The sequence below is a fragment of the Aedes aegypti genome, chromosome 1, assembly GCF_002204515.2.
Source record: "Aedes aegypti strain LVP_AGWG chromosome 1, AaegL5.0 Primary Assembly, whole genome shotgun sequence".
NCBI classification, from domain to species: Eukaryota; Metazoa; Arthropoda; class Insecta; order Diptera; family Culicidae; genus Aedes; species Aedes aegypti.
The window spans coordinates 31,331,562-31,403,650 of record NC_035107.1 but is presented as its reverse complement, the minus strand read 5'-3'; the positions used below and the strand labels follow the sequence as shown (position 1 = coordinate 31,403,650).

The 72,089-nt window shown below is 38.8% G+C and overlaps 1 long non-coding RNA gene across 2 annotated transcripts; it reads left to right on the top strand.

Annotated features, from left to right (window-relative positions):
* Positions 1-45,689: 45,689 nt before the first annotated feature.
* Positions 45,690-47,136, top strand: LOC110674835. 2 transcript variants are annotated; one of them, XR_002499234.1, is made up of 4 exons: positions 45,690-46,046; positions 46,106-46,274; positions 46,340-46,437; positions 46,497-47,136. It is a non-coding gene; the product is annotated as an uncharacterized LOC110674835 (long non-coding RNA). The 2 variants fall into 2 exon arrangements; XR_002499233.1 differs by having other exon boundaries at positions 45,690-46,274.
* The last annotated feature ends 24,953 nt before the right edge of the window (positions 47,137-72,089 follow it).

Below are 72,089 nucleotides of genomic sequence, written 5' to 3'. Positions count from 1 at the left end.
ATGGTGGGGCTGCCACCTTAGGTATAGCTGACGTGATACAGCATTTCATACTCAGCCGCTGGATGCCAGAACAGACGCTGTTTGAGCCGCACCTCCTTGGTGGACAGACGCTCAAGACGCACCTCCTCACTCTAGCTGATGTCAGAAGGACAACAGTGCCCAGGCTGCACTACCAGCTAAGTACGCAACCCTTAGCTGGCGGTCTTTGTCATCATTTGACCCGTGGAAGCGTGAGGTACGGACTTGTGAGGACCAGAGCTATGTTGGACGCTCCTTCCTAGTTGTCGACTCACCATTTCACAGCCCTCTTCAGTAGTTACGTTCTTTTATTTTGTTCAATAATAGTGGGAAAACCTAGCTTGTCGTTCACAGCATTAGAGTGGCGGTTCTGAATTCGTTGAATTGTGCGACCATCGAAAAATTAATCGTCTTGCTGTCGCTCGACATCTCCGTTTCAAAATACTTTGATACTAAAAAGCGTCAGTATCCTAGAAAATCGGTTCCTTAAATTCGTATTTTATGAGTAGGGCAAACCATAATATTTCGAATGTTCTAGCATAGTGTAGCCTTTTAACTGAATTACGATTTTCTGTGTTCTTGGAGGGTGCCCTGATCGAGGTGTCCGGTGATGATGATTGTCCCCATAAGATTTCTTTAAAGAAATTCATTGATAAAAAAGGTCTCGGCAAAGAAATATATAGGCAAAATTACTAAAGGAACTTCTAAGACGTAAAATAGCTGCAATTATTTGCGAAAAACAAGGCCTAATTCAAAACATATATCTTCAAAGAATTTCAAACTTACCTAATTGAAGCCTTAGGTAAAAAAAGTAAAAAAATTGGTCATAATTTTTGATTCCAGAAATATGTTCTTTCTCTGTTTTGGCTTCATTTTTTTTAAATAATTTCGTATGAATGAACTTTTTAATTTATCTCTAAACTACGTTTTACCAAGTAAGTTTTTCACCGTCTCAAGAATTTTAGTGATCAAATTCGATAATATATATCGAAGAGTGGTTTATACCTTTTGCTTCAAATCTTTTAGAAAGTAGTCAAATAATATTGAGATTTGCTAAAAATTTCTAAACCTTGAAAAAGTTCAAACTTCGCCCTAAAATTTTTTTCTAAATAATCGTCAAATTCCTTCATATAAAGGAATTTACGTATTCTTGGCAGTCCAAACCGATGTCGGGCTTCTTTTGCAATTTTCTCGAACATCAGCAGACAAATTACGTTTTTGCTTGTTTATATGTATGCGCTGCTCAATCCTCTATCAATTCACACCGATAGACTTGTTAAAACCTTCTTGGAAACTTATTTATAACGCTTCGAACAACCAATATCCGTGTGACCAATGTCGGCAGCCTTAAATATTCTCTTCGGCAGATTTTCCGTAAGAACTGTAGGCAAATCTCCAAATCAGTCGCACTTTGAGGCGTGTTCATTTGAATTGATGGCATCTATGGTGAAATTGTTCGTCCAGCCTCGGCAATCTAGTCAACGGGAAGCTGACAAAACAAAGAAATATCTGAATGTATTCATTGATGTGTTTTGAAGACAAAATTCTGTATATTTGGCATTTGAAATTTGGTTGCCAATAATAGTCCAATGGTGCCGAAGCCGTAAATGACCCTAGTTTTCCCAAAAAAAGTTATTCAAAACTTTTTCGCAAAGTTCATTATAAGTCCTTCAGAAATATTTTTAAAATGTACTGTAAATTGCGTTACAAATTCTCCTTTGTTTTTTTTTTTTTGTAAATTCTACTTCAAATCCCCAGATTGTACAGGAATTATATACGAAAAGTATTTTTGGAATGTCTTTTGGCTTCGATTCTCCAGAAGAAATTTATTGAAAAATTCCAGGCATATTTTTACTTCTGAAATTAGCAATTTAGCAAAATAACTGGACAGCGATTAAAATAATAAATTCACGAAGAAATTTCTTCCTTAAAACAATGTTTCAGAAATTGTTTTATAAATTCTGCAAAATATATATATCCTAGAATTGAATTCTTGTACATTTTCAAGGCGGAATTCCTAGAGGCTTTTTGGCTTAATTATGAAGATTCTGATGGATCTCCTTGAGAAATTTGTTTTTTTTTTTAATATGATTTCAGCGATTTCAATTATCCTGCAGCTTATTGTTTATTTATCCAGCCCATTGCACATTGGCCCCAAAGTCATATCTAGGAAGACAAAAATGATTGCGCCTAAACCGTCAATTTTAGATATATGGTGTCTTCGGCAAAGTTTCTCCATATTTTTTCAGACATTTTTTTTAGAGATGTGAAATTAGGGTGGCCCACATGGTTTACGAGATCAGCAAATAAACTTTTTTGCTGACGCATTTAGGACTACACAATGTTTTAGAACAACCGATTTGGAGCAACTTTGCCGAAGAACCCAAATTTCTATCTCTTATGGTTCGCGAGTTATGATTTTTTTTAACAAAAAAGTTAGAGTGGTACTGAAAAATCAGTTTTTTCTCGATAACTTTTCATACGATAATTTCTCGCAAAAACTTTATTCCGAGCACTTTTAGAACTGTTATTTACGCAACTTTTAACCCAAGAAACTATTGTTCTATCTCTTATGGTTACAGAGTTATCAGAAATTTTCTTCGAAAAAATTGTTTTAAAGCTAGTATGATTAAACTGATCACTTGAGCGTTTTCTTTCAAAGCTTAAAGATTCGTATGAAACAAAAAATAGTGAAACCTGAGTAGATACCCAGAAAATCCTGAGTCATCTACTTACTTATCATACTCAGTTGAAATCTTCAAGATTTCAAATTCTCAATGTTTGTCTCCACATGTGTTTGTTCAATATAAGAAGATGCTATTTCATAAACTATTACAAAAAATCTTACATTATTCCTCCATAAGCTAATGCGAATATTTCTTCAAGAATATTTAGGAAGATTTTTTCAAGAGTCTCAATTTTTTTTTTCACTCAACATGAATTCATTTTTTTTTCGAATAGGTCTTTCAAATAATTCTTCGCGAAGATTTGTTACAATTTATTTATTTTAATAAAAATTTTGGACTTTCCATATGAATTATGCCTTGGTTTTCTTCCCCGAAAAATTCATCTAAAGATGCTTTAAAAAATCATTCAGGGACTTATTCTTCTTCTTCTTTCTGGCGTTACGTCCCCACTGGGGCAGAGCCTGCTTCTCAGCTTAGTGTTCTTATGAGCACTTCCACAGTTATTAACTGAGAGCTTACTATGCCAATGACCATTTTTGCATGTGTATATCGTGAGGCAGGTACGAAGATACTCTATGCCCTGGGAAGTCGAGAAAATTTCCTACCCGAAAAGATCCTCGACCGGTGGGATTCGAACCCACGACCCTCAGCTTGGTCTTGCTGAATAGCTGCGCGTTTACCGCTACGGCTATCTGGGCCCCCGTCATTATTGTTATTATTATTGTTCTAATAAAAACTTGTCGTGCCTCCAGCAATGCTGTGAGGAACTGCTCCAATAATTCAATAACCGATTCTTCTAAGAGTATCTTCAAGAAATCTCACAAAATTTCAATCTATCATAGCAGAAATTCTATTTAGAGAATTTCTGGATTCTTAAAAATCTTGGAGCAGGGGAAAAGCACTAAAATTTCGACTCACAAGAATTCGGTAAACCTTCGGTAAATGTTACAATTTTAATTTCACCGGAAAAGGCCGATGAAATTGGCAATAAAATTAAATTTATGATAGCGTGGATGATCCAGACATAACAAATTGCAAAGAATCGCAGATTGATCACTTAAGGAGAATTTCAGAAGAATCTCCAGAATATCTGGGGATTTTTGTGTGTTCATTCTGCGATTCTAAACATCAGTATAGGAAAGCTCCTAATGAAAATCCTAAAGTAGCGCATGGAACCTTATTTATCGCATTTTCAAAATTCGAAATTCCTAGGATTTTTTCAAAGATAGTAAAGTATAGTTTACTTTATGTATGGTTATTAGCTAATAGCTTTATCAATGGTTAATAGCTAAGATTGATTACCCATTTCGTCCAACAAATTTATCGTATTCAATAAATTGCAGATAATCAACTCGTTTGATGTTGTAATATAGTCAGCCCTGTCGTCCTGCTTAGTCGCGCTTAGTCGACGACTAAGTAGCTTTTTACAGATATTTTTTAGGAATTTTTCACGCGAAGTCATAAAAAATAATGTGCGAAATCAACAACAATCGAACGCTCCATAATATATCAATCGAAATTCCCAACCTGTACCTACCAACGCTCTGGAGTAATTAGACCCCATTTCATATAGAACTTCGTAAAGAACAGGAGCATATTACCGCCTTGTAGAAAATCAATCGAAATTTACGAGTTGTATCAACGCCCTAGAGTAATTTGACCTTATTCCACGTGGATCAAAATTTAAAACTCCAAGCTGTATCAACGCCCTGGAGTAATTTTACTCTGTCCCATATAGATCCGTAGCATCCTAACGCCCTGTATGACATCAATCGAAAAAATTCAAGCTTTATCAACGCCTAGGAGTAACATGATCTCGCTGATGTAGATCAAGTGCAACTTTACGTCCATCTTTACGCCCCACATCACTTGAATATTCCTAGCATTATCATGCCCTGGGGTAATTTGCCATGTAAATCAGCTGCATCTTAACGCCCTGTAAGTCAACTGTCAAGATGTATAAACGCCCTTGAGTAATTTGAACTTGTCTCATGTAGATGAGCTGCATCTTAACGCCCTGTAGGACATAATTAAAAAAAATTAACTGTATAAATGCCCTGGATTAATTTGAACTCATCCCATGTAATTCAAGTGCATCTTGACGCCCTGCATGTTATCAATAGAAACTCCAAGCTCTATCAACGCCATGGAGTAATTTAACCTAATCCCATATCGATCAAATACATCTCAACGCCCTGTAGGACATAAATAGTAAATTCAAGCTTTATCAACGTCCTGGAGTAATGTGACCTTATTTTACGTAGACCAAGTGCATCTTTACGCCCTGTAGGACATCAGTTGAATATTCCAAGATTCAATAACGCCCTGGAGTCATTTGACCTTGTTCCATGTAAACAAGCTGCATTTTAACAACAGACAAATGTCAAGTTGTATAAACGCCCTCCACTAATTTTCTTCCCGTAGGCCATTTATTTGGCAAAAAATCGAACACCTCTTCTTTAAGTAAAAAAAAAAAAGTTCAGACCTGGTGTTTCAATTTTCGAACAATTTCAAACGCGTAATAAAATTTATTTTCGCTTATAGATGCACAAAATTAATTACAATTTGCTTAAATTTTATCAGGTTTCACCAAACTTTATCGATTAGACATCACTTTGATCAGTTTTTATACTGATTTGAGCCTTTTCAATATGTGACGAATTTTCATCAATGGAAGAAAAAGGACTGATTCAGACACAAGAAAATCAGGATTTATCAATTTAGGATTAAAACTCCGTTATATAGATACAATTTTTATTGGATCATGATAGATATAACAGCAATGGCATATTCTAGTGATTTATAAATGTTTGAAAATTTCAAAAAGTAGTTAAAATAACGTTTGTTTTATCAATGGGTCGAATATTAGCACTGGGTCGAAAATTAGATCCCTTACCCTACTCTTTACCACCCGCAGTCCAACGGCCAAGCGGAGTGTTTCGTCGATTCCCTCGTGTGCTGTCTCAAGAAGTTAAGTAAGGGAGAATCCTCGTCTACACTAGAACAATTCCTTTCGGAGTACCGTTCAACTCCAAACCGAAGCACACCACAGTCTGTGTCTCCCGCAGAAGCGTTCCTAGGAAGACCGGTACGTACTACTTCGGACCTTTTGGAGAAGCCTGATTCTATAGCGGTGGTTGAAAAACCACAAGCAGAATGACCAGTTCAATCGCCGAGCATAGAGCCGTTAAGCGCGACTTCAAAGAAGATGACCTGCTGTAAGTAGAAACAGCATTCCCGAAACACCCAAGACTTGGTAGAGTCATCTAGTGGAGGTTCCGCCATCACCGAGTTTTGGCCTAGGTTACGGCTACAACAACTTTGATCCATGCTTTTCGAGCAATCCATAACGTTCAAAAAGCGCATATTTGGCTTGAAAGTGAGTTATCAATGCTCCAAATATTGAGCAAAAATAACATTGGGTTATGTTCCAAAAACTCACCACCATACAGTAGGCTCTGCCGCTCCCATCACTCTCACTAATGACACTTCGACTTTTTAATCCCCGTTGATGCTCGGTTTCACGCAAACAAAAAGTCAGTCAGACGGCTTCCCGTAATTGTTGGTGAAAACCATAGCCTACTACTGTCTGCCATCCCTTTGAAGGAACATATATTGCGAGAGGAGGGTGTAATAAAGCACCGCATCCAATCTGACTGAATGTGAAGCAAAAACGCATCATGTGGTAATGAACTCGATTTAGAACATCATCGACACCCGCAGCGTCCCCTTCCTCGCTCTTTTCCGCATACTCTAAAGGTTAATTGACTCAAACCCACAAGGGATTGAAGGTTGATGGGAGGAAGCACGTAATTTGGCCTACTGCATCTCCCTCCTTCTCTCGTCCGCCCTCGCTCATCCTGACCAGAAGAGATGATGAACCTTAAACACGGGCACGTGACCTGAGTGCGGCATGACATTCTATATGCGACAGTAGCTACAGTGGTGACCTCGCACGTCTACTCCGAAATCCCATTCAAGCAACGGGCTTCTGCTGACTAATCGTCGCAAATTATGCAAAACACCATCCGCGGCAAACAGTAGCGATGACCATCTCTCGAAATTGTCTCAATGTGTGTTGTTGGCCGCAAGTCTGTCGATCGGATTATTTCATCGAAATCCGCCGTTGTGACCGCGATCCGGCAAGATCGCAGCAGCAGCATTGGGCATTGAGGAACATATTTGCATGGTCGTAGCAGGCGGCCGCCGAACATTAGCGATTCCCGGCACGATCCACGTGTGGTTGCGATTTAAAGCATCCAGCGAGCAACGGTTGCCCCGCGAGACCGTTTGTTGTGTTATGAGCTGAGCATCTTTTTCCTGTGTGTGACAGTTCCCCGGTCACCTGCCTGGCCTGGCCTGGCCTGTCGCATCGGCGGAGATGCCAGATCTACGGAAATGTTCGTAGATCTACGGAATCGAACACTTTTTACGGATGTACGAGTTCTGTAGAAAGAATCTACGAATATCTGTTTTTGCTTCGTATTAGCTCTGGAAGATACAAGATTCAAGATTCAAGATTCAAGATTCAAGATTCAAGATTCAAGATTCAAGGTTCAAGATTCAAGATTCAAGATTCAAGATTCAAGATTCAAGATTCGAGAATCGAAAATAGAAAATCTAAAACCGAAAATCGGTAATGGAAAATCGAAAATCAAAAATCGGTAATAGAACATTGAAAATCAAATATCAAAAATCGAATACTGAAAATCGTAAACCAAAAATCGAAAATCAAAAATCGAAAATCAAAAATCAAATATCAAAAATCAAAAATCAAAAATCAAAAATCAAAAATCAAAAAATCAAAAATCAAAAATCAAAAATCAAAAATCAAAAATCAAAAATCAAATATCAAAAATCAAAAATCAAAAATCAAAAATCAAAAATCAAAAATCAAAAATCAAAAATCAAAAATCAAAAATCAAAAATCAAAAATCAAAAATCAAAAATCAAAAATCAAAAATCAAAAATCAAAAATCAAAAATCAAAAATCAAAAATCAAAAATCAAAAATCAAAAATCAAAAATCAAAAATCAAAAATCAAAAATCAAAAATCAAAAATCAAAAATCAAAAATCAAAAATCAAAAATCAAAAATCAAAAAATCAAAAATCAAAAATCAAAAATCAAAAATCAAAAATCAAAAATCAAAAATCAAAAATCAAAAATCAAAAATCAAAAATCAAAAATCAAAAATCAAAAATCAAAAATCAAAAATCAAAAATCAAAAATCAAAAATCAAAAATCAAAAATCAAAAATCAAAAATCAAAAATCAAAAATCAAAAATCAAAAATCAAAAATCAAAAATCAAAAATCAAAAAACCGAAATCCAAAAATCGAAAATCGATAATCGAAATTTGAAATTCGAAATCCGAATATCAAAAATCGAAAATTGAAATCAGAAATTCGAAAATCGACAATCCGAAAATCGAATGTCGAATATCGGGATCGAAAATAGAAAATCAAAAACCGAAAACCAAAAATCGCAAATCGAAAACCAAAAATCGCAAATTGCAAATCGAAAACCGAAAATCGAAAATCGAGAATCCAAAATCGAGAATCCAAAATCGAAAATCGAAATCCAAAATTTGAAAATTGAAATCCGAAATTCGATAATTGAAATCCGAAAATCGAATTTTGAAATCGAAAATCGAAAATCGAAAATCGAAAATCGAAAATCGAAAATCGAAAATCGAAAATCGAAAATCGAAAATCGAAAATCGAAAATCGAAAATCGAAAATCGAAAATCGAATATCGAAAATCGACAACCGAAAATCGAAAACCGAAAATTGAGAATCGAAATTGAAATCCGAAAATCGAAAATTGAAAATCGAGAATCCAAAATCGAAAATCGAATATCGAAAATTGAAATTCGAAATCCGAAATTCAAAATTTGAAATTCGAAATCCGAAAATCGGAAGTTGGAAATTTGAAAATCGTAATTCGAAAATCAAAAATCGAACATCGAAAATTGAAATTCAAAATTCGAAAACCGAAAATCGAAAATCGAAAATCAAAACTCGAAAACCGAAAATCGAAAATCGAAAGGGAGAGTTAACTGTAGTAGAGTCGAGGTCCTGAAAATCTGGCATCGCTGACTGGTCGGTCGAAACAGAAGCGCAGTAGGCCATGAGTGCACCCTGAGAGATGGATGATGCTCTTCGGCTGGTGACTGACGGTGTCAGCAAAAAAAAAAATCAAAATCGAAAATCGAAAATCGAAAATCGAAAATCGAAAATCGAAAATCGAAAATCGAAAATCGAAAATCGAAAATCGAAAATCGAAAATCGAAAATCGAAAATCGAAAATCGAAAATCGAAAATCGAAAATCGAAAATCGAAAATCGAAAATCGAAAATCGAAATCGAAAATCGAAAATCGAATCGAAAATCGAAAATCGAAAATCGAAAATCGAAAATCGAAAATCGAAAATCGAAAATCGAAAATCGAAAATCGAAAATCGAAAATCGAAAATCGAAAATCGAAAATCGAAAATCGAAAATCGAAAATCGAAAATCGAAAATCGAAAATCGAAAATCGAAAATCGAAAATCGAAAATCGAAAATCGAAAATCGAAAATCGAAAATCGAAAATCGAAAATCGAAAATCGAAAATCGAAAATCGAAAATCGAAAATCGAAAATCGAAAATCGAAAATCGAAAATCGAAAATCGAAAATCGAAAATCGAAAATCGAAAATCGAAAATCGAAAATCGAAAATCGAAAATCGAAAATCGAAAATCGAAAATCGAAAATCGAAAATCGAAAATCGAAAATCGAAAATCGAAAATCGAAAATCGAAAATCGAAAATCAAATCGAAAATCGAAAATCGAAAATCGAAAATCGAAAATCGAAAATCGAAAATCGAAAATCGAAAATCGAAAATCGAAAATCGAAAATCGAAAATCGAAAATCGAAAATCGAAAATCGAAAATCGAAAATCGAAAATCGAAAATCGAAAATCGAAAATCGAAAATCGAAAATCGAAAATCGAAAATCGAAAATCGAAAATCGAAAATCGAAAATCGAAAATCGAAAATCGAAAATCGAAAATCGAAAATCGAAAATCGAAAATCGAAAATCGAAAATCGAAAATCGAAAATCGAAAATCGAAAATCGAAAATCGAAAATCGAAAATCGAAAATCGAAAATCGAAAATCGAAAATCGAAAATCGAAAATCGAAAATCGAATATCGAAAATCGAAAATCGAAAATCGAAAATCGGAAATCGGAAATCGAAAATCGAGAATCAATAATCGAAAATCGAAAATTGAAATTTGAAATCCGAAATTCGATATCCGAAAATCGGAAATTGGAAATTTGAAAATCGAAAATCGAAATTCGAAAATCAAAAGTCGAACATCGAAAATTGAAATTTAAAATTCAAAATTCGAAAATCGATAATCGAAAACCGAAAATCGAAAATAAAAACTCGAAAATCGAAAATCGAAAGGAAGAGTTAACTGTAGTAGAGTCGAAGTCCTGAAAATCTGGCATCGCTGGTCGGTCGAAACAGAAGCGCAGCAGGCCATGAGTGCACCCTGAGAGATGGATGATGCTCTTCGGCTGGTGACTGACGGTGTCAGCAGACGGTGATCGATTTTGCTCCTTCTGCGGTCGGTCTGTACAATGTTGTCGCCGCCTCTGCCGGTCAGGAGCAGTTGCATCACAACCCCGCACAGACGGCTATTAATCTGCTTCGGCCGTCATGCGTCGACCATTGCAACATAACCTCCAACGAGCGCAAAACTGCGACGGCGGCGGCGGCGGCGATCGGCGATTGATTAGCATGCAAGGGGCGTCCGCGTCTACAGCGAACTTACGTCAAAAGCGTAGCTCTAAAAACAAAACTCGTGCAAACGTTTTGCTAGTAGCACAAAACATTACCCCAAAATAATCGCGTAGTAAACACAGTTTGCGCGAATCCGCGCCGATCTTCCTCCCGAAATCAGAAGAAGCAGAAGGCCATGCAGCGAAGCGCTTACGTGAGCTTATCACCATGCCGACGACAACAAACTCGGCCCCGTCACATCATCCAAGACATCCAAGTAGCTCTCGTTGCTCCGGTTTTTTGGGCAGTTTCAAGCGTAGACCAGTTACGCAACGCAGCTTGCCATGATCTGGAACTTGCGAAGTCACGGAGACGACTACTGAAGCTTACTGCGCCAGTTTATCATCGCGCACCGATTTCCATATGAGTTGTCGCGAGTTGCGATGGCGACACATTTCCGAGAAGAGACGCAGATTTTCGCAAAATATTTAGCCGGGCAGTTTGAGGTTAGAGACACGTGCGTCCTCCGTATTCCACATCGTCCCCCCCAGCAATCCGAAGGGTTTCCAGAGGAGAAATTTGTCCCCAATCCCCTTTGCCCACTGGTTGCTGGATGGCTACCGAATCGAGGATCACGTCTGCGCGTTTTATGAATGCGATTAGCGCAAATGTTTTCATTTTGGGGGGACAGTGCGCGTTATTGTTTGGACTTTTGATGGAATCTGGACGGAGGTTGCTTGGATGTTTTTTTTTCGGGGGTTTCGTCGTTGGTGGATTAAATATGAATAAGTTGCGGTTTGTGTGCACATTTGGCTCGCTTTGAATGGGCCCATGAATTGGTCGATATTTTTGACAGTTTGACACTTGAATGAGGTGATAATTGAAGCGGTTTGGTCGATGTTGGTTGGCATATGAATGTATGTTTTCGAGAGAAACTGTAGGAAATTGACTGGATTGCATTTAACCATAAGCAACTTGTCAGTGCGAGTGCAGTGATAAGGAAGGGTTTTGCTTCCGTAAACCTGGAGCTTCAAAAAAGATGAAGTCATTTGCCTTTGAGCATAAATTCCACGTATATGGCAACCCCAATCCTACCTATTGGATTTGGCAGTAGTCAAGATCAATTGAGTATCCGCATCACAATGCATTTGAGTATCCAACGGTTGCTAAGAACATGTTGGAATCAAAAAGATGTCGGCTTCGCATATTGGTAATAAAATCTGACTAAAAGTAAATTGGTATGCGGTCCGAAAGCACTGTGGCAGGTCCGTCCCACTCGGGCTTAGATTGGGTACCACTTCTAGTACTGCATTTGGTCCCTCGGTAGTGCAAAAGGTACCCAAGTTTGACAGATCGCAGTACACTTTTCACGGCATTCTAGATTATCTTATGAGCCATAAAATTTTGGGAAACTGCAAGGGACATGGAGGTCTTTAATGTGTTTTTGATTGTGTATACTGTATATAGAAAAACTGGTGCAAATTTGATCAAAGTAGTCGCTCGCGTTTGGAAATAACGTCAGATGGGACTAGAATAAAGCGACCATATATGTCCCGCGAAACGCGGGACGCCCTGTCAGAACTCATTCCCAATCAAACATTTTCCGTATTGGATACATATTCTACAATCATTTTAGGCCCAAAACATGATCTAAATGCTTTTTTCAGTCAAACAAATAGATTTGACGCTGTAATTTTAAATTGAAATTTACGCTGTCCCGCGAAACGCGGGACGTCTGGTCACTTTAGACTAGAAGGAACTATAGCTGGCTAAAGTGCTGTTAAAGTGCTGAAGATGCATCGAAGCCAAACCTAAAATTTTCAAGAGCGCATTCGGCTCAGGTACAATCATTTGAATTTACTCTCTTATTCTTGTCTCTTGTCTTCTTCTTCTTCTTCTTCTTCTTCTTCTTCTTCTTCTTGGCATTACGTGCTCTCTGGGACAAAGCCTGCTTCTCAGTGTTCTTATGACTTCCACAGTTATTAACTGAGAGCTTTCTTTGCCAAAGTTGCCATTTTCGCATTTGTATATCGTGTGGCAGGTACGATGATACTCTATGCCCAGGGAAGTCAAGAAAATTTCTTTTACGAAAAGATTCTGCACCACCCGGGAATCGAACCCAGACACCTTCAGCATGGCTTTGCTTTGTTGCCGCGGACTATAACCAGGGTGTCTACTACCTGGAAAAACCTGGAAAACCTGGAATTATCAGGGAATTTTATTCAACCAGGAAAAAACTGGAATTCTCAAGGAATTTCGACTACACTCAGGGAAAATATTTCGAACTTGTAATACATGGTAGAATATGTCCTTTTTGTAACACAAAATCTCTTCAATCAACAAAATTTTCAGCTGCGCCGCTAATACAACGCTACTTGAGTTATTCAGCTTTCAATTTTTAGTTATTTCTATTTATTTCGAATAAAACTTGCCTAAACAAGGAAGCAGGACTAAGGATTGAAAAAAGGGTAAAGGCAATTACGACTTCCAGTTCCAGTTGGGTATCTTTCATGAGTAAATTAAATAATTAATTTTGTAGAAGAAGATTAAATATAACAACAGGTACGAGGTCGCAGGTCTCTTTTTAAAGGCTTGGTTGCATTTTGATACATGTCTCTAAATAGTGTATATTTTTGGGTCTAGTCTCTATCGAAATTTTAATCAATATGGTCTCTAGAGTCACTTTTTGGTTTAACCTCTTTCCCATGGAAGCTCCAGAACTTCATTAATATTCAACGAACTTGAAACAAACCGAACCAGATGAATACTAAATTTGATTCTATAATCATCAGATTAATTCAAAAGTCAACTAACTGTTCGAATAGTAAAGCTATTGATGAACAATCAATTTACTATTATAAAACAACTCTCCAGAACTACTCAAGACTTCCTTAAAACATTATACGATGAATCTATTAAAAACTTTTCCAAGAATTCCTTGATAAACTGCAAATGAGAATCCTCATTAGATTCCTCTAGAAATTTATCCAGCATTTCATCAAAATACTGTTGCTGCGGTTCAAACACTTCACTTATCTTTTTTCAAATACAATTTCTAAATCTCCATGGATTCTTCAAAACTTCATTCAAGGTTCCATACCAGTTATAACTACAGCAATTATTACAGTTATTACTAGACTCATTTCGAATTTCTTCAAAAGGCCTTGTAGGATATTATTCAGAGCTTCGCTTTATTTTTCCATTATCTTAGCAATTTATCAAGAAAATCTTGAAAAAAAAAACATCAAGAATCCAGGAGTTATTTCAGAGACCCTCATAAGAATTCATCATTATAACTTACACAAGTTTCATCAGAAATTACACTAGGATTTTCTTTAGAAATTCCTCACGGATTTTTTAAAATTTTACATGAAAAATTTGAAATTTGTTGTTGTCGTTTCCCTGACAACTTTGAATTCTTTCCTGGGGATCCTAAAAAAAGGGTAGGTCCTAGGGAAATCAATGAAACAAGCAAAAATAAATTTTCGTAGAACTTGGGACTTTCTTGAATAAATGTCTGAAAAAATCTTTGGGGCAATTCCTGATAGAAGCATCGATGTAATAAATTGCTTCGCCATGATAAAGAACCAACCATTTTGATGATCTTTTGAGCTAAAATCATTACTCGTATAAAGAAAACTGTAGAAAACCATCCGTGGTAGATGTAGGGGTATAGTGTTAATAAAATAGCGTGGGTTTTCTTAGAAAAAAAAAGGTTGATATTTTTAGTTATTCAAACGATTCTTCGAAGAATTACATAAAAAGTTCGTGAAAATCACAAAACAAACTCCTGAAGAGCTCGTCGGAATAATATGTGAAAGAAATTCACATTAAACCGAATAGTAATACTTGTTATAATGTCACGTCGAAGTCTTAGAAATATTCTTGAATGTCTGTTCAAATTAGGAATCAAAATCTCATGTCGTGGTTCATGTTAGGTTTATTTTTATATTCATAATTCATAGATGGTTTATTTTTGGTTCATGTTTGTTTTATGTTTCAGGCTAGAGTTCTCTTAAGTTCTATTTCTAAGACTATAAGTCGCTATCAGCCCTGATTTCCCCATGATCGTCTAGGAAAAATACAAAACGGCCTTCATAGAAATAGTCTGTGTACGTAGCTGAATATTTCTAAATAGTAATCCAATTTTAAGTGAAAGGTTATTTTTTCTTCAAGATCAAATAGATTTTTCTTTCATTTCTGATTTTGATGATTAAATACACTTTCAGATCATTTTAAAATCATTTTTGTTTTTCGTGGAAATTAAATAATTGCATAAACCAAATTTTTCTAAATTTTTTGTATGTTGTTTACGCATTTAGAACAAACAGATTTATAGATTATTTATTGATGTAAAAACAACTTTGAAATTTATCGTTAGATTTTTTTTTTTGTTTGAGTTTTTCGAAGCCAAACCACCTATTTTTGAAAACAAATTTTTAGTTATCTATATATAATCATTCGTCAATCATTTATGTATTCTGCAGAATTTCGCACAACTGGAATTATTTTTAAAATCTGGAAAAACCTGGAAATATCAGGGAATTTCATTTCTGTAAATGAGTAGACACCCTGATAACCACTCGGCTAAGGAAGGCCCGACTGCACAGTGGTACCGCCCATAGGCCATAAATCGAAAAACAAAATATTTTAAACGCCATTCCTTTACCTTTCCGTGGATCAATTATGATCTCAAGAATGTAAAAAACATAACCATTATAGATGTTCCTGCATGATATGCATAGTTGGGCTGTGGATGATTTAGTGTATTTTTCATGTGCTAAAAAAATACGTTAAAAATTAGGCGATTTCAGCACTTTGTTTATTGTCTTCTCAAACCTGAATCAAATGGTTTTTCAATCAATTTAGATTGCAGAACATTAGAACAGATGTATATCTATTACTTCCGATACATATAAGAGTGTTATTTGACATCTAGGAATCAGTATTGATGTGAGTAATGAGGATAGAAATAGACTGCCTTCGTAACTACATCACTTTATTTGAAGTACGTTTTTGGATATGTTCTTAATTACATTTAATCAAACTTCTGCCACCAAATGATCATGTTTGAGTAGGAAAAATGAGCCTGTGAAGGTTCTAGCTGCAAATATTCGCAAATAAGTGAGCAGCGTGGCTTCAAAGTTATTAGTTTTAACCAATGAAAGCAATGGTAAGAATATTCATAGAATTTATTACATACCAGTATATTTGTAGCTAACTGGAATTAACAGGCAAAATAATGAAATTTTCGTTACTCATACTTCAATTCGATATGAATGCACTCGCAACATTTTATGTTGATTTAATAAATAGTTTTAGTGAGGGCGCTGAGACAATAAAATCCATTTAAATTAGTTTGTATTGGTACAACAGCCATTCTAATATATATGATATGGCTTCCCTAACTGTGGGAGGAACGATATGAAATTGGTCTTGTATTTATTTTGAGCATCAAAACAAGATGTTCAACAGCATTCTAGTATCTATACATCCAGCGCTAAAAAAATTGTGAGAGTAAAAATATATTAAGAAGTAACCAAATTGTAACAAATTATTCATTAGTCATTTCTCGATGGTAAGTAATTCAAACGTAAGGTTAATTACATTAAGTGGCATGTTCGTTATTTGGTTTTGGTAGAAATTTGATACGAATTTGGCATTATAAATTAATAAGCATTTCAACTATTTACTTGGAATGTACATCTTTGGCACTCAAAAAAGGGTTCATTAGCTTTTTTGATCCACATACCAAAAGTAAACCTATGAGTATGTGAATCAACTCTGTGCGGGGAATCTTTTCAAGTTGTACAATAATAATTCTGATATATTGCTTTCAATTTAGAGATATCATTATACTTATCAATAAAATATTAAATACTATTGTTAATCTTGGACACAAAAAGACAGATAATTGCAAAGTCGGTTTTATGCTCATACTTATAAATAATTCATATACAGTGAGATTCCGTTTTTGGCATGCTCCATTTTTGGCACCCCCCGATTTTGGCAACAAAATGGATCCGTTTTTGGCAACATTTTTGAAAACTATTAAAATTTGTAAACTTTTGTAAATATCTGTTTGTTATTTGTGTTAGCCATTTGAAAAGCAAGTCAGCTTCACGCTTATCGCATTCCAGAGCTCAATTTTCGTTGATATACCCCCAGATTGCACCAACTGCTACCGAACGCGCCTATCTACTTCTAAAAGGTCGTGTGTTTGCAATGATTCATAAAATCATTAATCTCTATGAGTATCTCAACTATACTTCCATTTTTTTTCTCCGGAATTCACGCTGTATGACTAGCCCATTTGAGTATGCCGGTAGGTGATACACATTCTTCTTCGAATTTGGAAAAGCTCTTTTGAACGAAGCATAAGCATCGACACAAGAGCAACAAAAATTCTATGTGTTTCTATCATAAATTTCGTCTCGCCTCTTCAGCTCACTGTTCCTTTAATTGTGGAATTACATGCATATCGTTTGTAAAAGCAGTCATAACAATAGAAGCAAGCCAATCAAAAAGTCGGCTCTCTTGGCTTTTTGTGGAATTTATTTGACAATACTTAGATAAATAAACGATTCACAGAAGCAGCTCTATACACTGTTTCGCCACCATGACACATACAAACACAGTCGAAACTACTCTTTATTTTCAATAAGGTAATTAAATCGTGCGATGAATACGATAGAGACTCTGTATAATGTTAGACATTTGAAAAAACAATCCAATGTTGCTCAGGATAGAGTATAGTGCGTGCCATATCAAGATTTTAATAAGGCATGCTGGCCACATGGATCAAAGATTTCCTAATGTTATCCTGGTGATCCTAAGCTAGGTCTAGGAGTTGTCTAACTGTATTCTGGAGAATCCTTACGGGATAATATGTTCTTATACAGCCATTCCATGAAAAACCGATCTAGTGGGTCTCCGAATTCCGTGCAAATTTGCTATTTTGTTCCTTATCCGAAATAAGGATTCACGTATTTTTGGATTTTTTGATTAGGGTGACCATTTCCGAAATAGGGTGACCAGAAAAATCGCGATTTTGCAAAATTTTTATTTAAAAAAAATATAACTTTTGAACCGTTCGACCGATTTTCAATCTTTTTGGACAAAATGAAAGCTAAAGATTTTGATTTTTCGGGAAAAATATAAAATTTCACAAAAATTGTGTTTTTTACACAAAAAAACTCAATAGTTTTCGTTTTTTCGTGTTTTGAAGGCATCGGGACCAAAGGGGCTATTGCTGCTCTCATTTTTTCTTAAAAGTTCAGAAAATTTTACGTTTACTGTCAAATTTTCAGCAATGTATGTTTTTTAGTTTTTGAGATATATTTTTTTGAAAATAAAAAATCAGTCATTTTTCATCGGCACACATTGTAGATCTCAGCGCATTAGATTTGTAATGTTTAAAAAAAATCATAACTTTTGAACAGCTCAACCGATTTCCAATCTTTTTTATGGAATAAAAGCTTAAGGTCTCAACTTATCAGAAAAAATAGAAAAAAATAGAAAACATTGAAAAAAAAATTTCACGTTAAAATATATGAAAATTAAAAAAAAAAGAAATTTTTATATTTTTTCACGTTTAAACATATTTTTATCAGATTTTTCAATTTTGTCTGAATAGTTGAAATTTTAAGCTTTCATTCCATACAAAAAGATTGGAAATCGGTTAAGCTGTTCAAAAGTTATAATTTTTTTTTAAACATTACAAATCTAATGTGCTGATACCTACAGTGTGTGCCGATAAAAAATGACTGATATTTTATTTTCAAAAATATATATCTCAAAAACTAAAAAACATACATCGCTGAAAATTTGACAGTATACGTTAAATTGTCTGCACTTTCAAGAAAAAATGAGAACAGCGATAGCCCCTTTGGTCCCGAGGCCTTCAAAACACGAAAAAACGGAAACTATTGAGTTTTTTCATGTAAAAAACACAATTTTTGTGTAATTTTATATTTTTCCTGAAAAGTCAAAATCTGTAGCCTTCATTTCGTTCAAAAAGATTGAAAATCGGTCGAACGGTTCAAAAGTTATAATTTTTTTAAAAATAAAAATTTTGCGAAATCGCGATTTTTCTGGTCACCCTGTTTCGGAAATGGTCACCCTAATCAAAAAATCCAACAATACGTGTATCCTTACTTCGGATTAGGAACAAAATAGCAAATTTTCACGGAATTCGGAGACCCACTAGATCGGTTTTTCATGGAATGGCTGTATACACGCTAAGCCTGCTCAACGCAGCCCATGTGTTAAAACCAGGGTTGGGAAAAAATCTGAAATTCACTCTACAGTAGCCAAGCAAAGCCAATCACAGTCAGCGAAGCCAGTGAAACTCACGCCCATCGCTGCTGTAGGCAAAATGCCTTGAAAATAGCAAAACACCCGTTACTAAGGGCAACCCAAAACTACTGTAGAAAAATGTTCTATTTCCCGATGCATTTCCCGCATTTTGAGCCTTCAATGACACTCATGATTTAGAAAATTCGTTCACCAAACATAGGCTACTTGATGAGATTCACGTTTTTGAACTACTGTACTGGGAGAGCCACGTGATTTTCGCGAAAATTCAAGCCTACTACTATTACCATTCCCAGCACTGGTTAAAACTACACAGAATGAGGCAACCAATGCAGGACTCTCTGGCTGAGTGAAAATTCTGTGTAAGTCGCACTCATGCTATGTGTAACCGATGTGTTGGCCATTGGCTGTGCGCGGATCGATGGCAATGGAACTGTCAGTCATCTCCCGCGCGGCAGCAAACAGTTGACCGTTGGTAAGATGGGGAGTTTTCAGGATTTTTTTCCAGCGAAAAGCCTGAAGATGGTTGCAAATGAGAAAGTTTTTTCCCCATTTGCTTCCGCTTCGGCTATTCAAATGAAAAAATCTCTGAAAACTTTAAAATTTGAATGTATTTTCAATGTTTTCAGAAGCAAAAACGAAAATGGAAGCGTATTCCGCATTCCAAACGTTCCTCCTCTGTGCGCTTTTCACTCATTCGGTTTGTTTACCACCGTTTGCACAAAACTGTGTACAGCCCCCTTTGCACAGAATCTGTGCTGCATGAAGAGAGGCCGATTTTGTATACTCAGCACTCATTTTTGAGCGGATGAAGTTTAGCGTGTAGTGAGCTTCTGGGAATTTTCAGTGGTTTCTTGCAGGATCCTTAAGAGATATAATTAGTTGCTTGAGACGCTGTGCAAAATCTGTCGATTCCTTGTAAATTCCTAAGGTCTCAGACGTACTGTAAGTTTCTAGCGGAATGTTGTAATTTTCTAGTTGTATTCTGAGCATTTCTAGCAAAATCTTGAGGATTTTGAATAGGTTTCCAGCGGAATATGGAGATTGCTATTCGTAGTTTGGAAAGTCCTTATGAACGTAGTATGTTTCGACTGGATAGGTGGTAGATTTTTTCGGGGTTTCGGCTTTCAGTCTAATTAATTGCGTTGACTAATTTTTAATCATCGCCGACGTTTCGGTCCGGCTATTGGACCATCTTCAGGGCTCGATATTTAAATCAACAAGCTAAAACATTTTCGGAAAAAAATAAACTGTCGGGTTTGAAAGGGTCACGCCGTCTGCTACAATATTGGGCCATCCGTTCGTGGTAGGTTTGGGAAATTCCTGGTTGGTGCTGAAAACACTATCTACCGGTGGATTATTTCTTCCAGAGTTGACTGAAAGCCGAAAATCCGAAAAAAGTTCTTATGAACTATTGAGAATTTTCAGTAATATCGCTGCGGAATCTTAAATCTCTGAACAAAGTCCTAGAAATTTCTGACAAGCTCTTGGGTAGACTTCAATTCCTATATGACTTCTAGGCAAGATCCAGTCGATTTATAGCGAGCTACTTCAGATTGTTAGCAGATTTCTGTGGATTATTAAAGGACACCTGAAGATTCTGTAAGGGTTTCATAGCGGCACCTTAAGAATATCTGTTGGATTCATATGGTTAGTTTATAATATGCAAGCCCAACTTATAAAACTCATCTAAAATTGAAGTGATGGGAAGCTTATTTGTGTATTCTATGGAATTGTGGGCCACAGTTAAAGATGTTGAGCATCTCTGTTCTACACAATTTTTCAATTAGGCTGATACAAATATTAATTTTATTTTATGTCTACAAAAAAAAATGAAAAAAAAAAAACATTTTTTCTAATTTTTGTTTCTAACGTTAGTTGTTAAACTTTTCTCAAACGTCCTCTGAATTATTATTTTACCTGTTTTTTTAATTTTTAAAATTAAAAATAAACCGGACTGATGAATCTTTTTTTTTCTCCCCTTCAAAATTTTCGGATTTGATTTGATATTTGTATCAGCCTTATTTCTAGAGGAATTTTCCATCCATATTTCTGTGGAAAATCCAAATAAATGCTTAGTCAATATTCTGTGTTTTTATTTTCCGATTGATCTCAGCTGTTTCTGTGTGCTCTTTTTATTGTTATTAATCATTTTATATAAGATACCATACTATGCAAAGAACATAATTTTGAAGAGCCATTTTCAATTCATCGAATATTGTCAAATTTGGCAGAAGAAGCGATAGTCATTAGACCACTAATCCCGTCATTGTAAAATTTGACGCTTGGACTTGAAAGACAAACTTTTATGTTATGTTAAATTCATTGAATTAGATTAATCACTATGTTTTGTAACACCCAGTACTTTTTTTGTTAATACGTTCCTAATGAAAAGTATTGTATTTCTGTATTCTTCAACTATTTTATGGAATCGTCCAGTTCTAGAATAAAGGTCACTTATGCGATTATTGTTTTTACACGACCTTTGTATACAAATAGTATGCATAAATCTTATAAAACATCATTGAAGATAGTTCAGCCATCAAAAGTGTGTGGAGCGTCTGTCTCAATTAACATGACAGATCTATAAATTTATAGCATAGCCCTTTCCTATGGAAATCTGCTTCGAAATGGACCATTTGGAAGTCTGGCCATCATTTGGATTCATAACTATGATGTGATGACGTTCAAATAATATTCTTGAAATTGAAAAAAATGGGTTCCGATTTTGGCACGGTTCCGTTTTTGGCAACTGAAAATTTCGCTTTTGTTGCCAAAAACGGACTCCCACTGTATCAGAGCATTCGCATCCTAATCAGGATTTCTGAAGTGATCTATAACGATATCAATCTCGATGGAATTTTAACAGTCAACAATAATTAATTTGTCAATTTCTGATGGTATTTGCCATCGGATATTGAGTAATATGATTCATTAGACTGATGCAAATTTCGAAATTTTTGCTCCCCTATGCTTAAACGGTGTCAATTATGATGAAAATCATTCTCCCAGATTTTGAAGAGATTTGGAAGAAATTTGGTTGTGTCCACGCCATTTGAAGTTTATATGGAAATTACTATGGAAAAGGCAAAACTTTTGTATTCAGTCCTTCAACTGCTCGAAATAATAATATATGGAAAAGATAACAAACTCTTCTCATGGGAAATCTTCCCAGCTACAACTTTGCCGAAGAACAAATTTTGATGGGACGTAAGGATAATTTGTTATTCTTGATAACAAAGTCTAGTCCATGCTGAGATGATCATTCACTTACTTTCAGAGCAACACTGCTTTTTGGCTGTAGAACATAGTAGCCTGGATTACTTTGATTTATTCTACCCACCAGGAGCACCATTGTTGCCTGCCGGGCAGTTGGTTCAGCATGCGAAATGCATACTCAGTTTATGATTATGAATAGCAATTTATCCTGACGTCCAATCAAAATGTGGTCTTCGGCAAAGTTGTAGCTGAAAGGATTTCACATGAGAAGATTGTGTTCACTTTTCCATGAAACATTATGAGAAGACATAGGGGACTGAACACAAAAGGATGGCGTTTTCTATAGTAATCTCCATATAAACTTCGAATTGCCTGTGCACAGTCAAATTTCTTCCGGTTCATGTCAAACTTTGGGAGGATGGTATTTACCATAATATAAGTCGTTTAAGATTAGAGGAGCCGAAATTTCAAAATTTGCATCACTCTAATGAATCATGACCGCTTCGTAGAACAAATGGAACCACTGTGGACTGTAGTGATCCTCATGTCTCAATAAATCACCCTCGTCAATTCAAGAAACCATCCGCAGACGATTTCCATGCAACAGCTACTTACTTTCTTCCAAGTTCCATCTTTGGCGTGGCAAAAGCGCGCTCGCCGCCAACAGAGAGGAGAGCCCTTTTTCGGCGACTGAAGCTGCTGTGGCCAATAATGCAATGTCTGCTGTTCCGAGGAACCATCGTGGAATATTAAATCACCGATGCCCACCCATTTCAATGGAAAACGCCCAGCCAAGGGATGGGTTAGCCACATGCATTCATTCATTGATCATTTGGTGTGGATTCAAATCTGCCATAAGAAATGAAATGCAGTTCGTTCATCGCTCCGTCCGATCCGATAAGGAAGTGAATGCAAATTTCTCCATTCGATCCATTCATCGCTGCTGGGCGGCTCCGGTCCGGGGAGGGATTCGAATGGATTTTGGAGCGACACGATCGAACCATTGCGTCGTGATCAGGCAGTCGATTCCGTGCGAAGATTTTGCAGCACCTGCTGCTTCTCGAATGAGTAATCGTCGTGATCCCGTCTGCGCAGCTGCAATGGGACTCAGACTTGAATGAAGTGATATATTGCATATGTAGAGCTATGCCAAATTTGCCTTGGCTTTCCTAACGAACTCCGTGGAAACCAGGCCTTCCGATTTACAAGCGTAACTTGAGATCTCCAGAGAGCTCATAGACATTATTTATATCGATCAACAACCGTTCCAAGTTATACAAGGACTTTTTTCGGGTACACGCGTTCAGATCTACAAGCGTAAGCAGTAATCTTTCGGAGGATTATGAACATGGTTGATATCAATATGGGGTTCAACGACCCAAAAATACTTTGAATACAAGTCATAAGATCTGCAAATAGCCACATGTTGCCTTTCAGAACCTTGCAAACTAGGATTACATTTTTACAGGCTCATCTAGTAAAAGTACAAGCTTCATAGACTATTGAAGGTTTTATAAACTCCATCTAGTACAAGCCTTCAGATCTACAAGCAAAAAAAAAAGTTTGTTCCTTGGAATATTATATAACAATCGCTAACAACAAAATTAGCACCAGTATATGATTTTCGACTCAGGAATGTAAACTCATTCCCGATTACCATTTAAAGGCGTTTCATGCGAAACTTACTGTAAGTGAGCCATTGTAAATCATGTCAAAGCATCTTAAGTCATATTTTCACTATTTTAAACAATTTGGGGTTATTATAAGCCATATTAAGCCGTTCAATATCGCTTCAAGTTGTTTTGAACCGGTTTAATCCATTTTAAGCCATTTAACACTTCAGTCGTCGCGCTGTTGTATTTTTCACAACAGTGGTGAAAAATCCTCGCTTATTGCATTATGTATCCGGTAGAAATCAAGACCAACATTTATTTATAACAGAGGCGCGTCCACGTTCGGAACCATGGGTAGGACCAACCCGGGAGCACCATGACAGCTGCAGTACAACGTCAATGTACCGAAAAATTTTGGTCCATGGTACTGTCAAACTCAATGAACTCATGGAGTGTGCTCAAAATAGGGCGTAAACTAGAATTTTGCTTGGTGGACATAAAAAAAGTTTTACATTTTTTGTTTGGCATTTGTAACATCATTATAAACGAGTGATCACCAAATAGCGATTCTCTAAAAAGATTTGTATGGTCATCGGGAAGATTTTGTATGGCCCACGAGCGAGTTTTGAATAGTGGTGTCACAGACAAACAGACGTCACACTCTCATCGCTGGCCATCGACCAACTTTTTAACGATCGATTCAAATATTGGGTAGGTGGTCAATCGACCACCCGCAGCGCTCGCGTCGTTTTTGTTCGTGTTTGACGTTTACACATTACCGCCACCTGTTGGTCCATTGGCCAACTACAGAGTTTCTAGCATTGGGCGTACATGATTTCGCGACTATGATTTTGATCGAGATTTGTTCTAAGTGTTACGTCTGTTTCTCTGTGGTGGTGTGATGTGGTCCGCATGCTGTAAGTTGCTTATAGTAACCGTTTCTTTGTTTACGAAATTATTTTTTGACCACTTGGCAATTCAAAGCAAGATAAGGTAAGTAAGGGATATTTTGTAGTGTTTCGGTCCATACTATAAATTGCAATTTTCCATATAAAACCTGTTACTTCAGGAAGGGAGGGGGTTTAAATTGGAAAATTTCTTCGTTACGTAATATTTGAATCATCCCTTAGATATTTACGATAATCATTAATTTATGGGAAATTGACTGTAGTTATGAGCTTGAAATCAATCTGAGATCATATCAACTCGCAGTACATTTTCTTTTGCGGATTTGATCACTTTTTTTCACATACACACCACCAGATGTCTAAGTTTCAATCAGATAAGCTTATTGGATGAAGTATCCCGCTTTTACGAACGCATTAATCACCAAAAATTAGCCCACTTTTACAAAAAGGGATTTAGTGATCTGACGTTTGACTTGGGTCGCTTGATATGGACTTATCCACATGCACTAAATTTACTCAGTCCAAGAATTTTGACACTTGACCGAAACACGTGGAAAGCATCTACGTGACCCGTCAAAGTGTCAAAATTCTGTAACCGAGCGAATTTATCACACCGGTGGAAAGTCAATTGACCGGACCAAAGCCAAACGTCAATATGTTGGATCCCTACCAAAAAGTAAGCTAACTTTTGGCGGCCATTATCGCTTTTAAAAAGCTGGATAGTTCATCCAATGGACTTATCTACGGTCTTCTTTTCTTGTTGATTTTAATCTAAATATGTTTACATAAAATGACATCCACGCCAACATGAATGTTCACCGGATGAACAATGCGTGGATGAATGTGCAACGAAATCGTTTATTTTTCTGTATACATCGCCCGTAGTAAAGGCACAGACAAACAGACGTAACAGCTAGAACATAGTCAATATCAATTCAAAACATAGTCAAGTGAGCATTTACGCCCAATGATAAAAATACTTCATTTGGCCAACCGTGAACTAGGTGGCGATAGTGAGCAAACGTCAAACTCGAACAAAAGTGAGGCGAGCGCCACAAATGGCCCGTCGGCCAACTACCACATATTAGAATTGGGCGCTATTCTGTTGTACGATGAAAATAATTTGAGTGTTACGTCTGTTTGTCTGTGGTAAAGGTTTTCTTCACGTTGAAAGTTGCAGCGTGACGTCATCGTATATTAATTTATAGGCTTATTTGATTGAAACTTAGACCTCTGGTGGTGAGTATGAGAAAAAGTGTTCTAATCCGCATAGAAAAAAACTGCAAATAAAAAAAAAATTATAACTTTTCGACTTGATTCGATCTTAAATAAAAAGATAAGGACAACGTCTTTAGCCATTTAGTTGTACGGAATGTAACTTAACACTAGACAATGGATAAGGATGCTCCAGTGGCACAGTTGAGAAACATTCCGAAAATTCCGAAACGAAAAGTTTCAATGGCTGCAGTGGAAATCGAACCCACACCCAATGACACGATGCGCTTTGGGATTGTTCAAATATTACGTAACGCAACAGGGGGGGGAGGGGGTCTTACTTAGTGTTACGGTTCATACAAAAATTTAAAAATTTCCCTACAAAAGCTGTTACGTGGGGGAGGGAGGCGGTCCGAAATTGGCAAATTTTGCGTTACGTAATATTTGAATGAACCCTTAAATGCCTAACGACACTAACCGCACGGTCACGAGGCCCACAATATTTTATGTTACGGCCAGCACTTTCTTTTGAGGGCATAAAAGCGATCCACAAATCAGCTAGGCTGTATTGTAAGTAATTTCTTATAGATTACTTTTCCGCAAAATAAAGCACTAATACGTCATTTAATCTTTTCACCGAACGAATTGGTACGCTCTTAAATTCATTTGGTGCTTAAACTTGGTGATTTTATTAAATTTATTTCCATTGGCAGACGAAAATATCAGACTCGCCCTTATTTCATTTCATTCCATTCGTTGTTTTGCACCCGTCAACAACGAAACAAAATTCCGATCTGCCATAGTGAAAAATTGTGCCGGCAGCGGTGGATGGCCCCATTGTTTACGTTGAAAGTAGGTACGTGAAAATTGCGCTATCTGTCACTTCGCGGGGGGGTTGGGTAGGACAAACGTTACACGGAGAAAATGAAGTACCCAAAAGTGAGTTCATTCCACTCAATTCGTGGGGTTCGTGCGTTAACCTAATTTTGAGTTGATGGGGTAGAAGTTGTTTTCATTTGCAGCCGTGCAAAAAAATACCTACTGGCTATGTTCTTTTCACTCAACCGGTAGATCAAATAACTCAACTTCCAGTACTGTGCCACTTACTCAAATTTGAGGTAACGCACAAAGGTTCGGTTTTTGGGTTGTTTTGCTCTTCGCTCTCTGACAACAATAGAAGGAGCGAATGAAATAGGGTGAGAAAAATAACTCAAAAATAAGTTAAAATATACTCAAATATGGGTTTTCCGTTTTCTCCGTGTAGCAATTTTTTGGCAGTAAAACTAAGAAACATTTAAACCCTGGGCTGGAAATTGAAAGATATTATATTTGAAGAGCTCAAACACAAAGCGGTGTAAGTGACATTTCGGCCGTTTTGAGTTGAGTTGAGATGAGGAAATCTTTCTGTTTCCAAGCGTTCTAACGATATTCTCAGGTGTCTTTTCCACTCAACTAAAAAATAGCATAATTCTTGGAAAGCTGGTTTGTTTTTTTTTTTAATTTCTCATCGTAATAGGCTGTTTTTGTATCCCGCCAATAATTTTGAGTGCATCCCAATGGACCAATGCACGAGTTCACTAATTTGACGTTTCAGCGGTGCCGAATTCACTCGTTGCCATGGTCACGTAAATAACACGGCACCGCTCAAACGTCAGATAATGAAGTCGTGCATCAGTCCATAGTAGAAGCATTAACCTAAGAATGCTAATGTCGCTACTGTTCGCGTTACCAACATCTAGTTTGCCACGCGCTGGCAGCTTGAGTACCGGTCCTCAAAGTGTCAAATTAATTTTGAAATCATCCACTACAACATGCCATCGAACAAACAATGAATAGATACAGTTAAAGGTGATAATAAACTAATTCAGTTTTGTGAGAACAGCGCTATTAGCGTTCTACTACTAATATTTCTATTATCCCAATATGATTTCTGATACCCCCCCCCCCCACACCTCGAATTTTCAAGAGCACAAGACTTGAGAACCCAACAGCGCTCCGCGTTGAAAATTTATCCCATTGGTCACCCACCACCAGCAAGCAAGCAATTTGATTGATTTTCAACGCGAACTGTTGTCAGATGCTCCAGTCTTGTGCATTTGAAAATTCAATGTTTGGCTTCCTTTTATAATCACCTTAAGTGGACCTCTACCAAAATACAAAAAAGGTGTACGTAACTCGTTGCAAGACGCGATTTTTACAGTGGCAAGCCTCGTTGGATGAACTTACGACTCGTGCTGTAAAAATAATTGCTGAAAAAACTTCAAAACTGGGTTTTTCTCACTGACATTCCTTTGCTTCTACACCTCAATTCCATGCCAGCATTTACCACAAGACTAAGAATGCTTTACGTTGGACTGGTCGCGACTGAGTGTCTTAAAAATAGGAAATAGAAGACCTCTTGCCAAAAAGAGATATAAAAGAAACCAAAAAGAGACCGAAAAGGAACCAAACATGAACCAAGAAAACAAAATGAAATCTAATAGGAGCCTAGAGATAAGAGTTTGACTCTTCATAGCATTGGAGCAGACACTTCTCTAATAACCTGAATTTTGGAACATAAATGTAATGTATCTAAAAAATATTTCAGAAATCGTCTGAATTCCTCCGAAAATTCTTCGAGAATTTTTTCAAGACAGTCATAACTCCTCCATGATTTTATCCAGTGATTCATCCATCGATTTCGCTGGGACATCCTCCAAGATTAAAGGTCAAAACGAAAGTTTTTTCAGGATTTTTTCCAGGAATGTCTCCAGGGAATTTTTTTTGGAAAATAAATCAGTGAGGTATTTCTGAAAAAAAACTTATAGTAACCTCTGACAAAATTGGGTAAGTTTAGAAGTCACCCTTAATGAACAAGGATCTTTGAAATAACTCCTGGACTCTTGAAGAAATTTTTAAGATTTCCCAAATAATTTGCTAAGCTAATATTAAAAAATTAAATCGAATTTCGGGATAGTATTCTGCAGGATTTTGTAAAGAAATTTCAGGAAAACCATTGGACAGAAACTCTTTACAAATTTGTGGAATAATCGGAGAAATTATTGTCAAAATTGTTGTAGTATGAACTAGTGTAAAGACTTAAATGAACTTTTGCAGATTGAATTTTTTGAGAAACTTTTTTAAGAAATGTTTGGTAAAACTGTAGGTGTAATATTTGGATGAAATACTGGAAAAAATTCAAGAAAAAGAAATGTTTGAGGAACTCCTTAAGGCATTTTGGATTTCAGGAAGGAAACATGGATGAATTCTTCAAGGAATGCACATGAACAAGTGGAGAAATTCATGCAAGATTTCTTGAAGACTAACAATGGATTGTTTTGGAAAAAAAAATCAAAGTTATACCTGCGGGGACGGACCTGGTGTAGTGGTTAGAACACACGCTTCTCACGCCCTCGGCGTGGGATCAAATCCCATCGCCGAGATAGTCACTAAAAAAATTTCAGGGAAGTAATGCCGTTGGTCCCGAGATGAACTAGCCCAGGGCTAAAAATCTCGTTAATACAGATAAAAAAAAGTTATACCTGAGGAAATCACTGGAGGTAGAAGCTTTGGAATTCTCAAGGATTACCTGGAGCAAATTCTGGAGAAGTTCTTCTAAGCATCCTTTGAAAAAATCGTCGAAATAATTTCTGGGAGAAAGGGTAGAGAAATCTCTAGAAAAACTTCTGAAGAGAGTCCTGTGCTGTGGAAGAATTTGAAATTAAACAGCCTGATTTTTTTTTAATAAAATCACTATGATAATTCTTGAAGCTTTTTCTCGGGAAATCTGAGACGAAATTGAAGAGCCTATAGTTTCTGAAAGATTTTTTGGAGCCTGTACATTCCTGCAATAGGATTCAATGCAAGCATAATAAAGAAAAGGAGATACTTTAAAAAATTTTTTTGGTTGAAATAGCTACTCTAAAGACCTTCCGTTAAAAGTAGAGACTTCTTGCCTTTACTACCAGTGTGGCTGTTCTAATTTCCTCATTTATTTCTAGACAACAAATGGATAAACAGCATATATTCTGTGAATTTAAGTAGTTTTTTTTTCTTTGCACCGAAGAGACCCGGATATTCACAAAAGTTTTCAGAAGAAACCGAAGATGCTTGAAAAATGCCAGTCAAATATATTTAAGAAACCGTTTATTGATTAATTCAGAAATTCCATAGAGGATTGCTCCTTTTATTTTTCTGATGGTTGAAGAAGTTTCTTGTAGCAATTATTATACAATTAGTTTCCCCTGATTTTCATTACAGATACTCTCAATCGTTCTTCTCGTGAGCTAGAACTTTTGGGGGTCATGTACAAACCATGTCATACTTTACTAGGCATGAGAATACAATGGAAAACATTACGACGTTGATCATGTTTCTGCTGATCTAGTGTTTTGTTTTGTTGAATCGTGGGTAGGACAACCCTTTGACTGTCCTACCCAGGTGTTTTCGTGCGTAGTACATGTCCTACCTGTCCTACCCACTTCCCGCGCCCACTGATTTATAATTATTGTTTTCTCGGGCCCCGTGCGTCGCAGCTAATATGTGAATAGTGCGCTGTGTTCATAAAAATCGTAAGAATGCAGCGCCACACTAAAAAACTGATTTCAAAATCGCGCGAGTTGAGGCGCGTCGCGAGTCTCACTGGCGCGATCCGGTTTGGTGGCGGTGCGACAATACACAGCTTCAGTGTGGTGGTTCGAGTGGTGGCAAACCGCGCGACGACTTAAGGGTTAAAGCCATTTTAGACCGTTTCCAGCAGTTCCAAGTAGTTTCAAGCCATTTCAGGATTTTTAGAGCCGTCTTGAGCCGTCTCAAGCCGTTTCAAGCCATTCTAAGTTTTTTAAGCTGTTTTAAGCCTTAATCAACCATTTTAAGCCGTTTTAAGCTGTTTGTAGCCGTTCAAAGCCATTTAAAGCTTAAAAGTAGATGGAGTACCGTGTACTTCTTAATTCCGCTCTTAAATGCTTATCTTTGACAGATACGCGTATTTCGACTACCACTTGCAGTCTTCCACCGATACGAGTAACAGACACTGAAGAAGACTGCAAGTGGTAGTCGAAATACGCGTATCTGTCAAAGATAAGCATTTAGGAGCGGAATTAAAAGGTACACGGTACTCCATCTACTTTTAAGTTTTTCTATTGAGATTCTGCTCAGAGGATTCGAACATTAATAAGAGTCATTTGAAGCTATTTTAAACAGTTTTAAACCATATAAGGCCATTTTAAGCCATATTAGGCTTAAAATGGCCAATGTATTCCACTGCAAGCAAGTTTAGACAACTTTACGCCGTTTCAAGCCATTTAAGTCGTTTTAAGCCGTTGCATGCCCTTTTAAACCGTTTCAAATCGTTTCAAGTCCTTTCAAAATAACAACATCGAGACGTTAATGCTTCCAGTGGACGATTATGTCCTTTGAAGGAAGCACCACAACAAACTAGCATGCAACGCCCAGTGGCACATTCGGAAAACATTCCTAACGAAAAGTTTTCCGGTCTGATGCGGGAATCGAACCCATACTTCTTGGCACGATGCGGCTAAAGGCCTGATGACATTAATCGCTCGGCCACGAAGCCCACAAGCCGTCTTGAGCCGTTTTAAGCCATTTTAGGAAATTTTAGGCCGTTTTAAGCCTTTTTAGGCCAATTTCAGTCGTTTTAAGCCGTTTCAAGAATAGTTTAGGCCATTTTTAGCCATCTTAAGCCGTTCTAAGCCGCCTCAAGCCATTTATAGCCGTTTCAGGCGAATTTTAGACATTAAAAGCCATTTCAAACCATTTTATGCAATTTTTAGCGTCTTTTTTACCGTTTCGAGCCATTTTCAACCTTCTTAGCCTTTTTAAGCGATTTCAGGCCGTTTTAAGCCATCTTAGACCATTTTAATAATTTATAAGCATTTAGGCCGCTTAAGCCAGTTTAGGTAATTTTAGGCACATTTAAGCCATTGTAGGTTGTTTCGAGCCGTTTTAAGTCGTACCTAGTCATTTTAGGCCATTTTGAACCGTTTCAAGCCTATTAAAACAGTTTAGCCATTTTAGGCTATTTAAAGCCATTTTAAGCCATGTTAGGCCATTATAGGCTCTTGTAGGCCGTTGCAAACCGTTTCCGACACCAAAGATAGTTCATTTTTTGCCGTTTCAAGCCGTTTAATCAAGCCGACTAAAACGGTGTTAACAAAGACAAATTAAAGACCTTCATGTCCCTTGCAAATGCCCAAAATTTTATGGCTCATAAGGTAATCTAGAATGCCGTGAAAAGTGTACTGCGATGTGTCAAACTTGGGTACCTTTTGCACTACCGAGGGACCAAAAGCAGTACTAGAAGTGGTACCCAATCTGAGCCCGAGTGCGACGGACCTGGTGTTAAGTCGTTTTAAGCCATTTGAGGCCATTTTGAGCCATTTTAAGCCGTTCCAGATCATGTTAAGCCAGTTTAGGCCATTCCAATTTATTTTGGACAAATTCAAGCCGTTTTTAGCCGGTCTAAAACATTTGAGGTTATAAGAAGCCGTTTTAAGCCATTTTAAAGCGTATTAAGTCAATTAAAAAAATAGACCATTTTGAGCCGTTTCAAGCCATTTTAAGCGTTTAAAATCTTTTCAAGCGGTTTCAAATCGTTTAGAGCCATTTTAGACCATTTTAGATAACATAAATACATTTTAAGCCGTTTTTGGCCATTTCAAACCATCTTTGGCCATTTGCAATTTTTAGCAGTTTTTTAAGCCATTTTAGGCCATTTCAAGCTGTCTTGAGCCAATTTAGGTCATTTTAAGCAGTTTTAGGCCATTGTGGCCGTTTCAAACCGTTTTAAGCCGTTTAAAGATTTATTCATCCATTAAGGTGAAGATGAATCGAAGCCAAACTTCAAATTTTCAAGAGCACGGATCTGGAGAACCAAACATCCGTTTAAGCTGAAAACTTAATCGATTGATCACCAGCTGGTGGTGACCAATCGATTAGGTTTTCAATTCAAACAGATGTTTGGTTCTCCAGATCCGTGCTCTTGAAAATTTGAAGTTTGGCTTCGATTCATCTTCACCTTAAATTCATGTTTATTTTATGTTTGATTTGGGGGGTACAATAAATCTTACATCTAATATGGTCGGCCAAGGGCCTTTCAATCTAGGTTTGAACTTTTTGTTTTGATGATTGGCTAGTTTTGATTTGACAATCATATTCTATTGTTCGACTCGTGAGAGCGCCAGTGATTTAGCCGTTTAAAGACATTTCAGGCCATTTTAAGCCATTTTAGGCTATTTTAGGCCATTGTGAGCCATTTTGGGCCATTTCAAGCCGTTCTAAGACATTTTAGGCCATTTTAAACCAGTTTTGAACCGTTTCAAGCCGATTAAAATGGTTTAAAGCCGTTTTAAGTCACTGTAAGCCATCGGGCCATTGCAAGCCTTTTTGGACCATTTTTAGCAGTTTTAAGCCGTTTCAAGCCATTTTTAGCAATTTTTAGCCGTTTTAAGCCGTTTTAAGCCATTTTAAACCATTTTAAGCCGTTCTAAGACATTCTAAGCAATTTTAGGCCATTTCAAACCATCTTTGCCATTTTTGGCCATTTGCAATTTTTTCAAGCCATATAGGCCATTTAAGCCATTTTAGGCCATCTTGTAGGCCGTTTCAAACCGTTTTAAGCTGTTTAAAAACGTAGACCATTTTAAGCCATTTTGGGCCGTTTCGAGTCGTTTTAAGCCGTTCCAAGCCGATTAAAAACGTTTTAAGCTGTTTTAAGCCATTTTACGCCATTTTAGGCGTTTTAATCCATTGTGGGCTATTTCAAGCAGTTCTAAGACATTTTAGGCTATTTTAGGCCGTTTTAAACCGATTCAAGCCGATTAAACGGTTTTGAGCCGTTTTAAGCCATTTTAGGCCATTCTAAGCCAGCCTAAGCCATTTTAAGCCGTTTTAAACCATTTTCAGGGTTCAAATCCCAGCCGAGCACGTGGGTTTTTTTTGTCATAATTTCATCCATAATGTGTCCATCTTTACCACGCCAGTTTAGGCCTTTAGGGGTCATGAACAAATTATGTCACTCTCCATTCTCATTATGCTGCTACTGCTCGAATGAGTAATCGTCGTGATCCCATCTGCGCAGCTGCAATGGGACTCAGACGTGAATGAAGTGGTGTGCTACACATGCAGTATCAGCTAACCATAAGAAATGATATCTCTAAGGTTTATGGACATCATTTCATCCATCAATCATCGACCATTTCAAGTTATACAAGAACTTTTTTGAGTACAAGCCTTCAGGTCTGCAAGCGAAAGCAGTTCTGGGTCTTGCAAAGTAGGATAACATCCAAACAGACTCATCTAGTTAGGTTTAACCAAGTTTAAAGTTCATAGATCATTAAAAGTAATTAAATAATAATAATTTAGCCATTAAAACCATGTTATGCCAACTTAAGCAATGCAATTATGCAAATTTATAGCAATTTCGAACCGTTTCAAGTCGTTTAAGCCATTTTTTAAAGTCATGTTGAACCGCTTCAGGCCTTTTCAAATAGTTTTTAACCTTTTTGAACCGTTTGAAGCTTTTATGAGCAAGTTTATGTCATTTTAAATTGTTTTAAACGATTTTACGCCGTTTCAAGCAATTCAATCCATTTAAATCTTTTTAAGCCGTTTTAAGCCATTTTAAGCCCTTTTAGCAATTCTAAGCCGTTTTAAGACGTTTTAAGTCAATCTAGGACATTTTTAGCCATTTTAAGTCATGTTTTGTTAAGCTGTTTCCGTTTGTGTGAAATTTTGAGCCATTTAAGCCGTTTTATGCTGTTTTGAGCTGTTTTAAACCATTAAACCCTTTTTAGCTGTTTCAACCCATTTCAAGCCGTTTTAAGCCATTTCAAGCTTTTCAAACCGCTTTAATCCGTATCAAGCATTTTAAGCCATTTTTAACCTTTTGAAATCATTTTAAGCGATTTAAATCAATTTCAAGTCAGGTTTTTAGCCATTCAATATTTTTCAATTCAATTCGATTTTCGATTTTCGGATTTTGGATTTTAAATTTTGGATTTTGGATTTTGGATTTTGGATTTTGGATTTTGGATTTTGGATTTTGAATTTTGGATTTTGGATTTTGGATTTTGAATTTTCAATTTCGAATTTTCAATTTTTAATTTTTAATTTTCAATTTTCAATTTTCAATTTTCAATTTTCAATTTTCAATTTTCAATTTTCAATTTTCAATTTTCAATTTTCAATTTTCAATTTTCAATTTTCAATTTTCAATTTTCAATTTTCAATTTCAATTTTCAATTTTCAATTTTCAATTTTCAATTTTCAATTTTCAATTTTCAATTTTCAATTTTCAATTTTCAATTTTCAATTTTCAATTTTCAATTTTCAATTTTCAATTTTCAATTTTCAATTTTCAATTTTCAATTTTCAATTTTCAATTTTCAATTTTCAATTTTCAATTTTCAATTTTCAATTTTCAATTTTCAATTTTCAATTTTCAATTTTCAATTTTCAATTTTCAATTTTCAATTTTCAATTTTCAATTTTCAATTTTCAATTTTCAATTTTCAATTTTCAATTTTCAATTTTCAATTTTCAATTTTCAATTTTCAATTTTCAATTTTCAATTTTCAATTTTCAATTTTCAATTTTCAATTTTCAATTTTCAATTTTCAATTTTCAATTTTCAATTTTCAATTTTCAATTTTCAATTTTCAATTTTCAATTTTCAATTTTCAATTTTCAATTTTCAATTTTCAATTTTCAATTTTCTAGGCATTTTATGTTATTTCAAACTAGTTTAAGCTATTTCAAGTCATTTTTAGTAATACAACAGAATGTTAAGGACCATATCCAGCAATTTGAAGGCATTTTAGGCCTTATAAGGTACAGTGGGGGAAGTGTATCAGTGGGGTAAGTGGATCATTTGTCCATATTGAGCATAAATACTTGAAAATGTTGAATGTTTTCACACCATTGCATCGTTTTAGGTTATGTTCTTACGTCCACACTGATACTAATGCAAAACTGGTACTACACGTACACTAACACAAGCAAACTTGTTGGCTGCAAAAATCAATTAATTTCAAAATTGTTTTCCGTCAATCAAAAATCCATTGTATCTCTGCCTTAAATCAAATTCTACTAGTTTTTTCAACGCATGGTAAACATTTTAGTTCTAATTGAATGAATCACAATGAAAAATATGTGATTTTTATAAATAAATACAGATAAATTGGACATGGTACACTTATCCCCACTTTTTAATGGGGTGGGGTAAGTGGATCAAGTATTATTATCATTTATTGGCAGACTGCTTACGATAATTTGAATAAGTTTGAATACTCGCAAATATTGTTTTGTTTTTACTTTTTCTCATTACTAGCTTAATTTTGTCTAATTGACTATAGAATATTTGAATTAATACACCTAAAATTTATTTTAATATTTCTGGTACAAGAAAATATAAAAGAATGAATATTGCAAAATGCAATCAAAACTTTGCGTGGTTTATTAGAGCTGAGTTGCAATAGAGCAAAATATACAAATTTTCCAATTGAAAACATGTTATCGTACCTTATTTGACCATATAAATTGTAAAAAAGTATATGATAGAATTACATTCATAAATAGAATAAGAAGGTTTCAGTTTGTTACACAAAAATAAATGTAATGTAATATTTTTTAACTACCAGTATTTTTCGAAAACTTCATAAGGAATAAACCTACAATACTTCTGTATAACTTTTGTAAATATATAGTAGAATTTTATCCAAATAATTCTAGCTACAATGTTTTTTTTTTTTGTTCGAATTAGTGTGAACTAATGTATTAATATTTTAATAATAAAATTAAGACACTTTTTAATTGTTAAAGTATCGAAACATGACGTAACTAGCACTAATAACAAGAACGAGAGCAATATCATTCTTAGTATACATAATTACACCATATATGTTTTGAGTATAGATTTTGTTTAGTGGTGATCCACTTACCCCACCATGGTGGAATAAGTGGACCATTTGGCGCAAATTTTCAAGTCCCTCATACTCAATACATAAAAATCAGAAAAATCTAAATAAATGACGATTTGAAGTATATTAGTCCCTCATATGTTATTCACAGAAAAAAGTTTGAATTACATTATTCACGTAAGCTGTACATAATATTGAAGTTGACTGTTGATTTTTCTGTATACACTTACCCCACGGTACCTTATTGCCTTTTGGGCCTTTTTTCGTCACATTATGCATGACACTTAAATGTGTTCCTGGTGCGTTTATGTCATTGTTAATTAAGTCAATTTCCAAGTCTGTGCGTCCATGATTTTTTTTTTCTAGTGTGTGGAGTTACGTAAGGGATGTTTACGCAAAAGGATGTTCAAGTGCATCGACTTTCTCACGCATTGGCCATCCTCGGGACAATAAACGTGACCTTCACAGGGAGACAAAAAAGAATCGACCCTTCCCGACATCTTCTGGTCGCTATTAATCCGTTGACCTGCCACGAGAGAAACGGTTCCATCTCAGCATCATCATCCAAGCAATCCTTTCGCCGAATCGTCGTATGAAATATCATCGGCCTGCTGGGATGTCGGATTCGGACCGGTTCCTTGTGCTTGTTTTTCGGCAGCGGGGCAGGTAATTGATGATGTAGATGTGACCCCTTCCATCCCAAAAGATACGCACAATAATGCAGCATCCTATTTCAGAACCGTCCGGACATCGCACCCTTTCGAGAAACGTCATTAGCTAAGCTTCCTCTTCTGGATAGATTAATGGGTAGCGTTTTTTCCGCTCTCTGGGTATATTTATCTTGGCACACCTGGACGATGGACCCTCGCACGCCACGTTCTCCCTCTTATTCTTCTTCTACTTCCTCTTGGCATTACGTCCTCATTGGGACAGAACCTGCTTCCAAGCTTAGTGTTAGTGTACCATAGTTGTTAACTCAGTTATCGCTCAGCTTTTGAGACGAGCAGACGTGGTCATCTATCTATCACGGATATCGTTCAAAGCCAAGCTATCGAAAACTTGGAAAGTCCAGGCTAAAGTGCCGCGTCGCGTACAGTGTTTTCGCGATGAGGCGAGAAAATACGTTCAAAATAGACTATTCAAATTTCCCCTTAAAACCGTCCTACGAGAAAATACACGCATTTTGTCGTACGGTGCTTGGTTTGAAGCGGGAAGAAGTGCAGAGACTTCAGTGCCATAGAGGTGGATCATGTGCGTATGTCAAGGTCAATAGCCTTGAACTGGCTCAAAAAGTGGCCGAAGAGCACGACGAAAAGCACGAAGTGGAGAGTGACGGGAAAAAATACAAGCTCAGAATAACGGTGGAGGATGGAAGTGTAGAGGTGAAAGTGTACGATTTACCCGAAGATGTGTCGGAAGCAAAAATCGTTGAATTCTTGAGTGCATTCGGAGATGTTCTTTCGATTCGTGAATTGACGTGGGGTGAAGGTTACGAGTTCGGAGGTGTACCGATCGGCATTTGGTCTGCACGAATGGTTTTGAAACAGAACATAGATTCGTGGGTGACGATCGATGGAGAACAGGCTTATATCCTGTACAAGGGACAGCTACAATCATGTCGCCATTGCCACGAACAAGCGCACGCGGGTATTTCTTGCGTCCAAAATAAAAAGTTATTGGTGCAAAAAAGCTATGCAAACGTGACCAAGCAAGTACCACCGCGACAACAACCGAGGAGAACAACCGGCACTAAACCGCCGGCCTCTAAGCCGTCGCGCTCAAACCCGTCGAGCACGAAACCAGCCGATCGTCCATCAGCTGTGCCATCACTGGCTTCTTCGGAAATGTTCCCCGAGATGCCGAAACCTGCGAATCAGAACGAAACTTCTGGATCGACCTCCACCACTACCACAGTACCGGCGGCAACACCAGCCTCCAATACTGATCAACATCGTGCATCGGTAATATCGCCACATTCCCGAACAACATCACCAGCCCTCACGCTGTCCAACACTGCCACGGTAGATTTTTTCAAAAAACCCGTCGGCACTCTCGCAGTGCAAAACAGAACAAACGGCAATGAGACTGATGAATCCTCTACATCCACAAGCAGCAGGCGAAGCCGCCGTGTTAAAAAATTCCGTATGGGTGTCGATGACGAAAACGAGAAGGATGACGGTTTTCGGCCTTAAAATGGATCTCACATCGTACAACATCGCTTCCATAAACATCAACACCATCACAAGTCCAACTAAGTTGAATGCGCTTCGTAACTTCGTCACTAACCAATGGCTCGACATCGTGTGTTTGCAAGAGGTAGAGAACGAGCAGCTCACATTACCAGGCTATACCGTGGTATGCAACGTGGACCATACACGCAGAGGCACAGCGATCGCTCTGAAACCACACATCTCTTTCTCTCATGTTGAGAAAAGTTTGGACGGCCGTTTGATCGCACTTCGCGTTCAAGATACAACGATATGTAGCATTTATGCCCCCTCTGGCGCGTCTCACCGTGCTGCTCGGGAACAGTTTTTTAACGGCACCCTAGCGTACTACCTCCGTCATCGTACACAACACACCATCATAGCAGGTGACTTCAATTGCGTCCTTCGGCCCTGCGACTCGTCCAGTCCGAACCCGAGTCCTTCACTCAAAGCGGCCGTCCAACAAATCGGATTACTCGACGTGTGGGAGAAGCTGTGTCCCCGAGATCCAGGATACACTTTTGTAACCCGAAATGCTCAATCTCGCCTCGATCGCGTATACGTGAGCAGCGGTTTGCGCGACAACCTACGAACGGCAAACACCCACGTATGTTCTTTCACCGATCATAAAGCACTAACGCTCCGCCTCTGTTTACCAAACCTCGGACGAGAACACGGCCGCGGGTTTTGGGCCCTGCGTCCCCACTTACTATCCGACGAAAATGTTGAAGACTTCCAGTACAGATGGCAGTACTGGACGCGACAGCGCAGGAACTATGCTTCCTGTATGCAGTGGTGGCTGTCGTACGCAAAACCAAGAATAAAATCTTTTTTCAAGTGGAAATCGCGAATCGCATTTAGCGATTTTCACAATGAACACCAACGCCTGTATGCGGAATTACGGCATGCGTACGACAGTTACTATCAAAATCCAGAAATGCTCACTACTATAAATCGTTTGAAAGCTGAAATGCTCAAGCTCCAGCGTAACTTCTCCCATATGTTCATGCAAATTAACGAAACGTATGTATCAGGAGAACCCATCTCGTTGTTCCAATTGGGGGAGAGGCGAAGGAAAAAAACTGTCATCACGCACTTACGAACCGACGAAGGCGAACTTACTGCTGCACCGCATGAGATAGAAGAACACCTAGTAAACTACTTTTCTAATCTCTATTCTGAGCCTCCTGAAACCGTGGAAGAGGGCCAAAACAACTTTGTTTGTGGAAGGTCCATTCCGCCGAACGATGTGGCAAACGAAGGCTGCATGAGTGAAATCACCACTGCAGAGATACTGCATGCTATCAGGAACAGTGCTGCGAAAAAATCTCCTGGTTGTGATGGGATTCCACAGGAATTCTATCGGCGAATGTTCGATATTATCCACCGAGAGCTCAACCTTCTAATGAATGAAGCGCTCGATGGCAACTTTCCCTCTACTTTCGTGGACGGTATCATTGTACTGGTAAAAAAACGAGGTGGCGATGACACGGCTGGATCATATCGGCCCATCTCGTTGCTAAACGCGGACTACAAACTCTTTTCCCGAATACTCAAAAATAGGTTGGAGAGAGTGATGGACACCAACCGCATACTGAGTGATGGGCAAAAATGCGCCAACTCAAACCGAAATATTTACCAAGCCACTCTGGCGCTCAAAGACCGAATAGCCAGCCTTCGGCACCGTCGTCGCTCTGGAAAGCTCTTGAGTTTCGACCTTGATCATGCCTTCGATCGGGTCAGGCACTCGTTTCTCTTCTCGACCATGCGTTCTCTCGGCTTCAATCAGCAGCTTGTCACTCTACTCTCCCAAATTGCTACTCGCTCTACTTCTCGCCTGTTGATCAACGGGCATCTCTCGCGACCGATCGACATCCAACGTTCGGTGCGGCAAGGGGACCCGTTGTCAATGCACCTTTTCGTGTTGTATCTCCATCCCCTTGTGCACAGACTTGAACGGGCATGCGGCGATGATTTGATCGTAGCGTATGCGGACGATATAAGCGTAATCACCACGTCGGCAAGGCGTATCGAGGAGATGAGAGAATTGTTTACGCAATTTGAGATTGCCGCCGGCGCAAAACTAAATATGCGTAAAACCGTTTCGATTGACGTCGGCTTTTGCGAAGAAAATCGAATCCATGTTCCGTGGCTTCAAACAGAAAACACTGTAAAAATTTTGGGCATATCTTTTGCAAACTCTGTGCGATTAATGACGTCAAACAACTGGAACACGCTGTTGGGGAAGTTCTCCCAGCAGTTGTGGTTACACTCGACACGTTCCCTGACATTGCACCAAAAAATCATATTGCTAAACACCTTTGGCACGTCTAGGATTTGGTACCTTTCTTCAGTGTTCCCACCGCTTGCTATCCACATAGCAAAGATCACATCATCCATGGGCTCCTTCCTATGGAGCGGAATAGCCGCGCGAATACCTATCGTGCAGCTGGCAAGGAACATAGAGGAAGGTGGCCTAAGATTGCAGCTCCCTGCATTCAAATGCAAGTCATTAGCGATCAACAGGCATTTAAAGGAGATCGATTCCATTCCTTTCTACAGATCCCTAATCGTTCAGCCTAATCCTCGTCAGCCAATACCAATAGACCTCCCCGATATCAAACAAATCCTTCTGAATTTATCCCAAATACCACTCCCTGTCCAACAAAACCCCTCCGTCGATCAAATTCATCGGTGCTTCACACAGCAAACAGAACGACCCAAAGTGGAACGAAACCATTACAGTATAAACTGGCCCCGTATATGGAAGAATATTGCCGACAAACGGATCAGTTCAACACAGCGAAGTCAACTCTATTTAGCAATCAACGAGAAGATAGAGCACCGACAACTTTGGTATGTGATGAGAAGGGTGGATGATGAAAAGTGTGTTCACTGTCACAATCAAGCTATAGAAACCATCGAGCACAAATTTCATTCATGTCCCCGAGTTAATTCAGCGTGGTTGATCGTGCAGCGAAAGATAGTCGATATTCTGAACGGATGGAGACAACTTTCTTTTGAGGAGCTCATTAGACCGGTATTGATGGGCATCAGCAGAACTACAAGAGTTAAAATACTGAAAATATTTTGTGAATACATTTGTCATATAATCGATAGTAATGATAGAATCGATTTAGGAGCACTGGATTTTAAACTAAGCGTTGTTATGTAATTATGTGTATGTAAGTAACCAATTTAATGCAAACTTTGACAAATAAAAAAAAAAAAAAACTGAGAACTTTCTTTGCCAAAGTTGCGCATTCGTATACATATCGTGTGGTAAGTACGATGATTCTCTATGCCCAGGGTCCCTGGGCTAGGGAAGTCAAGGAAACTTGCATAACGAAAAGATTCTGAACCAACTGGAAATCGAACACAGACACCTTCAGCATGGCTTTGCTTTGTAGCTGCAGAAGTTACCACTAGGCTAAGGAAGGCTCTCTCTACATACACGGAAATGGACCATCTCGGCTTACTGCGATCGCGCAAAAGTTCGAATCGTCGGTCGATGCGAGGGCAATCGGTCATATGTTACTACGTTTTTTTCTCGTGATGTCGAGCATCATCCCTCGTGTCGACGAAGAAACGGCAGACGCTTATCTTAAACAACTGATCGGGTAGACATTAATTATTAAACACCCTCTTTGGTGAACCGTCTTGAAAAAAAAAAAAAAACATTGAGGTGAAACAGTTAGCACCGTGCCGCCTTTCTTGGTTCGATCCGACGCGGTGACGGAGGAAGATGCTTTTAAACTACAGTACAATAAAAAGGGGAACGCTTCACTGCGAAGGTGAAACATCTGGTCGCCTTAAGGTTCAGTGCTTGTTGCGGGTCGGAGAAGTCAGTTAGCAGAAGTCAATTATCGATTGGATGAGGGTGATCTGCGTATTCGCTACCACGTCGTCAGAACGACGTGGGTGAACAATTTCATGCCATTGTTTGTTGGGGTGTTTAAAATTTTGACTTCTTCGTAAATTTCTCTGACAGTATTCTGCTCAGAAGGCAGAAGAGTTTGAATATATTGTTAATTCCTATCATAATTTTGCATTGCTTACTCAGTCGAATGTCGTTTCCAAGTGGTTCTGTTAAAGCAAAGAAGGCTGTCATTGAAATGGGGCTCTGCGCAAAGATGTGCCTCTCCTTTTCACTCTTTTGTGAAATTTGTAAACAACAAGGCCAGTGATTGAATTCTGAGAAAATACAGGCATCTCTCACTAATCGCTCTCTGTAACAATCATGATTCGCAGCACAACATGAGAACCCGTTTATCATCTTCTGCTGCAGCACTGATTAGATCGAGGGGATCTGAACAAGCTCCAAAGTTGAGGAACAATATTGCTATCAGATGTTCAAGGATAGTTTATCGTCCCAGCAAAATGCACGCTCTCCCGCAAATGTTTGGGTTCACTCCCTCAAAAACATACAAATGTGTTATGTACATAACTCTGGGATTTTACGTCTAATTAAAGCTCTCTATGGCATATTCGAATAAAAATGAGTTAAATTTACTTCGTAGGTATTTTGATAAAAACATTTTTTGAATTTCGTTTACTAAATTCTCACTTAAAGCTGAAAAACATGTAAAATTTTCTCAGCATTAGATTGACTAAAGTTGACGATTGATGAGTTGTTAGAACCGTAGTATTATAATCTTTGAAGAGCAATTACAAAAAAAAAATCGGAAAATCTGAAAGCTATCCAAAATTCCGTTGAGCGCTATCAAGGTGAAAACTCATTCTCCTAATTAAAACCAAGATGGCGTCGAAATTCAAGATGGCCGACAGATTTTTTTACTCAAAATAATACTCCTATTCTTCATCTGCTTCGAAAAATACACCAACGATTGAAAACTTGTTTCTTTGTTGTACAAAAAATGATGTTTGCATTGATTTCACTCGCCATATACGTCAAAATCGTAGAACATGATTTAGAAAATCGTTCATTTCATAGGGTAGATACCATTGCTCACCTAGTTTCTGTAGCCTATCTTACGCGATTTTTCCTCAGCTTTCTGATGGTGATCTCAGAATTCAAAACTAGCGGTGCGCTAATGGTGAAAAAACGATTTTTCTAACAAAATTCAAGATGGCGGCCAAATTCAAAATGGCCGCCAATTTATTTTTTTAACTTTAAATGAAAGCTATATCCTTTCTCAATACGATACCATTAGGTTTACTATGTGTTCCAAGCGAAATATGAGACATATCACGCGAAGAAATACCCAAGATTTATTAAAAAATGAGCTTTTTCGCAAACTGTTTAGCTAGCTGGAGTACGAGGGGTCCGCTCATTTGAGAAAACCGTAAGGACCACCCTTAAGTTTTATCGAAAACTAGCGATCAGTGACTTAAAATTGGAATTCTAACGATGGGTGCTGATGGCGGCCTGGTATCAGCGAGAATTGCTCAAAGGTAATTTTTCCACTCATAGTGCCAAGACAAAAAAGCATTTCACAGTCGGATCAACTTCATCAGAGCTTTGGCACCGAAAGCAAATCGATCAACCTTGTGGAAAATCTGCAATGCAGTTTGTTTGTCAAAAATGTTGTACGGTATCGAATTTTTCGGAACAGAACTAACCAGTTCTCTGCAGCCTATCTTCAACCAACTGTTGAGAACATCATCGGGGGCACTCAAATCTTCTCCGACCTATTGTCTTGCTGTTGAAGCTGGGGAACTGTGACTAGAGCTACGGATCATCGAAATACTAATAGGTGAGTACTGCCGACTGGTGGAAAAAAAATTAGAGGGGGTTGTGTACAAGACACAACCGCATGACGTTAACTACGCCAGGTGATTGCATTTGAATTTTAGTCGATTTTCATAGTTGCAGCCTTCCATTACAGTGGGATTCCGTTTTTGGCATGTTCCGTTTTTGGCAACAAAATGGATCCGTTTTTGGCAACATTTTTGAAAACCATTAAAATTTGTAAACTTTTGTAAATATCTGTGTGTCTTTTGTGTTAGTCATTTAAAAATCAAATCAACTTCACGCTTATCGCATTCCAGAGCTCAATTTTCGTTGATATTCCCCCAAATTACACCAACTGCTACCGTATGTACCTATTTACTTCTAAACACACGGCCTTGTTTACAATGTTTCATAAAATCATTAATCTCTATGAGTATCTCAACTAAAGTTCGAATATCTTTTCACAGGCTTTCACGCTGTATGACCAGCCCACTTGAGTATGCCGGTCATTCTTCTTCGAAAAGCTCTTTTGAACAAAGCATAAGCAACGCAACAAAAAGTCTATGAGTTTCTATCATAAATTTCGTTTCGCCTCTTCAGCTCACTCTTCCTTCAATTGTGGAATTACATGCAAAGCGTTTGTAAAAGCAGCAATAACAATAGAAGCAAGCGTTAGCGTAGTTACGGTATACTTCGTAGATTGGAACAATAACAATAGAAGCAAGCCAAGCAAAAAGTCGAGTCTCTTGGCTTTTTATAGAATTTCTTTGACAAAACCTAGATAAATAAATGACTCACAGAAGTAGCCACCATGACACATGCAAACACAGTCGAAACTACACTTAATTTTATTAAGGTAAATTAATGCGTGCGCTGAATACGATAGAAACTCTGTATAATGTGAGACATTTGAAAAAACGATTGTTACGTTTAAGTCTGAGTTGTGTAAGATATGCAAATTAAAGTCAGTCAGCACGTAAATATTGTAAGCCTTTAACATTCAGAATAAAATAAACTGCTCCGCAAACCGCAAATTGAGAACCCCTGCACACGTTTGTATTCCATCCGTCAACCGAGAAGAACGACCGATCGGTGACGCTCACAGAATTTGGTAAATCTGCACACCATGAAACCACCTTCTGCATAGCATCGAGAACGTGCACCAGGAAATAACAACCACATAAGACTGCCACTACCACAACGTCAAGCTAGAGCAGAGAGACCGCTCTCTGCGCTCTTTTACGCACACAGTCGTCACACACGCCACGACGGGGGAGACGATTGAGAATTATTCGCAGCCAGCTCACTCAGTTAGTGTCAGCCCGCCGAAACGACAGTGCACGCAAATCGAAACAGTCCGGTCTTCGTTGAAACGAAAAACTTAGCCGTCCATCTTGTGAAGTTTGGTAGGATAACCGCGTGTGGTTCCTCGAGTGAAGTTAGTGCCAGGCAGGAGGCCCACCATTTGATTCCAGCCAAGGGTAAGACAACCCTAATTCCATTTGGCTCAAAACGCTGATTTCTGGATTCATTCGAACAGGAAATAGAGCGCACAGAGGGACACACGGACCACCATTTTGCATTTCGGTTTGCAGAAACCACGTTGCCCAGGGTAAAAAAGCAAAAAACCCATACGATCAGCCCTTGAAGTCGAGAAACAGCGCGACGGTCGGAACCGGTGCGTGGGAACCCAACCAGTTGGTGCATCGGTAAGGCCTTTTACCACCCGTTTTGGATAAGCAAGTTTAAACGCCGTTTCTGTTTAATTGCACAGTTTCCACCACGCCGGACTACTGTAACCCTGATTGCACCATTCCCGAAGGTCAACAGATAGTTATACATCCCCGGGACAAAGAAAGCCTTCCATTGGAAGTAAGCCAAAGCCCAAAAGTTAGGCCCACCACCAGAAGCTAATCGGCCTCGTGCGTTAGGGCTTTCTTTTTTCGTTTATTGCAGTCAGTTCGAGGGGTCATTGGGAGCAGCCAGACGAGCCAGGCGGTGGCAGCGAGTCAGTGTGGTCTTCAACCCCCCTCAATCCGGTTCAAGTCAACCGCGGATCTAATCTCGCCAACATTGGGGAAGGCACCCGGCGGCGTGCGTCATATGATCACCGAATAGACGGATTCGGAGCGATTGGCGGTTCTCAACTGGTGCAGGAAAGAAGCGATTATCCGGAGGGACGAAACTATCCGCTAGGCAGAGCAGCGTCAGAGAACTGCACGCGGTCTCGTGGGTGTCGTCAGTTCAGCAGCAAGATCAAGTCGGTGTGAGCATCGGCCAGAAAGGCGGAATGATGGGGCTGCAGAGCGTCAACGGGGTAGCGGCGGTAAGCAGGGCGCGCCCGAAAGTGCAGTGAGTAGAGCAAATCTAGTTTTTAAGCAAAGTAAAGGTTAAAGGAGAGGCTAGGAGTCAGAAGATAGGAGGAAAGGATCAGGAAAAGGAAAATGATGGTCTGTAAATAAAAAAACTTGTAACCATGATCAGTTTTGTGTTGGAATTCAGTTATTTGTGCGCATTCCCTTAAGAGCTTTCCGGGGCTGATCGAGGTTTCCATTCCCCCCTCGACAGACACTCGCAACACGATCCAAGGGGCGGTTCATTAATTACGTAAACTTTTTTTAGGGGTTTTTCAACCCCCCTCTCCCCAGGTTATTTTTTGTACGAAAATTAAAAATAAATGGTATGGCGCGTAAGAAATCTTAGAAATCTCCCCCTCCCCCCATAAACCCTTACGTAATTAATGGACAGCCCCCAATGTTGCTCGGGCTGGAACATAATGCGTGCCATATCAAGCCTTATTAAAGCATGCGGGCCACATGGATCAAAATGTTCCTAATGCTATCCTGGTGATCATTAGCTAGGTCTAGGAGTTTTCTAACTGTATTCTGGAGAAGTGGAATCTTGAAAAAACTGAGCGAAATCTGGGTATTCATATCGTACATTGAAGGTTTCGTGCGGGATATAATTAGTTGCTTGAGGCGCTGTACAAAATCTGTCGATTCCTTTTGAATTCCTAAGGTCTCAGACGTCCTGTAAATTTCTAGCGGAATACTGTTATTTTCTAGTTGTATTGTTAACATTTCTAGCAAAATCTTGAGGATTCTGAATAGGTTTCCAGCGGAATATGGAGATTGCTATTAGTAGTCTGGGAAGTCCTAATGAACTGATGAGAATTTTCAGCAATATCACAGCGGAATCTTAAATCTCTGAGCAATGTCCTTGAAATTCCTAGCAAGCTCTTGGGTAGACGTCAATTCCTACATGACTTCTAGGCAAGATCCAGTCGATTTTTAGCGAGCTACTTCAGATTGTTAGCGGATTTTTGTGGATTCTTAATGGACACCTGAAGATTCTTTTTGGGCTGAAAGGGTTTCATAGCGGGACCCTGAGAATATCTATTGGATTCATATGGTTAATTTATAATATGCAAGCTCAACCTCTAAAACTCATTTCAAACTGAAGTGATGAAGCTAATTTGTGTATTCTATGGAATTGTGGGCCACAGTTAAAAATGTTGAACATCACTGTTTCATACCATTTTTCAATTATTTCTAGACGAATTTTTCATCCGTATTTCTGTGGAAAATCCAAATGAATACTTAGTCTATATTCTGTTTCGATAAATATTATAATGTTTGAATTTTTCGATTGATTTCAGATGTTTCTGTGTGCCCTTTTGGTTGTTATAAATCATTTTATATAATATACCATACTATGCAAATAACATAATTTTGAAGAGCCATTTTCAATTGATCGAATATTGTCAAATTTGGCAGCAGAAGCGATAGCCATTAGACCACCAGTCCCGTCATTGTAAAATTTGACGCTTGGACTTAAAAAACAAACTGTTATATTGCAATTTCAGAGAAAACTTTCCGTTTTACGGTTCAAGAGGAAAGCTACCGCAGCTGTCACATCACTGATTTGCACTGGTAAAGCATCAGCAGGCTTCGATGATACCTTTGATACCGTATTGATGATTGTTGTTTGATGGTGTTTTCATAGCGCTTTCTCTTTCAAGCATACTATGATTGAATGGTTTGCTTCAATGATAGAATGATTTCGAAGCCTGCGGTAGAACTTTGACAGCTGTGGTAGAACTCGGCGGCTACCGCAAAACGGAAAATTTTCTTAACAACCGTAATATTATGTTATGTTCATTGAATTGGAAAAATCATTATGCTTTGTAACACCCAGAACTTTTTTGTTAATACGTTTCTAATGAAAAATATTGTATTTCTGTATTTTTAAACTATTTTATGGAATTGTATAATTCTAGAATGAAGGTCACAGATGCTATTATTATTGTTTTACACAGCCTTTGTATACCAATAGTATGTATAAATCTTATAAAACATCATTGAAGATACTGTAGCCATCAAAAGTGTATGGAGCGTCTGTCACAATTAACATGACAGGTCTATAAATTAATAGCATAGCCCTCTCCTACGCAAAATCGGTTTGAAATGGACCATTTGGAAGTCTGGCTATCCATAATTATGATGTAATGACGTCCAAAAAATATTTTGGAAATGGAAAAAATGGGTTCCGATTTTGGCACGGTTCCGTTTTTGGCAACTGAAAATTTCGATTTTGTTGCCAAAAACGGAATCTCACTGTAGTTCAAACTCTAACATAATATCGTGACGGTCGCAACATTTCAGATTTTTAATTGACACCCAGTATATTGCCGTAAGATGTAATTAACGTCAGAAGCAGAAATTGGGCTGCTTTCATAGTGCACTAGCCAACCCAGTGGAATCGTGGAAGACAATATGAACGAGTTTGGTTGCGTAAGAAAGGGGTCGACATTTTCCCATTTTTCGACAGTCTATCGTCAAAAATCAAAAGTTTTCTCCATTTGAGTAAAATGTTGTATACATTTCCGACCGATTGGTGGGAAAATATTGAAAATCTACCGATAAATGGCTGAGTTATTAGTATTTAAAATCTTACATGATTTCGTGACGGTCGCAACATTTCAGATTTTCAATTGACACCCAGTATATTGCCGTAAGACGTAGTTAACGTCAAAAAACGATAACGGCTATCCTCATCTCCGCAATGCGGTTGATACTGCGCTCCGCGAAACTAAAGGAGGTGTTATTCCTGATTTCACTAAGCTTCAACGTGTTGGCCGCCGTCCATGGAAATGCCCTCAAGTAAAAGTAGACTGGTCCATTAAAAACATCTTCAAGAAAGACAACAATACCAGTATAGCAAGGATCATCGTTAAGGAGCTTCTTGAAAAGAAATAGGGTTTCGTTCTAATTCGTCGTAAGAGCTATTATTCGTCGTATCAAACATAAAATGTTCCACTACGGCGGATATTCCAACTTACCTGCAACATAGATTCATTTTCCAAATGTAATTTTGTGAAAGCTTTTATGATTCGTCCACCTGTACACCAAAAATGCAATGAAACTACTGTATTTCGATAAATAACTTCAGTTCAATTATCCACTTTACACTTTTTCACTGAAATCGCATGGACGAACACGATTTGAGAGAAATGCTTAGCGATCGCAATCAGTCACACCACTTTCCAACACAAGTTTCTTCCCGCCCCCGTGGGTGACTTACTTCGCCGGGCACTTATTTTCACTATGGAAAACCTTCGTACTTCTTCCTTGAAGGATTTCATCCCAATTACACGCCGTAAAACTTCAATAAATCATCAAATTTTACGAAATTTCCTCAACCGCCGCGTATAATTAAGAATGTAAACAAAGTTCAATCCGTCGCACTGAGAAAAAAAGCTTCTGCGCATCAATGTGTGCGCGTCGCTCGACGTAAAAATAAGGTTCCTTTGATTGTGTTGTTTTCGCTGTACTGTGAGCAAATGCCATAATTGTACGGTCAAAAGGAATTGTGTTCATATGTTTGGGCTGAATTTTTATGAAGAACAATTATTTTTAAAGGAAATTAGTATATTCCATCATGGTGAAGGAATGGAGGGAGATGCCCGTAGATCTATATATTCTAGTAAAACATTTTATTATAGCGTTGATATATTGTGTTTTAACCACTCAATACATCACAGTGAGCCGTAAGGTGTGAGACGAATCTGTAAACTGATTGCGACGGAGTTGAAAACGATACGACGGATTGAGAATACGGTAAGATGCATTTTCTTTGCACTATTTAAAAAAAAAACAGATCAATATTTATCAAAATGTTATTGTACAATGCTAAAGCCGTTTTGAGAAAGAATTGTTTGGCATCGGTTTGTATCAGCATCATTCACTGTAATACTGGGAAAATTGCAGTTCTCACAGATCAATGCTTAATACGATGGATACGCCTAAACTAACATTCACTCATTTAAGAAACACCATTATGGCAGTTTTATTCAGCATCAGGTTTATTAACATTTTAATAATTTTCAAGGCCAATCTTTGTTCAGGCGTTGTTCACACAAATTTGGAGAAACTTTAAAGCATGTCGTCGAATTCCAACTTTATTTTTCAGCTTTTAAAACGTTTTACAAGCATTTAGTTCAGCTTTTATACGACTGGTCCAAAAATAATTAAAAACAAATAAAAAACAAAAAAATATTATTCAGGCGCTTCAATTAAAATGTAGTGTACACAATTATCATGATATGACAACCATATTTAAAAATCGCCTGGATACTGGATTCGAATTCGAGACCTTCCAATCGTCAGCGGTATGCCTTGCCATCTGCACCATCCTAGAATTGATGAATGAATCGTCCAGTGCAAAATATAAACCTCTCATAGCTGAATATTGATCTTGTTTGAGCTTCTATTCGACATCGTCTAATCAACACAAGGTACGCTAATCAACAACTAAACAAGCATATTATTCAGCTGCTGTTTAGTGCTGATCCAAGCTGAGTTCAGTCGGCTATTTTTAGCGCACAGTGAGAAAATTTATGTCAATGATCGTCTAAAATAATGTTTATTTACACAAAGTGAAATCAGTCTGAAATGATTAAGGTGAATATGCATCGAAGCCAAACCTCAAATTTTCAAGAGCACAAATCTAGAGAACCAGACTGCGAGCTGAAAACCTAATCGATTGGTCACACGCTGGTGGTAACCTGAGAGAGAGAGGAGACAGCTCACTGACAACTGGCTTGTTTTCTTGGCTTCTTTGATTTCTTTTTCCCATGTTTGGGTTGTGCACAATGGTTCGGAGAGCACAAACTGGGTCAAAACCATTTTCACATCCCATTTGTTATCAAAAAGATAATAAAATTAAAAATTTTCAATAGCAATTGGAGTCCAATCAACAATATTTAAATATTCAACTATTATTTATGCGATAGCACAAGAAAACAACCTAAATTTTCACACACATCCAGTTTTAGTTTGGTTAAATTTTGACGGTTTTTCACGTTCTGCCCTTCGAATGTGCGGTTTTCCTGTGACAGTTGATGACAGGTTCCCATGACTTTAGGGAGCTCGCAACCTAAGCCAGCTGTCTCTCTCTCTCAGGTGGTAACCAATCGATTTAGTTTTCAGCTTGAACGGATGTTTAGTTCTCTAGATTTATGTTCTTGAAAATTTGAGGTTTGGCTTCGATGCATCTCCACCCTAATCTAATTTCATAATAATTTTTAGTTTGTTCAAAACTTCAATTTTAATGATTCATTAACTTAAATTGAAATTCATTTATTTTATAAATTATATTTGTATTTATTAATTATATTATTGATTTGTATTTTTCATTTCTGTCAAATAAATGTCGACTTTTCTTGTACGGAACAACATCCCGAGCAGGCGAAAAAAGCTTAGCAATAGTTAATTATAATATGGATAGCAGAAAGTGATAATAACCTGAGAGATATAATATGTAAAAGATCTGGAAACGATATCTAAAATTAACTACATACAAAAATCAAACAAAATTTTGATGTTGTATCCAGATCTTTTTTGTCAATCAAGTCAATATCACGCTTTGTTTGTCAGTACTTCGCTCCTACTAGGAATACTCAGCTCAAATGTTTATTTATTAAAATAATTCTACATTTCTGGAGGCTGACCATGTTTATTTTCTTAACGACTATTCAAAAAGTTTTGAGAAAGCATAAGTTATAAGCTTTGAAATGCATTCGGAACTCAACACGCATTTCGGATATTTTGTCCATTTTATGAAATTTAGCTATAGTGTGATCACTTTTACAAGGCTTATTTATTACTGAACAATGTGTTTGTTAATCGTCATTTTGGCCACTATTGGATCAACTGTTCTTATAATATACTGAAGCTGATTTAGGATTTTATAAGATACTTATTCAGCTCTTATTCATGCTTATGTTAAACATGTGGAAATAGCTGAAGTGCGATGCAAGTAAAACGTTAGTTCGTCTGCTGAATATCCTTTTATACATATACATTTGTTTAGTGGAATATTGGTTTTTTAATTGGGGGAAACATGTCTTGTTCAGCTCATTAGTAAAACAATATTGACTAGTCGAATGAGAATCTTTGGAAACGTTTAATAAGTGGCGATTCAACTTTTGTTCATTCTAATGCATAACGTTGAACATTGACCTAAGTTTGTGTTAAAAAAGCACCTTCTCAGCTCTTTATAGAGCAAAATTTTTATTCAGCTGTCATTACCATTATTGAACAATAATTAAACATGCATGCTTGTTTGTGGCTCTGAATTGTTAGTTGGGACCGAGGGGGGCGACACTCGCAGATCACCGCTTAGATGCACGTTTGGATAAAATCCGATTTTATAGATCAGTGCATTATTCTAGATTTGACGTCCTTCATACGCTAACATCTTCTGCGCGTAGATTGATGAGATGCAAGAAGATGTGAATAGGTGGAAGGAGAATCAATGATGATGTTGATGATGGGGAGCGCAGTGCTACGGGTTTTTGTAAACAGTAGTAACGGTTGTGATTTTTATTGTTGGTACTTTCAAAAGTAAGTAACAGCTAGCTATTTGTTTCCAAGACGGCAATCATAAGTCTCACTTCTGGGAAATTGTACTGATCACCATTCTCTTCAGCAGCTCTTTAATCCTGCAAGCTTCGCTATCCTGGCTTTATGTTTGATTTGATGTCCACCAGTAAGGCCTTTAGCATCGTTAAACCTGAAGAATCTGTGATGGAATCCATGCGACACCTAGCTTTCCGAAAAGCGAAAAAGCAAGTAATTTTGTTGATGTATTGTTAAATAAAAACCGAATTTGATAATTTATAAAATATGTATTTATGGGTAAGGGAGTCTAGAGACCTTTAACCAATTCACAACATGCACCAAGACACGGACTGAACATGGGTTATAAAATACATCACTCGTATTCTCCGAGCTCCGTATTCTCCGCTGCCATTTCCGATTCAATTCCACCAGGAACGCCAACTGTTTCGCGTCATCTACACCCACAAAGCATCACGATCACCAAAATGATCCAGATCGTTTATTCCTTTAGCCACATGCCTCTTCTCTCGGTCCTGGCATTGAACATGATACTTCTCTTTTCGAAGGATTCAAACAGCATAATCACCGATTTAATCGTACAGGAACCGCTGCGGTCGAGAAACTCAGCAAATCCCATACTCGGTTCTTCACCTTCTTTTGCTGCCTCGTGTATTATGCCTCAGACAAGGTATCCGCCCTATCCATCCTTTCCCGTCACATCATGGAACCGATGATCAGTATCCTTTTGAATCCGGAACAAACTCCGGACCATTAGCAAACCCAGGAGAAACATTCTACCGATCATGCAGCTGCGTGCTCCCTCTTTGTTGTTTATCGACGAAAACTGAGTCAATCCGTTAATACGCTCATGTAAGATACGGAAAGATAAGCTAGATTTTTGAAGATAGATGAAGATGTTTTATATGATGCCACGGATGAAACAAGATAACATGCTGCAAAAAGATAAAAGGCCATCGCAAAGATTGTCTAAAGATATCCTAATTATCTTAAACATCTGGATGTGTCGTTCCCCTCGGTTGGGACTATAGCACATCACCCTACTCCAATCATGTGAAAATTTTTACTGATGGATCGAAAACTCAAAATGATGTCGGTATCGGAGTGGTTGGACCTAAACTATTAATCGAAAGAAGTTTGCACCCACAATGTTCTGTTTACTCTGCAGAAGCCGCCGCTCTGGTAGCAGCTGCACGATATGCATCAAGATCTCCAACAGTTATTCTAACTGATTCCGCTAGTTGTACCGCTGCTATCGATAAAGGCGAATCCAACCACCCTTTTGTGCAAGAATTTGAAAATATCGCTCTTCAGAAAAACATCACCGTTTGCTGGATCCCGGGCCACTCCGGAATCACAGGAAATGAAGAAGCAGACCGAGCAGCTGAACGAGGGCGATCTGCTAGAATATTCAACAGGACCGTTCCCTCATCCGATGTCAAAAAATGGATCAAAACTTTGGTGTACGAGAGCTTCTAGAACACGAGGGATTCTCACAGAACGACCTTCCTGAAGAGCTGCAAACCTTCGATACACAAATGGATAGACAGATCGGACAGACGCGAACAACGTGTTTTAACTCGGCTTCGAATTGGTCATACTTTGATGACGAAAAAACAACTTTTTAATAAGCAAAATCCTCCTATTTGTGAAGTATGTAACGATGAGATTACAGTAACACACATTCTTCTTAATTGTAGAAAATACGATCACATCAGAAGAAAAATAGGACTAAGTAATAATATTCAAATCGTGCTAAACAATACCAAGAAAAATGAAATCAAACTATTGAAATTTGTGAAAGAATGTAAACTAGATCAAATCTAAAACAGAGGTGAATGAATCTATGTAGGTTAAAAACCTCTTAAATAAAAAAAAGTAAATTTACGCCTTCAAAAATGACAAATCGAGTCCTCCGTTTATATTTTACGGAATGTAGCTTGTGACATTAAATAATTGACATAAACGTTATACGTTTCTGTAAAAATAGATTGTTGAACGTAATACTCAATCTAAATATATTTGTAATCAAATTTCGTTTCTCGGTTATGGTCTTTAAATCAAACGAATAATTGTGTTATTGATTAGTTCGCGTCATAAAATGTTTAAAGATAGATTGAATTACGTCAAATGTAAATTTCTAATTTTTTAAGAGTGTAGTATTAGTTGGTTTTTATGGCTACCTCGACTCCAAGGGACTGGATCGCATTTGCACTGGTTTTGTGTACTATAACTCGGTACCTCCCTAACTCGATTGTCCCTTCAATATCGAGCTATGGAGAGTTGACTTTACCTTCAAAAACAGATTAATACAACTATTGTATGATATCGCGACATATATCGAAAATTAAGGGGCTTTTACCTAAAATGTAGATTTGAAAAATAAATAATCTATGACAGACTTATATGTCTTGTATGTGTTACAATATTATGCAATATTTTGAAATATTTTATGCATAATCGTACTGAAATCAGTATCGAGTTAGGGATGTATCAAGCTTTAGAACACAAAACCAGTGAAATTGCAATCAAGTTTTACCTTGGCTCTCAGACACGATATCGAGATACAACATATCGAGTAACGGAGAGTTGACTGTATCACCTTTCCTGATGGGTTTGGTTTGCTTGAATTTTGGGTTCCGTTCAGTCTATTTAAACAATGATAGCCATTCGTGTCTGTCTTTCGATGTTTGAATTGGCACTTTTTCCTCGTTGTCGCATTCGGAACGAAAATAGATAGCAACAACGCTTCCAAAACGATGAGGCTGATATTTGGACTGGTCCAGTTCGCCGAACGGATCATCTTTCGCCGAGTCGTGCGTCAGACATCAGCAAACTATAACGACCAAAAGTGATGATGTTTACACATAAGAGAAAAAGAGAGTCGTCGCTGATAGCAGCAGCCAGCCAAACCCATCTGCCGTCTCTTAAAATGCTATATCGTAAAGTTAGCCGATATGAAGAGACACTATGGTGGCCCATTTTTATATGAGAAAAATCAAACTGTGGAAACCTTAAGTTAAACCCCCAAATTTGTTAATTTATGCCCTCAAAAGCTACTATGAGAGTATGAGCGGAATCTGTCAAATCTAGGTGAGGCTAATTAAGCTTGAAGTTTGAATGAAGAAAATCGGGGGATACTTGAGTTTCAGTTTTTCTAGGTATAAATTTTTTTGTTCTTCTATTCTCCATTATTTGAAAAATTTTCAAATCAATAATGATAAAAAATCATCGACTACAAAGCGCCATCTATGGTCGAAAATGTAATTAGAATCTTATTTTTTCGATACATTTGATTGTTTTTTTTTTTCATACAAACTTCAAGCTCGTTTAACCTACCCTAGGATTGTCGGATTCCGCTAAAACATTCACAGTTGCTTACAGTGGAGTCCAGATGTACAAATTTGGGAGGTATAACTTGAGGGTTTTTCCAGATTGATCATTGTGAGCCACCCTAGCCAGATACCGATATGCGGAGCGAGGCAAACCGAAGGACGTCGTCGTTCCGTTCGGTTGTTTGCACTCTGTGACCATAAAGTCATAAAAAAGCGCGGCGGCCGTAAAAGTGATACCCGAGTAGAACGACGACGACCAAGACGACGAAGAGTCTGAGGCAGGGCAGGAAGAAGGAAGTTGTCAGCAGAAACTTCATCGTCTGAGGACGGGGAAAACCGGGGCATTCGATTTCGTACTCGAATGCGCTTTGGTCCGGGCGGCGGGAAATGGGTGTTATTCGAGTGTGCGATCATCAAATTTTCGAAGGACCGCGCGCGAACGGGCACAGTAGGCCGTTTAACTCAAGGCCTACTCTGCCTGATGGATGGTGTCCGTCCAGCATCAGAAGAGGAAGAGCGAGCGGCGACGGTGCGCAAGGATGGAAGTGAAATCGAAGAAGGCCGCGAAGACGACGAGGCCGAGGTGGTGAGCCTTTGTTTACCCTCATCTAGGAATCGCGTTGTCATGACAGTTTGGGTGGAAGGTGAGGGTTCTCGCGAGAGAGTACCTGGAAAAGGGTCAACGAATGGATATGAATGAATGGATGAATGTGGGCACTGGATGATGGTAGTTTTGTCTAGGCATCGGGAAGATCCGTTGGAGGGGACACGAGAACTGCATGCCTCATGAGACCAGAGGATGGAAAAATTATGCAAATTGAGGTAATATATTTTACTTAGGTGGATACTGTTTCAGCAGAAGTTGCTGGCTAGGAAAGAAAAAGATCCCGCTGGAATGGCTGACAAGGTGCAACAGAAGATTACGACGACGATGATGATGATGGCCTGGCCATTGTGGGAAAAGGTGGTGAATATTTTATTTCAACGCCGCATTGTGGCTGGCTATCATCAGCATTCTGGAAGTTGAGCGATGCGGTTGCAGCACGTTTTGATACATATTTTACTATTATTAGGCAAACAGTAGAATAGTTGACTGATGTGAGATCCAAACTATCTCCATTAGACATCAGAATTATAAAATTCAAGAGCAGCTCTTATGGGTCTCTGCACAATAACCATGCTCTCTCATTCACTTTTCCATGAAATTAGTAAAAAACAAGGCGAATTAACGTCATAATCCCATACAAAACAGTGCTGAACCCTATACTCACTTCTGCTGAGAAGCTTCCAAGCTTCTGCTGAGAAGCTTCCAAGCTTCTGCTGAGAAAAGCTTCTGCTGAGAAATGAGAAGCTTCCAAGCTTCTGTTGGGAAGGCCCAAGTTTATGCTGGGAAGCTTCCAAGCTTTTGCTGAGAAGCTTTCAAGCTTTTGCTGAGAAGCTTTCAAGCTTCTGCTGAGAAGCTTCCAAGCTTCTGCTGAGAAGCTTCCAAGCTTCTGCTGAGAAGCTTCCAAGCTTCTGCTGAGAAGCTTCCAAGCTTCTGCTGAGAAGCTTCCAAGCTTCTGCTGAGAAGCTTCCAAGCTTCTGCTGAAAAGCTTCCAAGCTTCTGCTGAGAAGCTTCCAAGCTTCTGCTGAGAAGCTTCCAAGCTTCTGCTGGGAAGCTTCCAAACTTCTGCTGAGAAGCTACCAAGCTTCTGCTGAGATTCTTCTAAGAAGCTTTTGCTGAGAATTTTCCTAGTTTCTGTTGAGAAGCTTCCAAGCTTCTGCTGAGAAGCTTCCAAGCTTCTGCTGTGAAGCTTCCAATCTTCTGCTGAGAAGCTTCCAAGCTTCTGCTGGGAAGGCTCCAAGCTTCTGCTGAGAAGCTTCCAAGCTTCTACTGAGAAGCGTCCAAGCTACTGCTGAGAAGCTTCCAAGCTTCTGCTGAAATGCTTCCAAGCTTCTGCTGAAATGCTTCCAAGCTTATGCTAAAAGCTTCTGCTGAGAAGTTTCATAGCTTCTTCTGTTAGAAAATACTGAGAAATGAGAAGCTTCAAAGCTTCTGCTGGGAAGTTTCTAAGCTTTTGCTGAGAAGCTTCCAAGCTTCTGCTGAGAAGCTTCCAAGCTTTTGCTGAGAAGCTTCCAAGCTTCTGCTGAGAAGCTTCCAAGCTTCTGCTGAGAAGTTTCCACCCAAGCAGCACAGTTTGTTTCAACTCAGGAACAAAATTATCTCTTGAATCTAATCAGAGTTGTCAATTGTTGAAAATATGACTTACAATTGCACTGAATAGCAACACAAAAAGCGCAAGAGGCGGAGTCTGTTTGCAACATATTTAAGTTATATCGAATTTGCTTATTTGTTGCAAAATGCTTAGAAAAAAAAAAAGAAAACAAAACGATGAACGAGAATCGAACTTCCGACCTCAAGATCACCAATCCTCTCTTCTACTCACTACTCCACCAGCTCTTCGAACAATTGCTTCACTAATGCACTATAAAAGCGACCACATGGCCCATTAATCAAAGCTTGTTGCTTATAACTCTACTGCACCCTTCGGAATACAAGTTCATCACCTGCAAAATTAGACCACGCCTGAAATAATCTAAACTTTTCGCAAAAACGTCCGCGCAACAAATGAGAAACACCTTTCAAACAAACAAACTGTTGCCAGAACATGTTTTCGTTGTTAGATGATACGTAAGGTGCAACTTAACCATATTGCAACTGAATGGAAACAAACAAACTTCTAGCTGTCATACACGTAGTTGTGTGCAACTATCTCGCAACTGGGATGCATCTTCTTGAGTTGTGGGTATGGGAACGAAAATTGAATGCAAGTTGCGGATGACATAACATTAAAAACGGCATTGTGAGACAAGTTTCAAGAGTTTGTTTGAAAAGTTGCTGAAAACATCTTGATAAACTTGACTTCATTGCTATTTGCAAAGGACATTTGCAGCAAATCTTGTCGTTTCAAAAACGTTGAACGTCAAACAAGGAGTGGAATGCATGTTCATTGGAATGACAATGAAACTTTATGAGCCCTGATATTGATATGCAACCGAACTAGAACCAGGTAAGTTACAGATGCTCTTATTGATATGCGATTGAAACCATTTTTGAAAAGCATCTCTTTGGAAGATGTTTCGCGTGCTACTTGGGCAAGCTTCTGCTGAGAAGTTTCCAATCTTCTGCTGAGAAGATTCCAAGTTACTGCTGAGAAGCTTCCAAGCTTCTGCTGAGAAGCTTCCAAGATTTTGCTGAGAAGCTTGCAAGCTTCTGCTGAAATGCTTCCAAGCTTATGCTAAAAGCTTCTGCTGAGAAATGAGAAGCTTCCAAGCTTCTGCTGAGAAGCTTCCAAGCTTCTGCTGAGAAGCCTCCAAGCTTCTGCTGAGAAGCTTCCAAGCTTCTGCTGAGAAGCGTCCAAGCTTCTGCTGAGAAGCTTCCAAGCTTCTGCTGAGAAGCTTCCAAGCTTCTGCTGAGAAGCTTCTAAGCTTCTGCTGAGAAGCTTCCAAGCTTCTGCTGAGAAGCTTCCAAGCTTCTGCTGAGAAGCTTCCAAGCTTCTGCTGAGAAGCTTCCAAGCTTCTGCTGAGAAGCTTTCAAGCTTCTGCTGAGAAGCTTCCAAGCTTCTGCAGAGAAGCTTCCAAGCTTCTGCTGAGAAGCTTCCAAGCTTCTGCTGAGAAGCTTCCAAGCTTCTGCTGAGAAGCTTCCAAGCTTCTGCTGAGAAGCTTCCAAGCTTCTGCTGAGAAGCTTCCAAGCTTCTGCTGGAGAAGCTTCCAAGCTTCTGCTGAGAAGCTTCCAAGCTTCTGCTGAGAAGCTTCCAAGCTTCTGCTGAGAAGCTTCCAAGCTTCTGCTGAGAAGCTTCCAAGCTTCTGCTGAGAAGCTTCCAAGCTTCTGCTGAGAAGCTTCCAAGCTTCTGCTGAGAAGCTTCCAAGCTTCTGCTGAGAAGCTTCCAGCCTTCTGCTGAGAAGCTTCCAAGCTTCTGCTGAGAAGCTTCCAAGCTTCTGCTGAGAGCTTCCAAGCTTCTGCTGAGAAGCTTCCAAGCTTCTGCTGAGAAGCTTCCAAGCTTCTGCTGAGAAGCTTCCAAGCTTCTTGCTGAGAAGCTTCCAAGCTTCTGCTGAGAAGCTTCCAAGCTTCTGCTGAGAAGCTTCCAGCTTCTGCTGAGAAGCTTCCAAGCTTCTGCTGAGAAGCTTCAGCTTCTGCTGAGAAGCTTCCAAGGCTTCTTGCTGAGAAGCTTCCAAGCTTCTGCTGAGAAGCTTCCAAGCTTCTGCTGAGAAGCTTCCAAGCTCTGCTGAGAAGCTTCCAAGCTCTCTGCTGAGAAGCTTCCAAGCTTCTGCTGAGAAGCTTCCAAGCTTTCTGCTGAGAAGCTTCCAAGCTTCTGCTGAGAAGCTTCCAAGCTTCTGCTGAGAAGCTTCCAAGCTTCTGCTGAGAAGCTTCCAAGCTTCTGCTGAGAAGCTTCCAAGCTTCTGCTGAGAAGCTTCCAAGCTTCTGCTGAGAAGCTTCCAAGCTTCTGCTGAGAAGCTTCCAAGCTTCTGCTGAGAAGCTTCCAAGCTTCTGCTGAGAAGCTTCCAAGCTTCTGCTGAGAAGCTTCCAAGCTTCTGCTGAGAAGCTTCCAAGCTTCTGCTGAGAAGCTTCCAAGCTTCTGCTGAGAAGCTTCCAAGCTTCTGCTGAGAAGCTTCCAAGCTTCTGCTGAGAAGCTTCCAAGCTTCTGCTGAGAAGCTTCCAAGCTTCTGCTGAGAAGCTTCCAAGCTTCTGCTGAGAAGCTTCCAAGCTTCTGCTGAGAAGCTTCCAAGCTTCTGCTGAGAAGCTTCCAAGCTTCTGCTGAGAAGCTTCCAAGCTTCTGCTGAGAAGCTTCCAAGCTTCTGCTGAGAAGCTTCCAAGCTTCTGCTGAGAAGCTTCCAAGCTTCTGCTGAGAAGCTTCCAAGCTTCTGCTGAGAAGCTTCCAAGCTTCTGCTGAGAAGCTTCCAAGCTTCTGCTGAGAAGCTTCCAAGCTTCTGCTGAGAAGCTTCCAAGCTTCTGCTGAGAAGCTTCCAAGCTTCTGCTGAGAAGCTTCCAAGCTTCTGCTGAGAAGCTTCCAAGCTTCTGCTGAGAAGCTTCCAAGCTTCTGCTGAGAAGCTTCCAAGCTTCTGCTGAGAAGCTTCCAAGCTTCTGCTGAGAAGCTTCCAAGCTTCTGCTGAGAAGCTTCCAAGCTTCTGCTGAGAAGCTTCAAGCTTCTGCTGAGAAGCTTCCAAGCTTCTGCTGAGAAGCTTCCAAGCTTCTGCTGAGAAGCTTCCAAGCTTCTGCTGAGAAGCTTCCAAGCTTCTGCTGAGAAGCTTCCAAGCTTCTGCTGAGAAGCTTCCAAGCTTCTGCTGAGAAGCTTCCAAGCTTCTGCTGAGAAGCTTCCAAGCTTCTGCTGAGAAGCTTCCAAGCTTCTGCTGAGAAGCTTCCAAGCTTCTGCTGAGAAGCTTCCAAGCTTCTGCTGAGAAGCTTCCAAGCTTCTGCTGAGAAGCTTCCAAGCTTCTGCTGAGAAGCTTCCAAGCTTCTGCTGAGAAGCTTCCAAGCTTCTGCTGAGAAGCTTCCAGCTTCTGCTGAGAAGCTTCCAAGCTTCTGCTGAGAAGCTTCCAAGCTTCTGCTGAGAAGCTTCCAAGCTTCTGCTGAGAAGCTTCCAAGCTTCTGCTGAGAAGCTTCCAAGCTTCTGCTGAGAAGCTTCCAAGCTTCTGCTGAGAGCTTCCAAGCTTCTGCTGAGAAGCTTCAAGCTTCTGCTGAGAATTCTTCTAAGCTTCTGCTTGAGAATTCCAAGTTTCTGTGAGAAGCTTCCAAGCTTCTTGCTGAGAAGCTTCCAAGCTTCTGCTGAGAAGCTCCAAGCTTCTGCTGAGAAGCTTCCAAGCTTCTGCTGAGAAGCTTCCAAGCTTCTGCTGAGAAGCTTCCAAGCTTCTGCTGAGATTCTTCCAAGCTTCTGCTGAGATTCTTCTAAGAAGCTTCTGCTGAGAATTTTCCTAGTTTCTGTTGAGAAGCTTCCAAGCTTTTGCTGAGAAGCTTCCAAGCTTCTGCTGAGAAGCATCCAAGCTTCTCAGCAGAAGCTTGGAAGCTTCTTAGCAAGCTTCTGCTGAGAAGCTTCCAAGCTTCTGCTGAGAAGCTTCCAAGCTTCTGCTGAGAAGCTTCCAAGCTTCTGCTGAGAAGCTTCCAAGCTTCTGCTGAGAAGCTTCCAAGCTTCTGCTGAGAAGCTTCCAAGCTTCTGCTGAGAAGCTTCCAAGCTTCTGCTGAGAAGCTTCCAAGCTTCTGCTGAGAAGCTTCCAAGCTTCTGCTGAGAAGCTTCCAAGCTTCTGCTGAGAAGCTTCCAAGCTTCTGCTGAGAAGCTTCCAAGCTTCTGCTGAGAAGCTTCCAAGCTTCTGCTGAGAAGCTTCCAAGCTTCTGCTGAGAACTTCCAAGCTTCTGCTGAGAAGCTTCCAAGCTTCTGCTGAGAAGCTTCAAGCTTCTGCTGAGAGCTTCCTAGCTTCTGCTGAGAAGCTTCCAAGCTTCTGCTGAGAAGCTTCCAAGCTTCTGCTGAGAAGCTTCCAAGCTCTGCTGAGAAGCTTCCAAGCTTCTGCTGAGAAGCTTCCAAGCTTCTGCTGAGAAGCTTCCAAGCTTCTGCTGAGAAGCTTCCAAGCTTCTGCTGAGAAGCTTCCAAGCTTCTGCTGAGAAGCTTCCAAGCTTTCTGCGAGAAGCTTCCAGCTTCTGCTGATCATTGTAGAAGCTTCCAAGCTTCTGCTGAGAAGCTTCCAAGCTCTGCTGAGAAGCTTCCAAGCTTCTGCTGAGAAGCTTCCAAGCTTCTGCTGAGAGCTTCCAAGCTTCTGCTGAGAAGCTTCGTCTGCTGAGAAGCTTCCAAGCTTCTGCTGAGAAGCTTCCAAGCTTCTGCTGAGAAGCTTCCAATCCAAGCTTCTGCTGAGAAGCTTCCAAGCTTCTGCTGAGAAGCTTCCAAGCTTCTGCTGAGAAGCTTCCAAGCTTCTGCTGAGAAGCTTCCAAGCTTCTGCTGAGAAGCTTCCAAGCTTCTGCTGAGAAGCTTCCAAGCTTCTGCTGAGAAGCTTCCAAGCTTCTGCTGAGATTCTTCCATGCTTCTGCTGAGAAGCTTCCAAGCTTTTGCTGAGAAGCTTCCAAGATTCTGCTGAGAAGCTTCCAAGCTTCTGCTGAGATTCTTCCATGCTTCTGCTGAGAAGCATCCAAGCTTCTGCTGAGATTCTTCCAAGCTTCTGCTGAGATTCTTCCAAGCTTCTGCTGAGATTCATCCAAGCTTCTGATGAGAAGCTTCCAAGCTTCTGCTGAGATTCTTCTAAGAAGCTTTTGCTGAGAATTTTCCTTGTTTCTGTTGAGAAGCTGCCAAGCTTCTGCTGAGAAACTTCCTAGTTTCTGCTGAGAAACTTCCTAGCTTCTGCTGAGAAGTTTCCAAGGTTTTGCTGAGAAGCTTGCAAGCTTCTGCTGAAATGCTTCCAAGCTTATGCTAAAAGCTTCTGCTGAGAAGTTTTATAGCTTCTGCTGAGAAGCTTCCAAGCTTTTGCTGAGAGGCATCCAAGCTTCTGCTGGGAAGGCGCCAAGCTTCTGCTGAGAAGCTTCCCAGCTCAATTGCAAATTATACGTAATGTTTAGCTTTTCGGTAGTTGTCATAGATAACAGTTTATTCTTGAAAGGCAGGAATTCATTAACACACGCCTGTGAGATTTGTTGGAGCCATCTGGTTAAGGCTATTGGAGCATAAACATAAATGAAATCCCTGTAGCAAATCCTCAATGAATCCATGGAAAGTTTTATTTTGTTTAAAGTTCCTGTTATATAGGTTCTGAACGAACCCAAGGGATGCTACATTTCTTACGAACCTGTCCAAAATTCCCAGGAATCTCTTGTTCAATTCTAACAAGGAATTCTTAGGTGTAGCTCTGGAAGGTTTCAGTATGTAGTATGAGTATGAAACTCAGAAGTAAACTTCAAAAGAATTCTCAGCAGAATCCCTGAACAAATCTGTTGAGGAATTTTTCGAGGGATCTCTGCAAGATTTCTACAACAACCCCTGGAGCAGCAACTGGAGAAATCCCTGAAGGAATCTTTCAAACGGTTCTTGAGGGATCCCAGGAGGTTGTTTTTCTAGAAAAACTTCTAGAGGAATTCCTGTACGATCCTCTGAAGGAACTCTAAGAGAAATTTTGCTAGAAATCCATGTGGGAATTATGGGACGAATGCCAGGAGAAACCCTGAAGGTGTTCCAAGGGGACTTACTGGAATGCTGATGTACCATTCAATATCCGTGAGCACTCTTGGGTGCTCGAGAATACCCAATAATACTCGTGAGTACTCAAAAAATGTTAACGAAGAAAGTCCAGTCACTATGATGATGATAATGGGAGATATCGGCTTTCAGCTACGATTGATAGTCAACGATTAATTCTCCAGTGCTGTAAAACGGGGTAATTTTAATAGTTTATCTCGGAAGAAAATCTAAATATTTCTGATATTTTGAAATAATGATAAACACATGAAAATCGACAATAATTATTAGAGGAAGTGGATTAGATTTTGTTATCATACAATAGGCTTTCACTTACAGAAGTGTTTAACATTCATGACAAAGACCATTATAAGTCTGTATGAATTGGTATAAAATAATATTTCTGCAAATTTATCGACATCGTTAATATATGATATTCATGTTTTGATATTGAATGCAACGTAAATCAACCGTTTTTGGAATAAGTATATTTCGAACAAATTTTAAATAGAGCGTTGCATATCTCTAGAATCTCTGGATTACAAAAATAGCCATCATTTTTTATTTAATGTTTTTCGTTGGGAGATTTGAGACGGTATTCCCAGTTGAAGGGCTATCAGAAATAAGCAACAAACTCTTGAACATTTCATAAAACAAGTGGCTTATATGCATCAATAGTAACCAAACTCATTTCTTCCCTATAGGCCTTGTTCAAAAGTTGGTCTCGACGTCAAAACATCAAATTTGTATAACAAATTTCGTATGACCTGATAGCAAACATATGTTTGGCCTCAGTTTATACGGCAACTGTTAATAATACGACATGACAATCTAACAAATATCTTTTTATTGAAAAAGTTTAGTAAATTAAAATTTCAAATGATTTTTTTGTGCGATCTTTCAATAGAAGTCCATTTTTTGGTATTGGTTAAATATTTCGACATCTAACATGGATCGCAATACAGATTCACTAGTGCTAAACGCTCACTAAGTTCGATTAGCATACTACGCATTTTACGCAAACTATTTCTACTAGTTCAAAGCCCTTCACTCATTACGGATTGACGCAATTATTAGGTACAGTCGGCTCTAATACACCGTTTATCTAGCGCTAGTCATAAGCATTTTATGAGTTTGTATGCTTCTCCGGCTTCGGATCGGATGGCCCATCACTCGGTTAATCACCATCAACAACAGAGCTCAGTAGCCAGTGAAAGTGATGGCTTGCAGTAGGCCGTTGCAATTCGATTTCAAGCGTTACCATATCAACCAACTAACGCCGCCACTCGCCTACCTTGTCCAACGCACCCACACAACCTCATAGTGCTGAAAACGTGAATTATTGCTTGCATGCCTTAGAGCATCTTGACTCACCAACCACCGCTTCATAATCGAAGCAGCGCGAATATGTAGTCTAAAAGCATAAAAGTAGCTACTTGAGCATGAGTTATGTGGGTGGATCAGATGCATCAGCTGAAATGCACTGCACATAGCATCCACTCTCCTTTTCAGGCTCAAACGACCGACGAGAGTGGCACCCATCGAAAGGGGTGGGTAATTGTTCAGAAATTGAACACTCTTGAAATGTGCGAAGACCGACAGACAGCCAGATAGACGGACATTGAACCGCAGAGTTGTTTACTGAAAACATCGAAAACAAAAAATAAAATCAAAATGCTTTTTCCCGAAGCACGCGTTTGTTCACGCAAATGTTTGAACACGCATGCCGATGGCAATGTAAACACAAACGCCCAAAGGTGCGTTCACTTTTATCTTCGACAGGTAAAGTACAACGTAGATATATGTAACGTAACACTCGGTTGAGATCGATTTGCAGGGTACATTACTGGGTAGAGAGGTTCCGAAACGGGAAGTACATCGCGCGGAAGATTGAAATTGTCGGAAGAAGGATTTCACGTCTTGAACACGAGAAAGAGACGGTTTCCGGCGAAAGGATTCATCGTTCAATGAACTTTGGAATGTTTGATGAGTCAGCTAAAAACTTACGCTGGTAATGCTTCTTGAGTACCGCCTTGGAAAAAAGATCACCTTCCGAATATTCGAAATTAGTAATCGGGTCGATGCTTCAGACAAATTTTCCAAGCAGCAAATCGAAGCAGCCTCTTTCCCAGGCTATACAATTCAAGTGAGGAAGCAAAGGGTACCGCCAATTGGGACCAGTATTTACGAATTTGGTGGGTGTAAGTAGGATATGTTGAGCTCCATTAGGGGAATCAAAATTTCGTTTTAAATTGCAAGAGAAGGAGACTGCATTTTTTTTTTTGCTGAAAACATATGAAGGAGGTGTGCATTTTTTCATAAAAAAAATCGAATTAGAGAGAGGAACTTGAATGAAAAACTAAAACAGATAGGTTAGAGTTGGGCAACTTTGAGGTAAAGTGGTATCGACTTACAGAGAGATCTAAGTGTGCTAAATTGATGAGACCGCACATTAAATTAGGTGAAATATCAAGATGCAGAATACCGAGTAAGGGAGAGTTGACTGTTGACCCCCCCCCCCTCTAAGGAAAAACTGCTCTATTGCAGTGGCAAATGCATTACTTCTATAGTTTTTGGCGTCAAAGTGTTATTTACTTAGTTAGTCGTGCTCTGCATGCAACTTTCTCTTACCAGGTAGCTTCTAAAGAGAGTACAAGACGTATTCTGTAAACGGTCCAAATCTTGAGGTTTCAAAACAAACCGGGCTAAATGCCCCTCCCGTAGAAAAAGTTCCGCAGCGTTGTAGAAATGTTTCCATGGAGAATTCCACCACTTGCTAGGCTTAAAAGGGTCCATTAGCAATCGTCTTCCGGTAAAAGTTTTTGTACTAAGTGCAATTGTAAAGGATGGGCTTCGTTTACAACGAGGCTTGCCTATCAGTCCCAAAATTTTACGCCAAAAAGCTGATTTTCGATAATCTTGGTATTTTTATTGGTCGTTCATACTTCCCAAAGATCTTATATGCGCAACATATTTTTTTCGCGGATATTTATGATATGTTATCATATTTACGTGTAAAAGAAGCCTCAATCTCTAGAAAATGAAGTGGGGCGTATTGCCCGATTGGGGCGCATTATACCAATTTACCCTAAAGTTCAAAAGGATACAAATCACGAACGAAACCAGTACAACTGCAATCCAAGGGACCATCAAGGTAGCCATGAAAATCAACTGTTACTATGGTTCCCTAACTCGATATTGCGAAACGAAATATCGAGTAAGGGAGAGTTGACTGTAATAAACGAATCAACAATGGAAATTTTAAGTATTAAAGTAAGCATATCGATTGCAACGCCATCTGCAATGGGGATTTGTTCGGTTTATATGATGTCAAACAAATGCCAATAAATTCTTTCGATCTGAATCATAGTAACCCGCACCATGATCAGGCCAGGTGCCACGCCGTCTACGATAGAAAATTCCCACAATCACTGAAAGAACCTTCCCAGCCCCAGTGTTTGCCACCGGCAAACATTTATCCAAAGGCCTTAATAACAACGAAAACCGTCGCGCTCTTTATCATCCAGCTCGATTCATTACGCGCACCCACTATAAAGCGAAAAGACACACATGACAAGACAAATGTTATCGCACCATAGAACCGGTCGTCGCCGGTAGAAATGTCCCCGCCCCCACCTGGCCCAAGGTAGAACGAGGCTAATTAAGTCATAAGTCACCTTCCTTTCCCGCAAAAGGCACAATAAAAACCGGTGGAGGCGCGCTTATCAAACATTGTGGCAGAAACTGGGTTCTTGGCTGCCGGGAGGAAACCCATTCTCTTCCCATCAACCAGCGTGGGATTCCCTTGCTTCTAGTGAGCAGTTCGATGGCCTCTTCGGGAACAACTCTTCTGCAACACATCACCGATAAGACCAATTGTGTTTGAATTTCCTTTAGAAGTTTAAACTAGGTGCGGCCAACTGTCACCTCGACGACGCCACCATCCAAGAAGTGATAGTTCTGGAGAGGTGAACTTCTTGGCGAAGCCAAAACTGTCACGGGAAATGTTCCCGTGAGAAACTTGCTGATAACGAATAATTGGAAAAATGTGTGAGGTGAATCATCGCGTTTTCATGGACATTCAAGATGAGTTGAAGTATCCTACAGCTTGGATTTCTTCTCAGCAGAAGATTGGAAGCTTCTCAGCAGATTTGCGAAAAAGTTACACGTCTTCTCAGTGAGAATCGAACTCACGACTCCCCGATCTCTAGTTGGGGCGCGTTACCACTACGCCATGAGAGGACTCTTGAACGCAGAAGTTAACCTGAATTCGATTTCAGCTCAATAATCACGTGGTCCTTTTTCGCAAAGTGCACCTCTTTCGGAAGAATTAGATGCCCATCCAAACACATAGAAAGCGTTGTGTTTGGATGGGCATCTAATTCTTCCGAAAGAGGTGCACTTTGCGAAAAAGGACCACGTGATTATTGAGCTGAAATCGAATTCAGGTTAACTTCTCGGTTCAAGAGTCCTCTCATGGCGTAGTGGTAACGCGCCCCAACTAGAGATCGGGGAGTCGTGAGTTCGATTCTCACTGAGAAGACGTGTAACTTTTTCGCAAATCTTCACATCAATTTGTCCATCTAATCCAATTGCAAATTATATGTAATGTTTAGCTTTTCGGTAGTTGTTAAACTTCCACTCGGCTGGTTGGCCGTAAACCACGATTCATAATTAAAAACAAGTATGTTATCTATGGTTTAGCGGAGTTCACTAGAAATAATATATATCTCACGAGCAGTGAAGTTATTCTATGATAATTTCATTAACAGTTCTAGGTTTCCACGGCGCATTTCCCCAAACATTTTTCAAAAATTTCACTTGATTTCACTAGTAAAATTTAAAAAAAAAATTCTCGTTAAAATCGTACACTACTTGCAGCATGATTAAATTGTATCGCTTTACTTTATCATGTGGGTATTTTTGGTTTTGAAACTAGATTCTACCAGTTTTAATAAACAAGGGGGTCGTTTGTAATTGTGTACCGTTTTGATTCATATTACGGACAGCTTCAAATTCCGGACACTCTACTTTGTATGGGAAACATTTCACACGAAATGTTTCAATTTTCGCTGTTCAAAAGTTCTCACTTACAAGGCTCGTTTTAACAAGCATTTTCCATAGAAATCCATGAAAATTTATAATACCCAACTTCCTTAGGTGTCTCTCTAGTGGATTAACGATTTCATTTGATGATTTGACTTTTCTATCCATGATTTGTTTCACCTGTCCGGAATTCGAATCGCAGTGTCCGGAATATGAGGCAAAAGTAGGGAAGCGTCCGGAATAAGTATCATGTAAATTCCACTCATTTCTATTTATATAAAATTATTCATGTTTCGGAATCAAAATCATCACTCACCATTCGAAAGTTAAGGGGCGGAGGAATCATACTTAGTGATTTATTTTACATACTTTTTTGTGAGTTATGCTTCACTGAGGCCTTAAGTGTCCGTAATATGAATCAAAACGGTACGTGTGCTTACTCAAATTCCTGAAGCAAGCCATGCTTACCGACGATGGGTTTTCCATGCTATCAGTTGACATGGGTTTACTCCTAGATGTTGCGGCGACCTGTTTTTCGTCATGCGAACATATATTGTAAACAAAATTAGATGAAATCGGCTCCGTTATGCCTGACGATGCTTGAGCCTATCAAATAAAGCAGTAATTTCAACAAAAAAAAAGAACTTCATACGGTTCAGCCACTCAGCAAAGCGTCAAGCTTCTCTATAGCTCATTATTTAGGACATCCGACGAATAAAGTGTGTTCGACTAAAACTTCCATACACAGAAAAAAAATCCGTTCTCGTATCGGTGACCAACAGACGTGAACTCGTCAACAAGCAAAAATACACCGCGAACTAGATCATGTTTATGGGAACGTTGGTGGTAGTTCATGGTTTATTTTTGACAGTTCACGTTTTGCAGAATTCTTTTTTGAGCGTGTAAGGGGTCGTCATGCTGAAGGTGTCTGGGTTCGATTCCCGGTCGGTTCAAGATCTTTTCGTAATGGAATTTTCTTTGACTTCCCTGGGCATGGAGAATCATCGTACCTGCCACACGATATACGAATGCGAAAATGGCAACTTTGGCAAAGAAAGCTCTCAGTTAATAACTGTGGAAGTGCTCATAAGAACACTAAGCTAAGAAGCAGGCTCTGCCACAAAGAGGACGTAATACACCTCAACCTCAGGTCAACTACCTACGGTATGAAACAGAATTTTTTGGCGAGGGTGCGAGCATTGTTTCTCTTTTATTTGGCTTGCTTAAGGTGAAAATCCTATTATACGTTTGATCGTATCAAAATAAGACTGAAAATCATTCTTCGTACCACACAAACGATAGAAATATGCCATTTCAGAAATTTGTTATTAGTTTCAGTACCGCAATCCGGGGTATTATTGATCGGAATCTACACGCTAACATGAAAGTACCCATTAATGGGTAAAATAATACCCATTTCCAACTAGAGTGGCTTAGCTCATTAAAAGAGTAAAGTCGACTTACTCATTAAAGAGTATTGGCTTTGAACTTCAAATAATGGGCATTTTTCACTCTTGCTCTTTACAATGAAAATGGGTAATAAAACCTCATTTATTAAATGAATGTTGCCGCAGATTGAGGTTAGGGATCCAGAAAAAAAGAGTTACAGAAATATATCCAAAGACCATCCAAAAACTATATTTATTATTCATTTTTATTATTTTAATCTACAAAATTAGGAAATCATTATTTTGTTTCTTTTGTCGGAAATTCCCAAACATACGGAGCTGGGAAATGAAGACTCTGGATCACTTTAACTGATTCAAAAACATCCTCCTTGGAGCGGGCCCGAACTGTTTGGGTGAATTGAAACAGCTGTCGAATTATCTGCAACAAAAAAGCGATTTGTAAAGAGGTCATTCAAGAGAAAATCGTCGCATTACTTACGTGTCAGAAAAGCATCGTATGAAACAAAATTGGTCACTGAATTGGTTTGAAATAACGCGTGAATTCCACTTTTCACAATTTGTGTTTCATTAATGCCGGGTGGTAACGAAACAAAATCGAACAATGGCGGATTTGATGATATCAAACTA